The 59,353-nt window shown below is 45.6% G+C and overlaps 5 protein-coding genes and 2 pseudogenes across 12 annotated transcripts; 5 read left to right on the top strand and 2 right to left on the bottom strand.

Annotated features, from left to right (window-relative positions):
• The first annotated feature begins 8,176 nt into the window (after window positions 1-8,176).
• On the top strand, window positions 8,177-16,787 carry LOC136469395 (putative ribosomal large subunit pseudouridine synthase SVR1, chloroplastic). The gene is made up of 11 exons (XM_066467606.1): window positions 8,177-8,208; window positions 8,250-8,845; window positions 9,330-9,409; window positions 9,667-9,767; window positions 10,095-10,164; window positions 10,298-10,391; window positions 10,795-10,843; window positions 14,488-14,638; window positions 15,452-15,507; window positions 15,949-16,005; window positions 16,482-16,787. The coding sequence occupies exons 1-11, from the start codon at window positions 8,177-8,179 to the stop codon at window positions 16,540-16,542; spliced, it is 1,347 nt and encodes a 448-aa protein (XP_066323703.1). The 3' UTR covers window positions 16,543-16,787.
• Window positions 16,788-22,704: 5,917 nt separating this feature from the next.
• Window positions 22,705-26,534, bottom strand: LOC136553000 (uncharacterized). Of its 2 annotated transcripts, none has more exons than XM_066544577.1 (4): window positions 24,416-26,534; window positions 24,222-24,331; window positions 24,063-24,154; window positions 22,705-23,495 (listed from the first exon to the last, which is right to left on the bottom strand). In XM_066544577.1, the coding sequence occupies exons 1-3, from the start codon at window positions 25,751-25,753 to the stop codon at window positions 24,076-24,078; spliced, it is 1,527 nt and encodes a 508-aa protein (XP_066400674.1). In that variant the 5' UTR covers window positions 25,754-26,534; the 3' UTR covers window positions 22,705-23,495; window positions 24,063-24,075. The 2 variants fall into 2 exon arrangements, with proteins under 2 accessions (XP_066400674.1, XP_066400673.1); XM_066544576.1 differs by having other exon boundaries at window positions 22,712-23,516.
• Window positions 26,535-26,537: 3 nt separating this feature from the next.
• On the top strand, window positions 26,538-29,442 carry LOC136553024 (uncharacterized). The gene is made up of 5 exons (XM_066544578.1): window positions 26,538-26,974; window positions 27,496-27,556; window positions 27,712-27,771; window positions 28,131-28,169; window positions 28,612-29,442. The coding sequence occupies exons 1-4, from the start codon at window positions 26,643-26,645 to the stop codon at window positions 28,143-28,145; spliced, it is 468 nt and encodes a 155-aa protein (XP_066400675.1). The 5' UTR covers window positions 26,538-26,642; the 3' UTR covers window positions 28,146-28,169; window positions 28,612-29,442.
• LOC136512310 (small nucleolar RNA snoR31/Z110/Z27) lies at window positions 29,407-29,504 on the top strand (annotated as a pseudogene).
• A 1,189-nt stretch (window positions 29,505-30,693) lies between these two features.
• LOC136552968 (uncharacterized) lies at window positions 30,694-36,233 on the bottom strand. 7 transcript variants are annotated; one of them, XM_066544567.1, is made up of 7 exons: window positions 34,716-36,231; window positions 34,054-34,130; window positions 33,919-33,966; window positions 33,674-33,772; window positions 33,524-33,592; window positions 33,264-33,428; window positions 30,694-31,035 (listed from the first exon to the last, which is right to left on the bottom strand). In XM_066544567.1, exons 1-7 carry the CDS (start codon window positions 36,082-36,084, stop codon window positions 30,892-30,894), a joined length of 1,971 nt encoding a protein of 656 aa, XP_066400664.1. In that variant the 5' UTR covers window positions 36,085-36,231; the 3' UTR covers window positions 30,694-30,891. The 7 variants fall into 7 exon arrangements, 4 of the variants coding, with proteins under 4 accessions (XP_066400664.1, XP_066400649.1, XP_066400656.1 ...); XM_066544552.1 differs by having other exon boundaries at window positions 33,524-33,601; window positions 34,716-36,230; XM_066544559.1 differs by having other exon boundaries at window positions 33,524-33,601; window positions 34,054-34,121; window positions 34,716-36,230.
• A 564-nt stretch (window positions 36,234-36,797) lies between these two features.
• On the top strand, window positions 36,798-37,517 carry LOC136507915 (uncharacterized; annotated as a pseudogene).
• Window positions 37,518-44,923: 7,406 nt separating this feature from the next.
• LOC136469385 (uncharacterized) lies at window positions 44,924-45,484 on the top strand. The gene has a single exon (XM_066467599.1). The coding sequence runs from the start codon at window positions 44,924-44,926 to the stop codon at window positions 45,482-45,484; it is 561 nt and encodes a 186-aa protein (XP_066323696.1).
• Window positions 45,485-59,353: the final 13,869 nt, after the last annotated feature.

Below are 59,353 nucleotides of genomic sequence, written 5' to 3'. Positions count from 1 at the left end.
GGACGCTGAAAGGCAGTGTTCGGTCGACTCCAGTAAGGTTCCAGAGAAGGGAATCTATGACCGGACGTGTCCGGTCAGTACTGACCGGACCCTGAGGGTTCAGCGTCCGGTCGAGTCCAGTAAGGGTCCAGTAAAGGTCTTATGCGACCGGACATGTTTGGTCAGTGCTAACCGGACCCTACCAGCGTCCGGTCAACTCATTTTTACTGGTTCGCGGGTTGAACTGACCAGAGCGTCCGGTCAACACGACCGGAGCGTCCGGTCACCCCGCAGAAGCTCATAACGGTTCGTTTTTCAGGCTACCTTATAAATAGAGCTCCACTCGTGTGTGGAGTCACTTTTGCTCATTCCAACAGCTGAGAAACATGTTTGTGAGTGCCAAGAAGAGCAAGGTCCTAGTGAGGTGTTTGTGATTTGAGAATCCAAGAGTGAAACCTCATTAGTGAATCAAGAGTAGACAAGTGTGCATCCATCGTCTTATTAGGCTTCGCGAGGTCAAGTGAGAGTTCGTGCTTGTTACTCTTGGTGATCGCCATCACCTAGACGGCTTGGTGGTGATTGGGAGCTTGGTGTTCACCCGGCAGAGCTTGTGGGTGACCCAACTCAAGTTGTGAGCGGCTTTGGGTGATTCGCCGCGACGGAGTGTCGAAGAATCAACCCATAGAGAGCACTTGATCCTTGCGCGGATCAAGGGGGAGCTACACCCTTGCGCGGGTGCTCCAACAAGGACTAGTGGGGAGTGGCGACTCTCCGATACCTCGGCAAAACATCGTCGCGTTCCTCTCTCCATTTACTTTGAGCATTTACTTTAAGTATTTACTTTGAGCAATTCAATACTTGTCTTTACATTCATAGAATTGCCATGCTAGAGTAAGTTTAGAACATAGGTTGCAAGTCTTTTGTGCGTTAATTTGATAGAAGCACTTTTCTAGGCACAAGGGGTTAATTAGGCTATCCGTATGATTTGATTATTGCAAGAAAATCTAGAATTAGCCCAATTCACCCCCCCCTCTTGGGCATCTTGATCCTTTCAATTGGTATCAGAGCCTCATGCTCACATTTTTAAGCTTAATCACTTAGAGCAAGATGTCTCACGGGGATGGACCTCCTCCTATCTTTGAGGGAGATGATTTTCCATATTGGAAAATCCGTATGGAGGCGTACTTAGAAGCTCTAGACGTTGGTATTCTTAGAGCCGCCTCTCAAGGCTTCCCAAAACCTCGGGATGCTACTAACCTACAAGGCGATGATGTTAACTATGAAAAATGGAATGCAAAGGCTCGAAACACCATTTTTAGAGGCCTTTGCAAAGATGTGTTTAACCGTGTAAGGAACCACAAAGACGCCCATGCTCTATGGTCGGACGTTTGTGCGCTCCAAGAGGGAACCAAGAGTGAGCGTGAGGAACGCTATCATCTCGTGATTAAAAAGTTAAATTCTTTTGAGATGCTTCCCAAAGAAAGTGCTAATGAGATATATTCTCGTTTAAATATTCTTGTAGAGGAAGTCAATGGGCTTGGACTTACTCAAATGTCACCATCCGACGTTGTGAGAAAAATCTTGAGTGTCCTCCCCATTGACAAATTTGGGCACATTGTGACCGTGCTACATCAAGGTGATCTTTCCGCCGCTACACCGACACAAATCTTGGGAAAGATCAATGCTCATGAGATGTACATGCACATCACGCCACAAGATGGCTCATCCTCTACAAAGAAGAAAGAGAAGGACTTAGCATTCAAAGCTAGCCAAGATAAGGGCAAAGCAAGACTTGAGTATGAGAGCTCAAGTGATGAAGATGATGAAGAAAGCCTTGCTCTCATGGTGAAGAAGACCACCAAGATGCTAAAAAGGCTAAACAAGAGTGGCATCAAGTTTGACGGCAAGAAGAAGAAGTTCTTCACTAGCTCAAGAAGAAAGCTAATCTCTGAGATGGATTGCTACAATTGTGGCAAACTTGGCCACCTAGCTCATCAATGCACAAAGCCCAAGAAAGATAAGTTCAAGAACAAGGGCAACAAAGATGATTCAAGCGATGAAGATGAAAAGAAAAAGAACAAGCCATACAAGAAGAGAGATGGCAAAAAGAGAGACTTCTACAAGAAGAAGAAGAGTGGCAAGGCCTACATTATCGGTGATTGGCTCACGGACATTGATTCATCAAGTGGATCATCCGATGATGATAGTGACAATGAGAAGGTGGCCGCCATTGCTATTGATCTTGCATCCTCACCGCCACCATCGCCATCATCCTCTACAGCGTCCGGTCACCCCGCAGAAGCTCATAACGGTTTGTTTTTCAGGCTGCCTTATAAATAGAGCTCCACTCGTGTGTGGAGTCACTTTTGCTCATTCCAACAGCTGAGAAACACGTTTGTGAGTGCCAAGAAGAGCAAGGTCCTAGTGAGGTGTTTGTGATTTGAGAATCCAAGAGTGAAACCTCATTAGTGAATCAAGAGTAGACAAGTGTGCATCCATCATCTCATTAGGCTTCGTGAGGTCAAGTGAGAGTTCGTGCTTGTTACTCTTGGTGATCGCCATCACCTAGATGGCTTGGTGGTGATTGGGAGCTTGGTGTTCACCCGGCGGAGCTTGTGGGTGACCCAACTCAAGTTGTGAGCGGCTTTGGGTGATTCGCCGTGACGGAGTGTCAAAGAATCAACCCATAGAGAGTACTTGATCCTTGCGCGGATCAAGGGGGAGCTACACCCTTGCATGGGTGCTCCAACGAGGACTAGTGGGGAGTGGCGACTCTCCGATACCTCGGCAAAACATCGCCGCGTTCCTCTCTCCATTTACTTTGAGCATTTACTTTAAGTATTTACTTTGAGCAATTCAATACTTGTCTTTACATTCATAGAATTGCCATGCTATAGTAAGTTTGGAATATAGGTTGCAAGTCTTTTGTGCGTTAATTTGATAGAAACACTTTTCTAGGCACAAGGGGTTAATTGGGCTATCCGTAGGATTTGATTATTGCAAGAAAATTTCGAATTAGCCCAATTTACCCCCCCCCCCTCTTGGGCATCTCGATCCTTTCACACAGGCATACCATGGATCCCCAATAGCAACTTATTGAATGACTCGGCCATGTTGTTGCACTGAAACTCGTACCTCCATCCACCGGCGTCGAGGGCTCTTGTCCATTTGTCCAAATCCCTCATCAAACCTGTGAGCCATTGTCTACCTTCTGTATTTAATGTGGTTCTGACCTGCTCCAACTTTTCTGAAAGTACTTGTCCTCAAGCTATCGAGCAGCCTCCTGGAATAGGTCAAAGTTATCCTTCACGCCATCCTTTCGGAGTAGATTCTCGGCAAGGTGCCGAGTACACCAACGATTGTGCAAAGGTGCATACTCCTCTACCTACTCTCGCACGGTATTAAGTATGCCCTGGTGCCTATCAGATATGACACCAACCTCCCTGCTAGGCCCAACAACATGTATCTGGACTAGCCTCAAGAACCATCCCCAACTGTCATTGTTCTCCTGATCAACCAAAACAAATGTCAAAGGAACCAACTTGTTGTTCGCGTCACAGGATATGGCTATAAAAAGTGTGCCCTGGTATTTGCCAATCAAGAACGTACCATCAATGGAGAAGATAGGACGACAGTGCCTAAAGGCCTCGACACACTAAGGGAAGCACCAGAAAGCATGGAAGAATATCTGCCTACCATCCTTCCATGCATTTGGTTTTGGGATGTACTCATAATGCATGCCTAGATTAACCGCTTTGATTGCATTGAAAAGTACTGGTAGCTGCTCATACCCATCCTCCTAGTCCCCATATATCATCTTTCACGCTCGCTACTTAGCCCTCCAAGCTTTACCATAAGTTATTACATAACCTCCATACAACTCCTCAACGGTTCTGATAATTGTCCTAACCTTCATGTTGGGTTCTCCCTATAATATTCCCATCAACCGCTTGACGATGAGGGTAGATGTCAACTGTCGATGCTTCAGTGTCAGCACATGGTCAGCACAATTATGTGGCCCCACAACTTTTGTGATCTTTCATTTTTCGGTGACCTTTTGCTTCCTTGCACAAACCCTCCATGGACATCGTTCCTTCTCACACACAATAGTGTAATGGCGCTCTGCATATGAATGCAAGACCTTGTAAGGTCTCTTTCGTATCACTACAAACGTCTGCAACCACCTCTTCAATGTAGGGAGGTCATTGAATACCCTGCCTTCCTCAATTACCATGTTAGGGCCGACCTCATGAGCTTCTAGGAGCTCATCATCACGTCCTTCTGCACACGCCTAATCAGAAAGAGTAAGATCGCTGAACTCGTGAACTCTTGGATCATGGCGGTCGGGAAAGATACGCCTCATCATCTCAACATCACTCTCTGTCAGCTCTCCAATCGGCCGATCATCATCAGAATCAAGAGCCCTCGCCATCTCATATGGCTCCGAATCATTAATAATTTCAATACTATTAGAGCCACGGAATCCATCTCCACAGTGCACTTGCGTAGCAACAGGAAGCACATACACATTGTTAGGAATATCTCCTGCAACATAAGTATAGAAAATGAGAAAAGAATGACATGGCGGATAAGACAAGGCGGATATGACACTTACTCGGATGATTCAGTGTCAAAGGGATCCCATGAGGAGGATTTGCCACAACATCATGAGTCTGAAAAGCATCTCCAACTGCCTCGTGGGGGGTAGATTGAGCATCTGGAACCGTAGGTGCAACCTCCACGTCCGCATTAGGTTCCACGATGGGAGGGTCAAAGTGTGCTTGCTGACCCATTGGTGGGAAAAACCCATGAGGGATGGGATCGACTAACACCCGACGCACAACCACGTCCAAACTTTGAAACTGGCTCTTCATAGCCGATCTCACATATCTCTCCCATTGATCTGCACACCAAATTGGGATCACCTTCCTTAGCATGTTGGGAGGGTAACCTAGGTGAAGTACACCCTCAACTTCGATGCCATCATCATCATCTCCAAGGCAATGTAGCTCCACCCGAGCCCTTGAAACCAACTCACTAAATGAAGGCTTCTCATTGAATAACACAGGCACGTTATGCATCTCAACAAACTCAACATATCCATAGCGATCTCTTTCCACGATGCCTCCATGATATATGGTCACTAGGTTTTCCATCTATTACTTCATAGAAAAATCCAAACATAGTCCATTTAGTCCAAAGTAGCGGCTATATATATAGTACCTCTCTAATAATACATACCAACCAACTACACCATAAATCCTAAATAACTGTCACTGGCTATCTAACTATAATTATCTAACTATATTTATCTCACTAACTAAATCAACTAACTAGCTAATAACTATATCTATGTACACTAGCTATCTAACTATATCTATCTTACTAACTAAATCAAATTTATACCTACATTGCATATTACAAAATCTTACCTGTCCAGGTGACGCGAAGGACGAGATCGACGAAGGCGCGGGCGAGGGCGTGGGAGCGGCGTCCGCGGGGCGAGCTACGGCCGTGGGCGCGGCGCGGCGAGACGCGACCGCAGGCGCGGGTGCTAGGGCGGCGGGGTGAGCCGCGAGTAAGGGCGCTGGGGCGGTGAGGCGAGCCGTGAGTGCGGGCGCTGGTAGGAGCGGCCGCGCGGTAGGGCGCGGGCACGGCCGACGCAGCAGGGCACGGGCCCGGGCGGCGCGCGCACGGCGCGGCGTGGGCGAGGGCGAGCGCGGGCGGTCGTGGCCGGGCGTGGCGTGGGCGGTCACCGACGGGGAGAGAGAAGAGAGGGAGAGAGAGGAAAAGAGAGAGAGGACGAACGACTTAGATATTCCAGGCTTGGCGCCATAGATCTTGGCGCCAAGCATGCCACCATGGATCTTGGCGCCAAGACCCCTGCCACATCATCAAATGTTGTCCACGTGTATAATGGGCTTCACGCTAAAGGTTCTGGCGCCTTACCGTGTTATCTTGGCGCCAACGATGCTGGCGCCAAGCTAAGGGTCTAGATTTTGAAATCATACCTCCAGGGGCATATTTGTGAGAAACTTTCGAAAAAAGGGCTGAAAAGTGAAAAACTTGGGTATATTTCTAACTTCTCCTAAGGCCACGTTCGTTTGAAGGGGTGGTTGTTTGAAAATATTTTAGGCTGGATTCGTTATAAAATTTCAATAAGCTTCGGTCAATAGGAATCATTACCGGTCTAGATCGACTGAACCGAATGAGCCATAAGGCGTGTTTAGATAAAGCCCTCCTAGATAGCTCCATCTCAAGACAGAGATCACGACCCTAGCCGTCCAAAATCGAACACCAGGAAAACCAAACATGCCTTAAATTACTTTTGTCCCATCTATTAGTTAGTTCGGTTTGGTTTTACTTGTTGTGATGTGACTATAATAACTTTGAACATCTCTTTTTTCACATAAAACTTTTAGGTACTTGGATTTTTCAAATTTCATGATTTCTTTTTTCAAAAAAAAGTCTGTGATTCATATAATACACATTTTTGGTAATGTATGTATTGTTTTCACAACTATACCATCGTAAATATTTCATTAAGTGGATATATCTTTTTTTTTGTGTACGTGGAAATTTAATAAAATGAAAGGGGATGTTTAGGACTGCTCCACTTCGTACTTTTTAGCCCTGCTTCATGTTTTTTAGCCAAATAGTTTAGCTCTACGCTCTTTTCTCAAGAAAAAAAAGTAGAGTTATGAGAGCACCTAAATAGGTTATAGAGCTTTCTACGATGGAGTTTGTGGAGCAGAGTTTGGGGAGCAATTCCAAATATGCCCTAAGTAACATTTTTACAAGAGAGTGAAATAACCCACCCTCGGAGCAAAGAAACTTTGAAACTTCCTAGACCTAATCTCATGAAGAGGATATATCTACGATCTTGTTTAAAAGAAAACAGATATCCAAATGCTACTGTGAATCCAGAAGATGAAAGGTGCTACTTGAATACTATTTTTAATACCCTGTTAAAAAGAGTCGCTTTTTAAAGACAAATCACTTTCTTCTTTTAAGAAAACAGAAAGGAATTATATTACGTTTTTTTGAGCAACAGGAATTATATGTCGTTTTATAATATGATATATTTTAGTACAAAGTTTTTATTGTATCTTTAAATCTATGTTTTTTTGTAATTAATTAAAATAATTCATAGCTGTAGTTTCTATGGTCCAATTGTGATGAAATTTTTATGGTGAGATAATTATTGTATGATTGAATAGTAGTAAAAATTTCATACTCATTGGATAATGTATAACTTAGTTATAGATTTATTTATATTTAACAAGCATAAATCTAAATAAAATCTATAACTAAGTTATACATGATCCAATGAGTATGAAATTTTTACTATAGTTTGAGCATAAAATAATTAGCACACCATAAAAAATTCACCATGATTGGACCATAGAAACTGCAGCTATGAATTAATTATAGAAAAACATAGATCTAAAACTACAATAAAAAATTTATATTAAAACATACCATATTATATGTTCACTGTGTAGATCTACTCACGTGGAGTCTAACAAAATTAGATTTTCCATTTTATGATTTTCTATGATTTACTATGATTTTTTAAAGGTTGAACCGAAATAAATAAAAAAGAAAAAAGACAAAACCGTTTTCAAAACCGCTTATAACCGGGGTAGGGAGTTAAGATGAATGATTTTATAAGTTGAGGGAGGTGTTTTACCCAGTTTTAAAGTTTAGAGAGAAAAAGTGGACTTTCGAGAAAGTTGAGGAGGTAACATGGACTTTTTTCTTAAAATAAAAGAATTTAGGACTGGGACTGGGCTGGGGCGGCCCACAAGGAGCCTTGTACGAGAGGCCCAAAGCCGATAAGCTTACGCTGTGTTTGGTTCCCCGGACTAAAATTTAGTCCTATCAAATCGAATGTTTGGACACATGTATGAAGTATTAAATATAGACTATTTACGAAACTAAAAATATAGATTGAGACTAATTTACGAGACGATTTTTTAAACCTAATTAGTCCATGATTACACACTAATTGCTACAGTAAAAATACTAATGATAGATTAATTAACCTTAATAAATTTGTCTCGCGGATTACTCACGAAATCTATAATTTAGTTTTTTATTAGTCCGAACACCCTATAATCCATGTAACATCCGACGTGACCTAACTAACTTTTCGTGAACCAAACACGCCCTTAGCCGTTCTGACCGCACCGGAATGGAACCGGGCCTCTTCTCAGCAGCCTACAGGCCAGTTCTGTGCTGCCCATTTTCGTCTGGGTCTCTCTCAGCTCTCAGCTCCAGCTTCTCCGTGGCGCAAGCGCGGCGATATCCGATCCTGACTGCAGCTTTGCAACAGCGAAGCGCTCGCCCGCCCACGCCCCTGCCCATGCCCTCGCCACCGCTGCCGTCTCCCTCCACCCTTTCCTCTCCCGGCCCGCCTCCGTGCTCCGCGTAGGCCGCCGCCTCTCACCCCTCCTCCTCCGCGCCACCTCGTTCACCTCCGCCTCCCAGGATTTCAACATCACCTTCGCGGAGCCCACCCCGTCCAAAAAGGCCCCGTCCGCGCAGCCGCTGATCCCGTGGATCGTCTGCGGAGAGAACGGCAAGCCCCGCCTCAACACCTCCCCACCGCCGGACGTGCTCCAAGCCATCGCTCTAGCGGAGGCGGAGGCCAACAAGGCCGCCAAGAAGGAAACCCTCAAGGGCCAAAAAGGCGCGGTTGCCGCCGCCACAGCTGCGGCTACTTCCAATGCCAGCGTCAAGGCCCAAAAGGCCGCCCCGACCGCGCCGCCCAAGTTCTCCAAGGTGGCCAGAAGGTTTTACAATGAGAATATCAAGGAGCGGGAGCCGCAGCGGCTCGCCAAGGTCCTTGCCGCCGCAGGAGGTAGTCCTTGTCCTACTCTATTTCTGACCTCAAGCCTCGAATCAAGTAGTAATAGCTTAACGTTCCTTATCCTAGATCAGATTAGTTAAGACAGATGCTTTTGGTTTTTGATTCTAGTGGTATAACAGCTATTGTTAGTTTGTGGAGATAACCATGCTTGTATGATACTATGAATATCTCCTGGATTGTACTAGCACCTAGCATTTTTGGCCAAATGAACTACACTAAAAAACCCAGGTTGTTCTCCTTTGGAATCAGACAGCTCTCCCAAAATTGGCGGCTTCTATTGCATACTTGGCTTGTTTGCTCCTGATACCTTTAGGAGTTTGGGTTGCTATTTCCACTTGTCATTTGTAATATTGTGGAGGTTGGATTTTATTTAGTTCCTTCCAAGTAACTCTAGAAATATAACACTTCACTCTTCAAAACTTTTGGTTTTGATTACCAGTATCTGTTAAGATGCTTACTAGACAACTCTTCCGAGTGGCATCAAGAAGGACCAGTGAGGAGTTCATCTTCCAAGGGAAGGTGACTGTCAATGGTTCAGTCTGTACTTCTCCTCAGGTATGAAATCTCAGAGTTTTTGTCTTCCATGAAGATACTTGTTTTGGTACCATAATATTTTACTTTCATAGTAATGTTGTTGCCACATCCAAATTTGCTCTCTGTTGGTCTTAAGAGCAACAATTGTTTGGTCCAAGAACACTTGAACCATTTTATACGACTTGATTTTTTACCGAACTTTTTCCATTGCATTATACTATGAACAAAACTTCATTTCTGTGGTTAAATCAAAGGATAAAATAATTCATTTTGTGCAGACCAAAGTTGACATCTCAAAGGATTCTATCTACGTTAATGGGAATCGCATTTCCAAGAAGCTGCCTCCGAAGCTGTATTTTGCTGTTAACAAGCCAAAGGGGTTGGTCTTGCTTTCCATACTTGACTTATGTGCTACATCATCAGTGGTGTAGGTGTGTAGCCAAGGCCTGGGCTTCATGTGTTTCAGCCCTGGTTCTTGGTCTACAAGTCCATGGAAGCTCACTTAACTGTATATAGAAATATCATAGTTCATAGTCATAAGGGACTTTAGGCATATTTGAACTGGCTCAGCCTGGGACTCAGGTTATTTCTGACACCATACCTGTGCATTAATCATGATGCCATGATTATCTTGTATTCCAGTGAAATATTTTTGAATCACAGAAAAGGAATCATCAATCTAATCAATTTTGTTTCTGTGCTACAGGTACATTTGCTCATGTGGCGAAGACTCAAAGTATGTTGTCTCCTTATTTAATGATTATTTGAAGGGCTGGGTATGTTCCATATCAGGGCCTCACATAACATTCATATTATAATGATGTTAATGGAATTCACAAGAATTGATAAATTGCTGAACCTTTTCTGACTATGAATCTGTATTGGGTAAATCTCTATGCATATTTACAGAACAAGATTCAACCAGGGCAGCAAAAACCACGCTTGTTTACTGTGGGTCGTCTTGATGTTGCCACGTCTGGTTTGATAATAGTCACAAATGATGGTAAGTTTATCATACTTGGTAATATGTACTCCCTCCGTTCAAACTGTAAGTCATTTTGGCTTTTCTAGGTACATAACTTTTGCTACGTACCTTGAACATAGTAAAAGCTACTCCCTCCATTCCAACTTATATGTCTTTTTTTATGATCTAAAAAAAACTTATATGTCGTTTTGACTTTTCTAGATACATAACTTTTATTACGTATCTAGACATATCGTATATCTAGGTGCATAACAAAACCTATGTACCTAGAAAAGCCAAAACGATCTATAATTTGGGACAGAGGGTGGTATGTATCTAGAAAAGCTAGAAGAACTTATAATTTGGAACGGAGGGAATACTTTGGAAAAAGGCAGTTTTTTGTCACCCAAGACTTAAGCTTGATTTTTGTCCTCTCTTTTAGGTGAGTTTGCTCAAAAACTTGCACATCCTTCTTCAAATGTAACAAAAGAGTAAGTTTACTGTCTTTGGCAGGTTATCTGTTATCCGAATACTGTAATGCAAAAGTAACATGTGCTGGAACAGTAACAACAACAACAACAACAAAGCCTTTTAGTCCCAAGCAAGTTGAGGTAGGCTAGAGTTGAAACCCAACATGAGCCCCTGGTCACGATTCAGGCACGTTAATAGCTGCTTTCCAAGCATTCCTATCCAAACAGAGATCTCTACGTATATCCCATCCTTTTAGATCTCTTTTTATTGCCTCCTCCCATGTCAATTTCGGTCTTCCTCTACCTCTCCTCACGTTGGTATCTCGACTTAGGACTCCACAATGCACTGGTGCATCTGAAGGTCTCCTTTGGACATGGCCAAACCACCTCAACCGATGTTGGACAAGCTTTTCTTCGATTGGTGCTACCCCTAGGCGATCACGTATATCATCATTCCGAACTCGGTCCATCCTTGTGTGACCGCAAATCCAGCGTAACATACGCATTTCCGCGACACTCAGTTGTTGGACATGTCGTCCTTTTTGTAGGCCAACATTCTGCTCCATACAACATAGCGAGTCTAATCGTCGTTCTATAAAACTTGCCTTTAAGCTTTTGTGGTACCCTCTTGTCACAAAGAAAGCCAGATGCTTGGCGCCACTTCATCCACCCTGCTTTGATCCTATGGCAAACATCTGCATCAATATCTCCATCCTTTTGTAGCATCGATCCTAGATATCGGAAGGTATCCTTCTTAGGCACCACTTGACCTTCCAACCGCACCTCTCCCTCCTCATGTGCAGCGTTGCTAAAGTCGCATCTCATGTATTCTGTTTTAGTTCGACTTACTCTAAAACCTTTGGACTCTAGGGTCTGCCGCCACAGCGCTAGTTTCCTATTTACTCCTGCCTGGCTTTCATCAACTAGCACTACATCGTCTGCAAAAAGCATACACCAAGGGATATCCCCTTGGATGTCCCTCATCACTTCATCCATTACCAAGGCAAAGAGATACGAGCTCAAGGCTGACCCTTGATGAAGTCCTATTTTAATCGGGAAGTAATCTGTGTTACCATCATTTGTTCGGACACTAGTCATGGCATTGTTGTACATGTCCTTAATGAGGGTAACATACTTCGTTGGGACTTTATGTTTGTCCAACGCCCACCACATAACATTCCTTGGTATCTTGTCATAAGCCTTCTCCAAGTCAATGAAAACCATGTGTAGGTCCTTCTTCTGTTCCCTGAACCTCTCCGTAACTTGTCTTATTAGGAAAATTGCTTCTATGGTTGACCTTCCGGGCATGAAACCGAATTGGTTCGTAGATACCCGCGTCGTTCCTCGCAGTCGATGCTCTATAACTCTCTCCCACAGCTTCATCATGTGGCTCATCAACTTAATTCCCCTATAATTAGTGCAACTTTGGATGTCTCCCTTGTTCTTGTAGATTGGTACCAATATGCTTCTTCTCTACTCCTCCGGCATCTTGTTCGATCGATAGATATTGTTGAACATCTTCGATAGCCATACTATACCTAAATCCTCGAGGCACCTCCACACCTTGATCGGAATACCATCAGGTCCCATCGCTTTACCCACTTTCATCCTTTTCAAAGCTTCTCTAACCTCCTGCTCTTGGATCCTACGCACAAAGCGCCTATTGGTGTCATCAAACGAGTCGTCCAACCAAACGGTGGAGTTCTCATTCTCCCCATTGAACAGCTTATCAAAATACTCTTGCCATCTATAGTCTGATCTCATCCTCCTTCACCAAGAGCTGCTCCCTCTCATCCTTAATGCACTTGACTTGGTTGAAGTCCCTCGTCTTTCTATCACGAGCCCTAGCCATCCTATAGATGTCCTTCTCTCCTTCCTTCGTATTCAGGACGTTGATAAAGACCCTCGTAAGCCCATCCCTTCGCCTCTCCCACCGCTCGTTTTGTAGTCTTCTTTGCCACCTTGTACTTCTCTATGTTGTCTGCACACCGGTCCTGGTACAAGCGCTTATAGCATTCCTTCTTTTCCTTAATAGCCTTTTGCACCTCTTCGTTCCACCACCAAGCGTCTTTCAAGTCGCATCCACTTCCTTTGGTCACTCCAAGTACCTCTGCCCCTAACCTTCCGAATGCATGTTGCCATCTTCTCCCACATGTTGTTTGCATCGCCTTCGTCCTCCCAAGGGCCCTCTTTAATAACTCTTTCCTTGAAGACCTTTGATGCCTCCCCTTCTAATTTCCACCACTTTGTTCTTGCAATCTTGGCTTGTTTAACCCTACGAGCTCGTACCAGAAAGCGGAAGTCAGCCACCACTAGCTTGTGCTGAGAAACCACGCATTCACCTGGCAACACCTTACAATCCACGCAAGCGCGTTTATCCCTCCTTCTTGTAAGAACAAAGTCGATCTGACTAGAGGAATGTCCGCTCCTATAGGTCACTAAGTGGGACTCTCTCTTCCTAAAGAAAGTGTTGGTTATCATCAGATCAAAAGCCGTAGCAAAGGCTAGGATCTCCTCTCCCTCCTGGTTCCTACTACCATAACCGAAACCTCCATGAACCACCTCAAAACCTGCACTTGTTGAACCGACATGGCCATTAAGGTCCCCTCCTATGAAGAGCTTCTCGCTACTAGGTACCGCTCTAACCAAGCCGTCCAAGTCTTCCCAAAATTGCCTCTTAGCACTCTCATCATGGCCTACTTGGGGGGCATAAGCACTAATTATGTTCAAGACCATATCACTAACGACAAGTTTGACTAATATGATTCTATCCCCTTGCCTTCTCACCTCCACCACCCCATCCTTGAGGCTCTTATCAATCAAAACTCCTACTCCATTTATATTTGAAGATGTCCCTGTGTACCAGAGCTTGAAGCCAGTATTGTCCACCTCCTTCGCCTTCTGTCCCTTCCATTTAGTCTCTTGGACATACAAGATATTTACCCGCCTCCTAACCGTTGTATCAACTAACTCTCTTAATTTACCCGTAAAAGACCCTACGTTCCAGCTACCTAAACGGATCCTAATTGGTTCGACTAGCTTCGTTACCCTTCGTACCCGTCGAGACTGGTGTGAAGACCCTTGCTCATTTTTACCACACCCGGGCGCCGATGTGGCGCGCCACTGAGGATGCGACGACCCGATCCTTGCTCACTTGACACCGTGCCCAGATCAAGACACGGCGCGTCACGGGGGTGACGACCCGGCCCTTGCTTATTTAACACCATATCCGGGTTCCGACATGGCGCGTCGCTAAGAGGGTTACGCCCCAACGGGATTCTTTTGGGTTTCATCTCCATAAGAGTAGGCTAAGTTTTTACACTTGGCTTCGCCAAGCCTAACATAACCCTCCTCCTTTACCAGGGCTTGGGACCTGCTATGCTGGGACCCCATAGGCGCCCCACCATAGGCGGAGTTGTGTTGGAACAGTACTATTCATTATTATTATGCAGAATTTGGTAGCACACATATTTAGTGACGTCTCTTCTACCATATAAATATGAGAACTATGAAAGAAGACCATTAGAATAGCATCAATATACAAATCTTCTCCGTGCATGGTTTTCCAATTATAAATCATTTTTAAAATGGTTGCTGGGCAATGAACAGTAGGTAAAGTGAACATAAATTTGATCTGACAGGTTTGTGTTTTTTCGATGCTGCAGATATGTGGTAACTATTGATGGTGCCGTGCACAAAAAACACCTCATAGCTATCAGTGAAGGCACAAAAATTGATGGGGTCATGTGCATTCCTGATTTAGTAGAACCATTGGATGCCCAATCAGATACAAGAAAGACCCGCCTAAGGATAGTGGTATTTTTTTTTGTAGCTTCATTTATTCTGTCCTGTTCCTCTTTGCTTTTGGATTCACCTATTCACTTGAGCAATGTGGCTGTTATTTGCCCTCAGGACTATTAAAAAATAGGTGATTTTGCTTGTCCTCTTACTCTTTATCGGTTGTTGTATATCCACTATAGCCACATGAAAGTTCTTTTGAATAGTATCCTCTGGGAATGGTTGTGTATTAGTTGGTACTTTATAGCCTTCCAAAGTGCTTGGCAAACATTTGAAGTCCATCACAACGTATGGCAAGCAACTAATTCCATGGATAATTTGTTTGGAATTAACATAAATTCCAATGTGTTTCAGTTACCTTCTGCAATATTTGAAACTATCCTAACTTGCATAAATAGAACATGCTGCTGTTGATTGCCTGTGATGAACCTTTTCCTGCATTATTATATTTCAAAGCCTAGTGGAATGGGTATATTGCCATATCGATGCAATGTAAAAAAGGGTGCAATAGCTATATTTTGTTATATTACAGCATTTATATTTCACTTCTTCACTGTCACAGTATTTCCATAGATGAGGAAGTGTAATTACATTTCACATGCTTGTTGGTTGAGGAATCAAGCATGTAGTTATTGCAATTTCCCCTCTACCCTTCGTCCCTACTCTAATGCCTTGTTATAGTCCCATTTTTGTTGGACATACTAGTAACATTCTAACATGTCAAGTTGTTCTTTAGTTGCTGCAAATAGACTTGACTGAAGAAATGTTCTAAACATGCTAAGCATCGCGTGTTATTTTCTATTGCTCGTTGATATTGTTGACTTCTTGCAGGTTCATGAAGGACGAAATCATGAAGTCCGTGAACTTGTACAGAATGCAGGGCGACAGGTTTGTTTGTTTTTGTCCACCTGTTCTTATGTAGTTTATTGTCCATTCCTAGATGACATTTTATTTTGAAGAATAAGTTGGTTACTATATTTATTTGGATCTTGGTTTGAGATGGCAGCATAATGTTGCTTTTGCCTTCTGTTTTCCACTTTACTGTTAGAATGGGAACCGGAGATACCTGATGACCACATTGCCTCCATCGCACACATATTTGTAACACATGATGGCCTGATGGTGATGTGTGCCACACACTGCTATTCACTGATCTATACAAATAAGCCACGTGGACACGATAGAACTGCTCTTTATGTATTCTTCACATAGTTTGTCTGGCACTGTATGCTTGGACACGATAGAATGCAAATTTGTGAGTCAAATAACATTTTGTTCTATTGTTTTTCCCTTGGTAAGTAATTGATGCTTTATGTTCCTTGATGATTGGTTTATGCATTGAAACGTGTTCGGATAGGCAGGTTCAGGCTTCCGGCAGATCTGGGGTAATGTACTTTCTGTAACGGTGTTTTGTTCCTCGAATGGTGACTATCAGTGTGCTTGACTGATGCTATAACTTTTTGCATGGATTGATACAATTCTACTCTCAATTTAGCTGCTTTTCAAATTGCCCTTTTAGGCTAACTTTTTCTGCCTTTTGGACTATCTTATGGAAAATTGAGCAATCTATTTCAGAAAGATCAATCTTTGATGTACTTATCACAAAAGTATCATTTGTGTCAATCTGGCAGCCAGGCACAGATATGATGCGCTGTTCATATATGTCTTTAGGAGTTGATACGCAAATACCAGTCATATGGGTGAATTATATCAGCATATCATCATTGTAGTCAAGAAGCAAAGTTAGACAATCAGTAGATATTCAGTACACTGCTTATTATTTTTGGTTAATCAACTTCACGTTAACAAAGAGAAGATTGCTAATGAAAATTTGAGTATTAGTTTATTCTATACTTTTCAGAATCGGGAAGTTTGTTGAGCTCAAACAGGCTGACATCAAGGCACTAGAAGGCAACAAGTAGAGATGACAACTGAGTTCTTTTAGTGGCGATATTGGAATTGATGTGGATAAGCACATCTTGGTCGAATGGTAGCGGCAATCCTTCTGACGCAATAGATGAGCTGCTACTCAACTCAGAAAGCTTGTGAATGTTCTGGATGTCCATTGGTTGTGGTGGTAGCTGACTGGCTGATGAGCAAGTGCGACAAACACACTTTGCCTTGAAGAATTTATCATTCTGGGCCTCCACGAGCGGTGACCCCTCCAGCTGCACACAGCATGTGTACCAAACAAGTACTTAAAAAACAAGCTATCAGATACACAAACAAGCTATCCCTTCAAACTTTTTATTAGTTGACAAGGAAATCAAACCAGCCACAAGGCCCCTTTGAATATAAAAGCAAAGATCTATTTTCCCCAGCATAGGATGTTAGTATAATGAAAGAAAATAAAGGAGGCATGATTATCTTCTCCTGCATTGCACTGAGCATGTAACCATCTGTTTTTTTATATCCATAGCGGCATTGAAGTGCCGTGGAACTGCGACAGCATTTTGCTCAAAGATGAAAACTAATGGAACATTGAGGGCGTGTTTGGTAAGGAGCCCCTGTCCGGCCCGGCCCCCTAGCCTGGTTGTGGCCAGCTTTAGTCTAGCTTTCATGGTGCAACTTCTCGTGTTTGTTTCACTGGACCAAATGAGACAGGCTGAGTAGAGACCGTGTTTGTTTGGCTGTATGTACCAGTAGATGTGGAAACCTTTGGATCCAGGAAAGGGTAGCCTAACCACCCACTTCCCTTGCTCTCCCCTCGTAGTCATTTTGTCGAACACTTGCTAGGTGAGGAGATGTACGTGGGGAGGGAACAGTCGTCGGGCTTACTGCCACAGATCGTCGGGGCGACCGTTGGCGAGGCAGGTGTCGCGGGGTCGAAACCGCGGCAAGCATGTTGTTCGGGATGGTGTCGTCGCACGACGGATACGGTGGTTCGGGTGAACTCAAGAACACAAGAAACACACAAGAGACGTAGGGGTTTATCCTGGTTCGGGCCAAGTCAGTCCCTACGTCTAGCAGCTGATGATCCTTGTACTCAAGAATACCCAGAATTTAGGGCTTTACAGTAGAGTGTAGAGGGAGAGATTTGGTAGGGGGTTAGCTCGGTGCCAATCCTATGGTGGTGTTGCCTCGCCGCCGGAGGTGTCTCCCCCTCGCCGGAGAGGAGGGAGACGGTGGAGGAACTGCCGGAGCTCCTCCGAGGATTGCTCTGCTCTGGGGTTCAGAGCAGAGAAGGCGGTTTGGTGTTGTGGCGAATGAGTTCTGTTTCGGTCTCTCCCCTCTAGGACCGACCCTATCCCTTATATATAATGAGATGGGTCGGGTACAAGTCGGTTGGGGAGTCTAGTCTATGGTCTACGTACGTCGGAGTCCACGGAGGCCTTGCAGCAGAGCATCGTGGACCGTTGAGGTGTCTTGGAGCCAAAGAAGCCTAGGCGTTGTCTGGCTGTTCTGTTCTGACACCCTTAGTGTCAAGTCTTGTTGGCTTGGACCGGCCTCCCCCGGGTGAGACCTTCTGGAGTCTTCCTAGCGGTGACGGAGGTCGGCTCCAAGGCTGACGCGCGGGCCCAGAAGCCCTCCAGCCCCCGGAGGCCACTGGGAAGCTTTGTCTTCTTGTGTCACGCCCCGGACGTGACCCTGTCGGAGGAGCAGCTGATAGGGGTGCGCCTCGGAGCGTCGCAGGGGAGCCCCCGGGCATCGGTAGCCCAGGTGCTTGTCTTCTTGCGCCCAAGCCTTGGCTGGCAGCGGTAGCTGGGCAGGAGCCAAAGGTCGGGCCCGGAGGTGCCATAGACCGGGCGCCATGGCTCGGGGCAGCCCCCGAGCCTTAGGCCGAAGACGTCGCAGGGTCAGGCTCGGCCGAACCCCTTGGCTGGATGGCGCGCGTGAGCGTGCCCGATGGGCATAGCCCCTGAGCCCCCGGGCTATCCAGGCGGGATAGGCCGGGGGGTCTCCAGATGATCGGGAACCACCTGAAACTGAGATTTTAACATACTTGGATGTTATGATCTCGACAGCAGGTGACCTGCTTGGTGAGGAAGCTGCAGTCGAGGTCACGGGAGGGGGCGTAGGCGGGCGGCGGCAGCGCGAGGGGTGGGAGGCTAGAGACGTTGTGGAAGTCGACGTCGGGGTAGAGGTAGTCGTCACGTGTCGGCTCCTCAGCCTCACCGAGCCTCCTCTGCAACCACGACGCCGCCTTCGACCTCGCCGTGCACCAGAGCCCCGGCGGACGCCCTTCCCGCGCCGCGCCCCTTCCTCCTCGCCGTGGCAGCTCCAGGCCACCGATGCGAGCTCACCAAAGCCGCAGATCGGGACAGGGCCACCGTGGCTGCCAGCGGTGATGGGAGATGAGGGCGTCACCGCTCGATCTGGAGGCAGGCATGAAAGGCAGCGTCGTTGACGGATCCACACGACACGACCCGGTCGCAGTTGGATCTGCTAGAGGAGGAGGGTCGTCGTTCCCCCGTGCCCGCCCAACGCCACCCACGATGTCCCTTGCCACGAGCTTCCCTCGGGCGAGTGCCACTGCTCGCCGCGCCCGCCTCCTCCTCACCACCCGCCAAAGGACCCGCCGCCACACCCTTTGCCACCCTGGCCCGCACGCCGCGACCGCGCGACGTACAGGAGGAGGACCCCGTCCAAGGTCGCAGGGAGTGGTTGGTGTTCACGGAGGGGATGCGGAAGGGGGGGGCGACACCATGGATGCCACCATCACAGGCCGCGGAGGAGCCGACGCGCACGGGGTGATTTCATCCGTGCTGAGGGCCGCTGCGAGCCGCGTGAACGCTGCAGCTGGCCGGGCCGCAGAAAAAACAGAGGGGAGAGTCGTTTCCCCAGAGCCAGGAGAGAGAACTTTTTGCATCCGACAGGCCAGGCTCTAGAGCGGGCCAAGAGCACCAAACATGGGACTTGCAGCTGGGGGTGCAGCCGGGCCGTCGGGCAGCGTTCCAAACACGCCCTGAATGAACAAGAGAACAAAAAACAGTTGCCATAAGCAGATCACTGGCAGAGGCACACATCAGTCAACCTGGGCCATGCCCACACATCGCTGGCCTGTGGCTGCTCCCTCATGACCATGCTAAGCTAGTGGCTGCCCTGCTGGTTGCTGGACTAGGGAGTGTTATTGCTCAGTGATTAGGAAGAACCGAAGAAATTCATATTGGACTGCACACCAATGTGTGCTTATTCCGCTCAAAGGGCAACACACAAGCTGGTCCACACGACCGCATGGATTAATTTCCACACACAAGCCGCGTTCACGTCTCTACAGGAATATACGTTCATACTGCACTAAGCCACTAGGCTAGATGTTCGAATAGAAATAGCACCATATTTGCAGCAATACCACAGAAAGTAGCAACTGACAAGTGAAATTCAATACAATTCACGGACGGTAGTTCGAATCGGAAGGCGGCATCTATTCGACCCTAAAAAATCAACCAAATTTTGCAATATACGTAACCTTATCTAATCATGTGATCTCACAGAGCCCTAGAAGTGCTCCAATAAACGAGGATCGCAAGAGGATGAGTGCTCCAATAAACGAGGATCGCAAGAGGATGAGACAGATCAAGTCAGTACCGAGGGCAGCCACGTCGCCGGTCTGGGCGGCGTTGGCGAGGGCGCGAAGGTGGGGAGGCATCCTCGTCGTCGGAGGCGCCGCCGAAGGCCTCGGCATGTTCGGCCATGGTCGTCCTCGTCCCTGAGGCCGTTGCGGCCACCGGGAACTGCCATCTGCTGCGAGGACGGCTTGGGATTGGTTCGGCGAGCGGTCGGGATGGTGAGCAGAAGGGAAACCCTTTTGGCGGCGGCTTTCGGAATTGGGACTTTGGGTCAAGGGCTTTAGTTCTTTTTTTTTTTTTTTGAACTCAAGGGCTTTAGTTCTAATCCTTCTAGAGGTCTGGCGGGGCGGGGAAAAAAACCCTAGCTGCCGGCTGAAATGGGTGAATATCAGGCCTGTTTAATTTTTTTTCTTTTCCTTTTTTTTTTCTTTTGGCTCGGAGGCATGCTTGCGTCCTGATTGTAGCAGCTATCATGTTGCACCAGATACTAATAAGTACTTATCAAAATAAAGATACTAATAACATTCGTGGTAACTATGCGATTTTATTGAGATAGCTACATGGTGTTTGGACATATGGATCACACTATGAGCTAGGTGATCTAAACAGGCCAGGCACTGTATCCCGTCGTTCTAAAATCTAAAGAGCCCACGCCAAATTTTGGGTGCTCGGTTCTAAAACATCGCTTGCTAAACTAAACAAACTAACCCATAAACAAGGCGTCCAACCTTAGAGACAAGCGAGGTCTTCGGATGCAGCCACAGGCGGCGTGGATGGCAGTTTGCACAGACTGTTTGTGCATCCAGTATCCACTGGATTTTTTTTTCCCCAGGCAGCAATAATAAACGAGGTGCCGTGCAAAACCAATCGGCGCCGGGTACAGGCGCTGCAGGCTGCTAACGGCCTACACATGTCCGCCGTGCAGTTGGATGGATCGCACCTGTAGAGCAGAGTAAGCAACCATCGGCGCCATTACGTTCTCCTGAGTCCTGACTGCATTCAGCAGGCATAATGCGCGCCATTACGTTTGCCTGACTGCATAATGTGCGGGGTGGGGAGAAGAGCCGTCGAAAAGACTCTGGGCAGCCTAGGGGCAGAAGTTGACACGGCAACGGCAAACACGATGGCTACTAAGCCGTGTGCCTGACAGCTCAATTCTTCCATTCTATGGAAAAAGGGGGGCTCACGAATTCACAAGACGAGCGGGAGGGGCGCGACCAAACCAGCACAGGATCCTGGAAAGCAGCATAACCACGCACGACACGATCTGAGTCCACCACCGGCCGTCACTAGGCCGCAGGTACCCTCACCTGTGTGACCCGTTTCTTTCCGACCGGCAGCGGCACCGACAGAATCATCTCCGGTGGCACAAAGCCGTGCGGGAAACTCTGGCACCCAGTGCACACAGCACACAACAGGCAGCAGAATAAGCATTACCGGCATAGACACCGGAACTTACACCGACTGGAATGGAAACAACAGTAACACGGCATCTTTGGCGCCCCGCCAGAGATGCAACACAGGCACACAGCCTTCAGGGAAGCGAAGAGCAATCATTCTGTAAGCAGTAAGTAGTCACACTATTTACACTGGGGCTCCAGTTGGGACCAAATTAGATGTATGTAACAATTATATTTACAGGATTACAGGATTGCAGAATAGCTAATGATAACATAGGGAAAATCTATAGAGCAAATCCACATCTATATTCAGAACACACCGGCATCTAAGCTTTCAGTTTTCTCTATCATACATCTTGTCAAATGTCAATACATTATCACTTTTAAAACGAAGACCACTGCATACATCTACTATCCATCCAATGAAGGGGTGTTTGGATTACAGAAACGGCAAATTAGATGACAAGTTAACGATAATATCATGGAGATCTATAGGGCAAATCCACAGGTACAGTCACAACACCAGCATCTAAATTGTAACTGGACCTCTGCATCACATAAATATAATATCCATCCAATTTAGAGGTCTTTGGGTCACAAACAGCAAATTAGATGACAAGTACCTTACTGGGTCAGTAAACAGTTAGCGATAACATAGGGAAAATCAATTTCCTTTGTCATACATCTGGTCTACACATTGTCACATCAAGACAAAGACCATTTGAGATCTGTTACCCCAGCATAAATTCATCTGATATCCATTCTGAGCCTAAATATTCCAAACAGAACCTAAATATGTATTCCACTATAAGCTATGAAATTTGAAGCCATAAATACGGTTTCTTGGGTATGCACTCTGACTTGTCCGCTTTAACCTCCGAACAAATGGAAGTTATGATACCAGATTGCCCATAGACAAACAAGGACTCAACTAATGTCCGAGTAAAAAGCAAAATACTAATTAGCATTTAAATAGCTTTGCCATCTTCTACTTCCCCACAAATTCACACCAGGATTTCTGAATATTATTACATAATAACAATAATACAAACAACACGAATGCCCAAAAGAGTGGCACCAACCTATTGCAACAATATAATATTCAAAAAAGACATATATGCAGCAACTACCTTCTTAACAGAAATTTAAATCTTCATGGCAAGTTAAGAAAGAAAGGAAAAGGCTCTAATATAGAAAAACATCACCAATCATGAAGTTTATGCACCATCAAACTTCCAAATGGAGAGAAATCAATCATGCAATGAATGATACTCAGATAGAAAGACAGATCTCTTCCAAATAACCAGTCAAACCAAGAAAATACGCCTACTGCAAATACAGCTTCCAGAACTAGTGGTTATAACTCAACTAGCTGCAGATATTATCATTGTCAGACAACATAACAGCTGGCCTGTGATTGAATAGTCAAATAGAAACCAACATAAATAAAATTTGCAAAAGCACCAATCCATATTAGAGTCCACGTCTAGAACTTTTTGTCCACACCGATCACACATCAATGGACAGATTGCAAAGGAAACATTGTTCTCATTTTTCTTCTGTTTTTTTTTTTTTTGAACCTGAGAGATCTTTGCTCTGTATCTTAAGATCATCCAAGCGAAGTTGCATAAGTACCAAAAAGAAACTCCACTAACGAATACGAACAGAGAAATGGAGGATAGCTCCCCATCTGAGGTGAGGGAACACATAAGTAAAAAAATGCAGAGTTACCCAACTAAATCCTAAAGGTCCAACGTTGAAGTATTTCTCTGTTGTATGCGTCTTCTCGAAAGGTTGTCAGGTGCTTTCTAGGACAGGAACCACAGGCACTGCTCGGCAAATTAAGGGAGTTATGCCGTGAATAACAAGTTGGAAAGGCTTCAAGATGCCAATTGAGCAAGAAAACCGTTGCAGGAAAGAACCGCCCAACTTGGCAACCATTCCTCAAATGTGCAACACCAATGGCTGAGGCAGGTAAGTGTAGCCCTAAACAAGGGAATAGTAATGGATTAAATTCTGCAATCATATGCAAAAAAATTCAAAACGAATGACAATCATGTGTAATTATAGTACAAAATCTTTTTCATTTTTTTCTTTCAAACAATATCAGAAAGGTGCTAACAATACAAAACGGAAACTAGGACACACATGAAACAAAATCAAATAAAAGGCTTGACATTTGAGGATTTACAACAAATAAATTATCATCTTAGAACCAACACAAAAATTCACGTAAGCAATTGCATACATGATCTTGAATAAATTATGTACATCATGAACAAGGTAGCCACAAAAGACAGACATCCACAATCCATTACCAATCACTGCAACTAGGAAAACAAACAGCAACTAAAACAAATGTATTGTTGTTGGCGATGCTTAATTAGTTAATTTTTTCATATATACTGACATAGCGCCAGAACAAATTATGAAGTATTGTCTAGTGCATATTCATCAATCAATATACAAACTCAAGAAGCTCATGGCACCATAAAATTCAAAAAGGAATGAAGAAATTTTAAAGGTCTTAACTGGAGGTTGATGATCAGTCCTCCATCCTTAACCCCGAAGCTCTACGCGAGACAGATCTCCGCTCAGCATACACAGTAAGTATCTCCTTGAGCCTGAAATAGCACATTGTCAATTAAATAAAACCAAAAAAAATTGGAAGCAAACAAACAAAACACTTACATTTCATGCTTGTCTGTGGCGCTGGACATTTCCTCAAGAAAAGTGGGCAAAAGTTTTCCAAAGTAATGTGCAACTATTAGTTCTAGTTCTTCCAGTTCAATTTCACAAGCCTACAATGATTAAAAACAATGTGTGACTCTGAGTAACGAATTATAGTACTATTTAGATAATACCTGAAATAACATTATGCATACCGATGCTTCTTTTGGCCCATGAACAATAAAATTGCGCAGGAACGCTGCAAGATAGCCATCCTCTCCAGTAAAAGAATAATAGTGAGGATTTTCCTCGTGAAGATCCGGATCTGCAACATAGTCTCTCTGATGATTTTTCAAGTATATAGCAGAGATGAACTTATCTTTAGTCGCAGTGAAAACATGCCACCTAGGATGGCAGAACTTGTTTATTTTTTTAATAAGTTGTTCCGCTGCTGTACGATCCAGCGCTTTATAGAATTTGTAGAAGTCTTCAAGTAGCAGTCTTCTTTTAGCAGGCTCGATAAGTAAAGGATGATGCCTGATGACCCAAAGTTGTATCTCCCGTGCTTCTTCTTCAACATCTGACTCTATAGATAGATCTTCTACCCGAGAAATGAAGTCATCAACATATGCAGACCTATTTCCAGCTTCACCATATCTGGTCTTCACTAGAGAATTGAGTAGCTTCATCAAATCTTTGTGTATGTTCAGTTTTGAAGCTTTCATATTAGCATGCTTGTTAATTGTTACATGCAAAGGATCTTCTACTGACACAAGCATATCACTGACATCGAAATTGCCACCAAAGCTTTTGTTCTCTGCATGTAACTTAAAAAAGAATTCAACATATCCGTCTAACACAGTAGCCCCAATGTGTGTTGTCTTTGTATGGTCAGCTTGTGGGATATCACCAAATGAAGATCCAACTTTAAACTTATATGGTTCAGTCACTTGATATTCATCAAAGAAGTCTAACACTGACATATATTTCACCTTTAACGTCACCATTCTAATCCTTTTAGGAACTGGATGATGCTCGTCTTCCAAATGCCGCTTACCTGGAGATGAAGGATGCAACGGCATTGGTGATGGCAATGGTGGTGGAGATGAAGGCACTGCTGGTGTCGGTGGTGAAGATGGTCTTGGCGGTGGTGATGGCGATTGTTGCAGTGGCAGCGGCTGTTGCGAATTCACCAAAGGGTAATTCCGTGTATCATACGGCTCCTCCTGGTGCGGCCCTGGTGGCCCTGGTGGTATGAACTGAAGGGTGGGGTTGACCAACTCAGCAATGGGAGGCGTCTGGGACTGTGCAAACGGCGGCAGCCCTGGTGGTCCGAACTGCGGCGCGTAAGGGTACTGGTTGGAGGCGGGCGCCGGAGCGTACTGATGGGAGGCGGCTTCGAACTGCCCTAACGCGGCGGCATTGGGAGGCGGGGGGCGAGATGGTCGGAAGTGAGAAGCGGAGAGTGCCGACGCGCCGTGGTACGGCCCCCCGCGCCCAGGTCGAGGGTTTTGCCCCCCGCGTTGAGGGTTTTGCGCCCTGTGCCCGCTCATGACAACAATCGGCGGCGGCGGCGGCTAGGGTAGAGAGGAGGGGCCCGGCGAGGGTGCTTTGGAGGCGGCGGCCCGTCTCGTTTAGGATTTCGAGCGGCGGCGGCGGGAGCTAGGTGGGGTGTGTGTGTGGAAGGGGGGTGATCTGCGGCGGCGGCGGGCGCTCGGGCTTCGGAGAGAGGAGACGCTGCGGCGGTGCGGCCAGTCAATCGTTTGCGGGGTGGGGCCGTGGGGGGCGATCTGGACTCTGGAGCGCTAGGGTGCGGGCGTTCGGACCCTGTACTTGTGCCGGCCGGCAAATTATTTTTTCGCGATGGCACGCGCGGGATGGAAGCCCACCTGCGTTTTTCGGCCCGCGAGCTGAGCATTAACTGGAGGACGGACGTGGCTCATCACCGGCCCAGCCTCCCCTCGAAAAAAAAAACACCGGCCCAGCCACTGGACGTGGGCGTATGTGGCGTTGGTCCACAAGTCTGGCATGTCGGGACTTGGAGTTGAAGGAACTTCCTTCGTCTCCTTCTCATCTCTACTGTAATCAAAACTATATTAAGTTCTCCCTGAAAAACTTCGTCGCTGAGAATATTTAACCATTGTGCACCCAGAAAAATATAAATAGAAATTCATTTTCATTAAAATCAGAAGCTAATAAAACGCTCAGACTAAATCCGACGGCCACCATTGGATGTGGAAAGGTAGGCTTCTCACACCCGCCCTCCATCCCACGCGTGCGGGCTTCAAACGCACCCCGCATCCCCCCCCTGATCGGCAGGCACGCGCGATAACCGGTTCGATCCCTACTCCTCCCTCCCTCCTCCCTCCGAAAAAAAGAAAAAAAACTGTTGCGACTCCGCGTTGTCCCAAAGCAGGAGGCACGGGCGACGCCCCAATCTCCATGCCATCGCCCCCTCTCCCCCTCCTCCACCTCAGCGCTGCTGGAACGCTCTGCTGGGAGGCTGCGCAGGCGCAAGGAACGCAGCGGCGGCCTCCCTGCAGCCTCGGGTCACTGCTGCTATCCTTGGCGGCAATGGCGACGGCGGTGGCCGGGGCGCCGGATCCGGTGTCTCCAAGGCCGGATCAGCGCGGTGCTTCGTCGGGCGGGGGGCAACGCATCCGGCGTCCCCCATCTCACCGGCAGCGGCGGCGGCGGAGTGGCCGTTCGACGCGGCGGCGCTTCGGGCGCTCGTCGACCGAGTGCGCACCGACGATGTGGACGCCGCCCACGAGGTGCGCCGCCTCACCCGGGCCTCCGCGAAGTGATTTCGCCTAATTGTCATACTGCTCTCGCTCGATTTGGTGATTGGTAGTCACGGGATGCAAATCCCATGTGATTTGGTCATGTCTTGCAGGGGTTCATCGCACTGATGATGAACTCTGCAACGTTGGAAGTAATTGGTTTGTCCTTTTTTGTGATTACGTCTTCTCTAAAAACGGCCAGGTTGCACACAAAAATGGCCAACTAATTTTCTTTTTCCTTATTTAAGGTGTATTTGCAAACAAGACATAAATAACTGCAGATGAGACAAAAGTTTGAACTGTTCTAAATGTTTTGTCACGAATCGCTTTCAAGTTCTCTTTCCAGATCACAATTTAGTAATTTAATGTATTGGTCCTGGGAGTTGAGAAGACTGCTTCACAACAAGAAATAAAGAAGCCATATCACAAATTGGCTCTTCGCCTCCACCCAGAATGTTTTTCTACAGTCATTTAGTGCAATGTATCTCAAATATAATGTTATATGCTGCCAGGGAGCCAAAGAGAAGTTTCAGCAACTGCAGAAGGTTATATCCATTCTTGGAGATGCAGAGAGTGAGCTTTATATGATCAGACTGGCATCACTTTTTTTTTTGCGAATCTATCAGACTGGCATCACTGATGATGATGTGTGCACCTCTTTTGTAGCACTCCAGTTCTACCTTTGAGATTCAAGCAATATTTTTCTGAATCTTCCTTTTTCATCTTAGGCACTGGTCGGAGAAGCTGCAGACAATCTTCAGGAGTACTTCAGAACAATGTACAAGGAGGTATGGTTGCTTCTATGGCAGTTGCAGGCTAATGTTGCCTATTAATTTACAATTATATTTTTTTAGGGAAATACAGTAGGGAAAACCCTTTTATAGCCTAGTAATTTACAATTATATTTTTTAGGGAAATAAAGTAGGGAAAACCCTTTTGAGTTTAGTTTACCCTGTTTTATCTTATGAAACTTGCTTGCTTAAGAAAAGGAGAACGCTGAACAACCATAAAAAAATGCTTCAGCATAAACCTTGCAATTGGATTCTTTAGGCACATACCTCAGTATGATTATGTTTTAGTTGGAACAGTTATTCCTAATCTCCTGTCATGTTCTCTATTTTTTTTGCTAATTTTTTGCCCTCTGTAGGTCTGGTTTGGATGACGTTGTACATTGACACAAAACCAGGTACGCAATCCTAATCTGCTCCAGTGAAATTCGATTAGTTTCTTTGTGCTCAGATCAAATTCAAAGAAACCCCTTCTCACTTCTCTCTTCTGTTTTATTTTTCTGTGGATGTTGAGGCAAGATTGAAAAATAGCACATTAGTAACAGGTCTTTCAGGTTCTTTATGTATTGACAGTTTGTCTTGAGTGTCCTATAGCTGCATACAACTACAAGTGGTGCTTACTAGATTTAAGGGGCTTTGAAGTTTGAAAAAATATGCTAATGAATTATAGCTCAGTGAAGTGCCTATTTTGTTAGTGTCCAGGTCAACTAATGTTGTTTTCACCAATCCTCTGAAACTGGCTACATGGGTGCAGACTGTAGAGTGATGTAAAAATTGGTAGAGAATTTTTATCGCATAGACTTATGCATTGGCTGACACATTGTTCCCTAAAACCTGCAGATGATGAGCGCCATACATTGGAGGACAATACCTTTTGATACCAAACCAACAGAGGTCGCTATGCAGTCCAAGAACAATGAACTTGCTAATGTTGCTAGCTTGCTTGAGGATCTCCAGCAGCTTAGTATGAACAAGGATGAGGATGCATCTCCGGTTGACCATGTTGCTCTCTTGTGTGAGACAGAAAGCCTAGACCACCTTTTATGTGTCCGAGATGCTGCTGCCCTCGGGTCGGCTGATGAAAGACCTAGGTTTAGGATAGGTAAGTGTCCAGCTCCACCCATCTTGCTATCTGATCAACCATGACTTGTTCTATGAGTTGGAGCAAAGAAAGGCAAGATGGGTCAGTAAACCTGATGGATCCATCAGATATTCAGATCTGAAACGATGCAAAATCTGATCCCAAGAGAGTGCACCGGAAGCTGATGTTTGGCTCTCAGCTAAAAATAATGTAACTAAATCATTAGAGAATTTGTTCTAAATGATAGCTTGGTATCTAATTATGATATGTTGTGTTTCCTAGGTTGGGCTTTTCTATGTTGTTCGTGGCGAGAACACCTCAGATTCCGGTTTAGTACTGGTTTCAAAAGTTCAGTTCCGATGAACAACAATACTTGAGCTTATTGCTGTTTGCTATTTTAAAAAAAAATTGTATCCTGATGCATAATCCAACGCTTGATCCAAGGCCAGCTTCTGCCGAGCGAGTGATGCACAGACATCTCTGCATCTGAATCCTTAACATCCTTAACTGTATCTCTCGGTGTTTGACATTGTTGAACTGTATCTCTTTTTCTTCGTATCAGATGATGAAACCTCCAAACAATCTTAGGACACCTTCTGACACAGTGCTGGTAGCTCTGTGAGTGAGAAGGCAATTCTTTTCTGATGATAATGCAATACTTATCCTGTATAAAAAATCAACATAATGGTGCTTTACAGAACTTATTAATTAGTCTTCTACCCTGTTCAGGTTATACAAATTATGTTTTTGATGGACCTTTAAATTATGTTCTTGATGGACCTGCTTCAACTTAAGGAGTTTACCATTTCAGGTTAGCTGCGCCAAATGATGCAAAGATCTATTAATTGTTTCAAATCTGTGTGCTCTTGCCTTGTATGTTAAAAGATTTCAGCTACATGTGCGTTTGTAGGCCAATGATGCATTTGGAGACTGGAAGGAGAAGTCCAATCAGAATCTGACAAATACATAAATCATAGGAGGTCAAGAGCCACAAATTTGTAGTCTCAAATATCAGTCAGGGCTTGGTAGGAGCCTGATTGGTGGAATCCTAAGCTGGAGAGAGTAAAATCCATATGTCTAATGCTGAAACGACCATGTATCCAAACCTGTCCTGTGAGGTGTGTCCAGGAATATCTGTGACACCGCCCAGAGCTCAGCGCGTGCTCCTTCCTCATTGAGGAATTCCAACTGAGGGATCAGCAGCTATGCCTGTAATATTGACATCATACATCACCCTGTGAGCCTGTGACCATTACACGCCTTTACCAGACATTTGCTCCTTTCAAAGAACCTGTTTTCAGAAGTTAAGCCTCATTCACTGATGTGCTCACGCTTCAGCATTCCACTGAACAAGATATTCTCATTTCTTGTTTGGAAGGTTTAGCCAAATAAGCGAGCTACCATTTTGAGTTATACCTTCATGATAGGTATACCAAGTCAGTTGTTAATGTCTTATAGCCCTCGGGAGAAAAGGCTTTGTTGTTGTTGTTGTTGTTGTTGTTGTTGAGGGACCTAGAGGAAGAACAACCCTGAGACTAGCTAAGTGGTTCTGGAGTTACAAGATCAATCTGGTTGGCACTTGAAGACTCTAGTTGTAGCCAAAATACCCTACATTCTGAAAGGCTCCATGCAATGGTTCTCCATACCGTCTCATTTTTTCCTTAATAAAAACTAAAAAGGAAAAAGAGATAATAGAAGAATGCCATATAGTTGCTGTTTTTTTTTTTTTCTGATTCAACACCCGTGATTTACTATTAAAGACAGTTGTTTTTTAAAGGCAGGTATAAGTTGTTACTTAAAGGCAAATATATATAGTATCAAAACTATGTGGGGCTAATATTTTCGCATAGTTTTCTTAAAGGGAGTTCAACCCTCAAATTTCATCAGTTTGAAACAAACCTCAGATGCAGACAACGTCCAGAATAGCAGATAATAGCTACCTAAAAGAAAATTTTAAAAGGAATATATTGCTGACACCATGGGTACTGTCTTCAAAAGGCGATGGCAGCTATGCTTTACCGCATGAAGCCCAAACTTCACTATAGGGGGGAGATGCTATCACTGCTGATGGTAGTTGCCGCTGCCTGATGAGTGGGAACATAGGCATATGATTTGCCAGCAGGGTGTTGCTGTGAATTCCCATGGTAGCTGGCTCCATACCACTTGTTGAAGCAATGAGATGCCTGGAAATAGAAACTTCTAATTAAGCTCACTGTAGTATAAAAGCAGTACAGTATAGCAGACATGAATAATTAAATCTTTGTAACCTATTATTTGAGGATGAATTAAAATCAAGCTTATTCTAATGTTTTAGTTCCTTTTGGAATTCTTTTCACGTTTATAAACATGGTGCCCTTGATTTTTTTTTAAAAAAACTTTCGAATCACACAACACAATAGCACATTAAACAATTTCTGGTAAGAATATTATATGAAAGTAAGCTTTAATAAGAGGATATTGTCTTTTCTCAAGCTGCAAGTCAAATGAGGATATGGGTTCATATCAGAATAAGGTCCTGTTTGGATCTCATTCTATCTCATTTTCATAGTAATTCTAGATAGTGATTTAGAATTTGGACCTCATGGGGTAAAATGAGGACTGTTTGGATCTCATTTTCGTTGTGATTATTACCTTCGCATAGCGAAAAATCTCCAAATAGTAGGTTTGGGTAGATAGTCCAAGTGTTTGGATCTCATTCTCATTTTCCCACCTCATTCTCGTTTTTCTTAGGAGATCCAAACAGAACCTAAGCTTCACAATTTCTTTTACCCCATGAGGTCCAAATGCCATGCTAGGTGTCGTCCAATGCTCCAACAGTCGTCGCTAATGCAACAGCGATTGATAATTGCCCTAGCTATGTATGTAGGGTGTTGAAGCATTGGCGACGGCGACTGGAGTAGCACATTCTAAATTTCTAATTAATGTTCCTGTATGATGAAAAATAGGAACATGGGAAACAGGCCATAGGAAATACGACATACCAAATTGTTCTGATTGGGCCATGATAACCCCCTGTAGCCCATGGTTAAAATCTGCGACATACAATTTTATGTCTTTACGATCTGAGCTAAGGGCATCTGCAATGTATGGAATTGACCACTTTTCTATATAATGATGTGACATCATTTGTTAGAACAAGTCCCAATGTATTGAACCAGCCTCAGATCGATAGGTGGGTTCCACCAGAATTTAAAAAAACAAAAAAAAAAACTAGCCTCCTCTCTTTCCCATGGCCACCCACTTCTCCCTCCCCATTTGGCTGGTCGGCTAGAGGCCTCGCCCCTTCTCCCCACCAGCTCCCCGCGGTTTGTCCCCTCCCCTCTGCACCGCCACGACTAGGGACAAGCACGGCGCCCCACCCACCAGCGCCCTACGGCTCCGCCCACCTCTCCACCTGATGCTCACCTCAGCGTCCTGCTTGCCGGTGTCCCCGCGGCTCCTCCCCAACCAGTCGGACTCCTTCTCCGACAGCACAACACGGAGTCTTGAGCATGGGCATGGAGGCAGAGTTGCAGGGACAGAGTTGCAGCGGACGCTGAGTCACGGCAGTGCTAAATCGTGGGTGCTAGAGGGAGGATGCGGCGATGCTGAAGGTGTTGTCTCAGCGTTTTGGCATGACGGAAGGAGCAGCAACAAAGCCGGCTGGGGAGAGATGGGAAGGTGAGAAAGAAGCACAATTCTTGGGAGCAGGTTCTATCCATGGGGCCGACTCCTGTGTGGATTTGAGTCCATACTCCATAGTGTATAGGAGCAGATTCAATGGCTATAAGACCAGTATAGAACCGCTGATTGCGGACACTTCAACGATTCTGATTCTACGATTTTATTCAGTAGAGTCTATGTTTCTAAAATTTTGATGTTCACGATCTTATGATTACTATCCTCCCTAAGGCCCTGTTCGGGTGCAGTATTTTGGATTTTGAGAAAAATACCATGGTTTTGTGAAATACTTTGGTTTTAGAGTACCATGAAGTGTCAGATGCAACAAACTTTATGGTTTTAAATACCATGAGGTTCTAAGACTGAAGTTTCTTGATACTACGGTTTCTTAATACTACAAGATCCAAACAAGGCCTAAATCTCTCCGATTCGTTTTAGAATCTAAGATTTTGACAACCTTGCTGTAGCCGGGCTGCTCCCACATGTTAAAGCATAGCTGCGGAGGCTGGAAATGGCACATTCTAATTAATCTTGTTGTATGACACATAGGAAACAGGATATACAGGATTTATCATACCATATTGTTTTAATTAGGATGGGGCCTCTGAGATAAGAACATTCTGTACATGTAACTATGTAAGAACTTTCTAATCTAAATTTTAATAAGAGGAGATTGTCCTTTTTTTTTCTAAAGTTGCAGGTCAAATGAGGACATGGGATCAAATCATAAGCTTCACAATTTTTCTTTTACCTCATGAAGTCCAAATGTCCTAGGTGCCTCCTTCTGCTCCAGCAGTAGTGGCTGCTGCAACAGCGATTGATAATTTCCATAGCTACATATGTTAGGGGCAGGGGGCATCGGTGTATACACAGGGTTGAAGGGTCCAGCCCACTTGTTGAAGCATTGCGGCGGTGGCTGGAGTGGCACATTCTAATTAGTATTGTTGTAGGATGGTTATTCAAAATGGGCACATGGTAAAACGTAAACAATGGATCTGAAATACATCATACCGGATTATTTTGATGGGGCCATGATGAGTACCCAATGTAGACCGGCTGCTCCCACCTGTTAAACCATAGCTGCGGAGGCTGGAAATGGCTCATTCTAATTAATCATGTTGTATGACACATAGGAAACAGGATATACAGGATTTATCATACCAGATTGTTTTGATTAGGATGGGCCTGCGAGATAAGAACATTCTGTACAGTACTCTGAGCTCCATTTCGTGCGTGGTTGACTTTCTCAGCCGAGAGCCTGAGGAACAGAAAATTCGTTTATACAAAATAGCTCAAATATCAGCTAAAACTAATGAGCGATAGCTTTCAGAATACTCAAAGTTTTGCTAATTTCAAACAGATCGTCATTGCACATATATTCAAAGAACATAGTACGAAACCTTCCTTGGGCGTTTGTTCTCAGACTCATAGGAATCGGTCTCACCCACATGGATCTACAGACACAAGGGAGGAAGCTTTAGCTCATGGGAACTGGGAATTCTTTAAAATAAGAAGAGCAGGACATGATAGAAAATACTTACAGCAGTATTGTTTGGCTCATTGGCAGAGCTGCCCATCAGAGCAATCTGGCTTGCTGAGGTTTCAATGCCTACAAAAACTGGTAAACTCATAAGCAATGCCATACAGCCATAGTCATAAAGAGAGACTCAGTAGTGCTCTTTGCACACTCATATGGACTGCAAAATAGCACGCAGTTTGTAATTATCCTCTCACCCAAGCATAGAATCATTTGAATTCTTGGATAAGCATTAGCACAGAATTAATTTTTATCTGCTGAAAAATCTGGCTGCCCAGCACAGATTAAGATTAGATTCTACAGTGTAACTATGAACCAGCAGAGAATAATATACCCTTACACGACGTAATTGTAAAAAAAGAAACAGATCATACAAGATTAAGATATGGCCATAAAGGCATGGTACAAAAACCAGGCATATCCGTATTTCTCACAGCAGAAACCACGAGTACCATATGTAGCTCTGAACACCATAATAACAAAGATATGTATTATGTGGAGCGTGAAAGCGTCTAAGCAGAAAACAAGATAATTCGCCAACAGTGTTGTACATAACCACTGAAAAGGTATAACAAATGAACAAGATAACTCGCCAACAGCGTCACAGAACACAGGTGCTCACAAGTCACAAGCATGTTGATAACAAGAGAGAAGGTCAGCAATTACCTGGAGTCATTTTCAGATGGTTTGCCAATGCACAGGGACGCAATATCTGCCACGGAGAGGAATATAAATATTTTCCAAAAGGATGCGATCTACGTGCTTCCACTTTCAGTGCCTTCTTCTCCGCAAGGTCGACAGCAACCAGCGCCCCTCCACCCGATGTACTGGTTGACTTGAGGTAAAGGATGTCATTCCCATCTGTGCTCAGGGTGGGCCAAGCCGATGACAGGTTCTTGAATGTCAGTCTCCAAGCAGATTCACTCTTCTCGATGGACAGCAACGCTGAAAACACCGAGTCATCGACCAAAATGTCATGAACATCAACAATGCGTCCCTTGCGCCAACAGTTGGACCCTATGTTCCTAGTCCATGTCATGGCATTCCAACCATCCACTGAGACCTCTATCCTGGTCTTGGGTTTCATGGGTTTGTCATTGACCAGCGTGATCAAATCTGAATCGTAGAGCACATCGTTGGTCCTGGGGTCAACCGGCTTCTCAGGAGGAACGTCGTCTGGGATCTCTCTTTCGATCTCACGGTGTTCCATCTCAATAAACTTGATCAGACCATTGACGCAGGTGAGATCGCGAAAGCGCCTAACTCCTAGTCGGAATTGCTTCACTCGTTCTCTGTTTTTAGGCAAGGGCTCAGGCAATGGGATGTACTCAGCATGAAGGGGTTCTCGAAGGACGTCACATACCAGAATGCCTCGCAGCAAATCAACCCATAACAGCAAGCCATCTCGGATCACGAACACCTTGTCAGGTATAATAAGGATCTGAGGACATGGATTGGGCAGTTCCTTAGTCGTCCATGTTGCATCCTCAGACGAGTAGATGTGAAGCCGGTAATTATTCATCTTCAGCACGCGACGGAGTGCAATCAGGAGATAATGGTCATCATCACCACGGGGCACGATTGCGAACTCCGCTCGACGCAGGCTATAATCATCATCTGGAAGCGGGAGGCTTTCGAGGGACGGGGACTTGGGGTCGCCCTTGTACATGAAGTATTCATACCGGCAGTTGCCGCCGAAGAGGGCGCTGAGAAGAACGAATCTGCCCTCTGCACCCACCACGTATGGGTGAATACACACATCGCCTCCCTTGCAGACGGGGATGGGGGTAACCCATGACTGAATTTCCAGGTCGGCGTCGGGGATGGCCATGGAGGGCTTGCAGTAGAGGGTGTAGAAGGACACATCCGGTGGATCAGCGGTCCAGAAGGTGACCTCCACGGTAGAGTTGCCCCCCAATCTTTTGGCTCTAGCCGTGGTGTTGTTCCTGCTGAAGGCGATGTGCGCCTCCTTGGCGAGGAGAATCGACGCCGGCGAAGGGGAGACGTTCCCGGCGCCGCTCGATCCGGACGCCATCACGATTTCGGCCGGGTTTTGGGGGGATTGAAGAAAGCGCTCGAGGATTTGGGTTTAGGGTTAGGGGGGCGGCGTGGGAAGGGAACGCGGACGATGGGATGGGAGATTGGGAGGAAAGGGGAAAGTATCGAGCGGAGCCCGAGAGTTTACCCACGGTTAAGTTGGCTGTCGTATGATCAACCCTCGGTCGGTATGTGAGTATTTTTCCCGTATTTTTCACTTTTTAGCCCTTTTTTTTTTTAAAGTTTCTCATAAATATGCCTCTACGGGTATGATTTCAAAATCTGGCCCCAAACTAACACGGCAAGGCGCCGGTACCTTTGGCGTGAAGCCCCTTGTACACGTGGACAATGCCTGCTGATCTGGCAGAGGGCTTGGCGCCAAGATCCACGGCGCCAAGCTTGGTGCCAAGATACATGGCGCCAAGATAGGTATTTTAGCCCCACGCCTAGCCTTGCTTCCCGAGCCTTTTCCCCTTCTTTCTTCTTCCTCTCGCGTTCTTGCTCTTCCCGCTTCGCCCTACCTCACGAATCGTCATATTGGAGCTTGAAAACTTTGATTTGTTCCGTGGATCTCCGAGAGCAAGGTATACTCGCTCCCTCTTTGTATTTTTTCACATCGATTCGGTATATAGCAGTCGCTTTTTTCAACTTAATAATCGTCATTACTTAGGGTTTCTTGCATTTTTAAATTTTATATTATACAACCTTATGATGCCAAGGCGTGGAAAAGCTAGCAAACCAAGGTAACGTTGTGATGTTATTGGTACGTTGTTGTGGATCAAATGGGAAACCCTAGGTGTAGGGTTTGCTGTTAATTGCTTTCGATTCTTAGAACGAAAATGGCTATATTGTAGTTATGGCCGGATGACTGAAAATTTGTTCGACCCATTGCCTCTGCCCAGTGGTATTCTAGTGCCCATGTGCTTTTGTGGCGACCCTTGCAAGGTGGCCAAGTCCGATGAAGAGGATACGTATAGGCAAAGGTATTAGATGTGTTCCAATTTTGCGTTTGAGCCTACACTTCGTCAGCGCCGCATTAACAAGATGGTGAGGAAATGATTGCATGTTATGTTTATTTTTGTAATATGCATCTTGTATGATTTTCTTATTTTGTAACAATTGCATTGGTTGCAGACCCCTACACCGCTCTGTGATTTTGAGCAGTGGATCGACACTAAGATTAAGCCTGAAGACAAGGAATGGATGTAGAAACTGTTGTGGTGGAAGGCTGAGGACAAGGAGATGATGAAGAAGAGACGCAGAGAGGCGGCTGCAGAAAAGGAGCACAAGGAAGAGAAGGAAATGAGGTGTGTTGCTGCGTTTAGGGAGGATAGGGAGAAGAAGCTTGATCGTGCACGCCGAGCTAAAGCAGCAATGGAGGAGAATCCCGATGCCCTGAGGAAGGAAAAGTGGCCTCATTGCGCTCAGTAGTTCTTAGATTTCGTAGTTGTATGGTTTATTACTGAACAATGTTATCCAATACTAGAGTTTTCATTGTGTTGTCTTGTATTGCGTTTGAAGTATTGATGGACTGTACCCTTGTACTGAACTTATTAGTTTGTTGTCGTGTACTTAAATTTGCACTGTCTTTATCATTGTAGCATTTTCAGTGCCATTAAATTACAACAGTACTAGTCTTTTTAGTGGCATTAATTTGCAACAAAACTAGCCTTTTTAGTGGCATTAATTTCCTATTGTACTAGCCTTTTCAGATGAAATGACTGAACATAGTTGTAGGCTTTTTCAGTTCTAGCATCTAGGTTTTTCAGTAGCTTTTTTAGATTCAATAAATATACTTTGCAGACTTAAGTACTTATATTTTACAGTTGTTTTGCTTGGTACAATTATTGGTGAACCTAGCTTCGGCTATATATGCGTAGTGCTCCTTCTTTTGCTCCATACCCTCAACACAAGTGTTCTGGTTGCTTTGGAGTCGCAGTGTCTGGTGGAGGCTCCTCTAGCGGAAAGTGTGTAGGCAAAGGGAGAGGAAAGGGGGGAGCAAGGGACCTCCCATTCTGTGGGATGGTTCTCTTGGTCCAGACTTCTTTGATGAGCCATTTGATGAGTTTCCTTTGGAGAGCAAGAGTGATTTCACCAACGAGGCACCTCTTAGAGGTTATGATAACCAGAAAGAAGACTGGCCAAAATGCCGCCACGGTCAGGATTGCTTAGTGCATATGTGCAACGACGCTGAAGGTGGCGGTCGTCGTTTCTTCAGATGCCCGCGAGGATGGGTATTTGTTATGAACTATATCTTGTTGCAAATATGTTTATGATGTGTAGTAGTACTTATAGGAGAGACTGATGGGTATTTCAGGATTCGAGCTGTGAAGAGAATTGTGGCTACACTAGATGGGTCAATCCTCCACCTATTTATCCCCATCGCCAATACATCTTGTACCTACAGGGATGCGTTTTTGACCTAGAGAGAGAGGTTGAAAGCGTTGCCAAGGACGAGGAGGACGATGATAAGAGCGATGGTGTTGAGGAGCCACTATGCACTGATTTATACTGCCAGTGCCTTTATCACAAGAAGAAGGGCCCTCCTCCGCCACCAACAATGGGAGGGTATTGTGGAGAGGGCGCAACTCAGTTTGCTATGTGGGAACATTATTAGTAGTAACCTATGTTAGTCCTTTTCAATGTTGATGTTCCGTACTCTTTGAATTCCCTAAGGCATGTTATGTTTAGTTTGCGACTTCTTTATCATGTTTCTGCAGAGGGCGCCACATACCATTGCTAGTTTTGCAATGTTAGTTCATGTACGGTGGTCTGATTGAATGAATGAAGTACTTTTGTCGGCCATTCATATCTATGTATTGAAAAAAAAACAATTTAAAGAGTTGCTTAGTGGGTGATGATGCGGATATTTGACGGTGACATGACAAATAGATTACTTAATTAAATGAGAAAACTGATGTCGCTGAGTAATACGAACTCCAGGCAGAAAATTTCGGCATAATTTCCCCTCTTTTGGGCTTCAATCCATACACAATTACGAGATGAATATTTAACCTCAATACAACATGTTCAAACATAGAAATATATGCCACATTCATCTGAGACCATACACATGAGTAGTTTAATAGTCCACACAGTCCATAAATATAGTCCATAGAGTCCTCAAAAGTTCATAATGAAAGTCCACAAAGTCCATAATATTACATAATAACATGTGCAACGAACCGTCACTGCCTCCTACTCTTACCCTTACCCTTGTGATCAAGAGCATCGGTGCCCGGAGTGTAAGGGTCAGGAGGACGTCGTCGCCTAGTGCCTGAAGGTTGTGTACGCTGAGTGGAGGGAGCGTCGTGGGGCTGAGATGGGCCAAGCTCATCGTGCCTCTGGTCCACGTCGTTGTCCTCGTCGTCATCGTACGCAAGGCCAGTGGACCCTATAGGTGCTTGGCTAGACGAACCTGGTCCTCGTCTGCCTACAGAAGGAACGTGCACGTCTTGCGTTGTGCCTGTCCTACAACCACAATGACCAGCCGCACGGCGTAGCCGACGTGACAGTCTCTGTTGTACAAAATTATGTTAACTGAAAGAATTTAACGTATTAATAATGTATTTGAAAGAATATTTTTAATCTTACGTCTAGGAAGGTACGAGTCTCGTCGTCCCTAACCCTTGGGCGAAAGCGCTCAATGTCTTCAACAGTGCATTCGAGGGTATTGCCCTGCAACAAAGTTCCCAGTAAAAATGTGGTTGTGTGTTGCCTCCTCCACAAGCAAACATAAACATATAATTATTGATATCAAACTTAACATAGAAAAATAAGGTAATGGACTTACCACTCTGTCCAAGATTGGTCCTACCTCCACCTACCTTCCTTCACGAGTGGATTGGTCGTACGCCGTGTCTTCATCGTCGGAGGACTCGATGTCGGCGTAGTCATCTTGTGTCCATTGAGGCCTTAGCCTACAACGTGTCGCACCTTGATACCAAGCTTGGTAGTTCCTGTACTCACGGTCCGTGTGCGGCAAGTTGTTTTCGTCGAGGTTGTCGTACCAGAGCACCCATTCGTCAATGTAGTGCTGGTGGTGCTTCTCCCAATCAAAAATCTTCCTGTTCTTCTTACGATCCAACCTGCACGCCACTTTCGATGTTAGTTTCTTAGGGATGAAATTGATGCTAAACAATGATAGCGCCTACGCTATATCAGAATTAATGGAAATGGACCATCTCGAGACAATTGAAATATGAAAACACTTACTTGTGTAAGTCGACGCTAGTCAAGAACGGAGCCGATGGCCAAAGCTGTCTCACTCCAAATTGGCGTGCAACTCTCTGTGGGAGGTGAAACTCAACAGCATAGAAACAGATCAGAGGGCACCTCATCCTATAGAAGTCGTCGTCGCTCCAACAAATGTTGCTCAATTGAAAAGGAAGTGCCCCCTCTCCATCGTATGGCTCCCAAGACACCTGCAACATGTCCACAAAAGATGTCAGAAGCTATACTAAACCATTTGAAAGTCACAACAGGAAATTAAATTTACTTACACTTGACGCCATGAGCGCGTCTATCTTGTTCGTGAACTCTTTGTAAGCCCGATCTTGGCGCACGTGCGGAACCTTAACCTGGTCCCATAAGTACGCCCAAGTCGGCTGCCGACTTGGAGGCTGACTTGGGAACCAGTCACGATGATCTAGAACCTTAGGACGGCCAACTGGTAGACGAGCCCATATCCACAACTGGAGCAGGTACACACATGCACCAACTGACGATGAGGACGTCGTCCGATGACACGCCTCGCAAAGCTGGTGGTAAAGAAAAGCCAACACTGCGGAGCCCCAGCTGTACTGACCCGCCTGGTCCCAATCAGTAAGGCAGTGAACCCACATCCACGAAGCAGTGTCACCAGTGCCGTCGGGGAAGAGAACACAGCCAAACAGGTGTAGGATCCATGCCCTACAGTAGTACCCAACTGTCTCCGCATCGGCCTTCTCGGGGCACTGTGCGAACTACTGCCGGATCCAGGAGATTAGAACTCCAGAAGTGCGAGCCCCTTGCTCGGGAACCTCACGCCCAAGGAAGTTCTCAACTCGTGCTCTCCAACCTTCTGACCTGCACTGGCCAGTTACTGCGTTGCTGTGAATCCTCAGACCTAGCATCTTCTGACAGTCCTGAAGCGTGATTGTCATCTCTCCGAAAGGCATGTGAAAGCTGTGAGTCTCAGGCCACCACCTATATTTTAGACAAATCAAGATCATTTGTCGAAAAACGAAGTGCATGAACAAATGGCCATGAATACAGGCAATGATTGAAGATATTACCTGTCAACCAAGGCAATTATGGCCACTAAGTTGAACTTGGACAACCCCCGATGTACCTGAAAAAGAGATGACATCTAGGCCAGCTCTTTCTAGGAATGGGGTGTACCCGTCGTCGTACTGCATGTCCAAGAACCCATCGTGGGTTCTAGAACGAAGGAGCGGAAGGTCCTGCATGGAATAAAACATGAGCGTGGGCCGTTAGTTGACGAACACATGTACTCTCACAAAAATTTGAACAAGACGTATAGATTATTACCTGCCCCTCCGCTATGACGTCCTCGGTGCGTCGCGTCGTACGCCGGGTCGAGCAGGTGGAATTGCGTCATCCTACAAAAATAAGTCAATGAATTAGAAATTAAATGTACAATGAAACATAAACTTAAAAAGTTGAGGCATGCATAAATAATTCAATGAATACGACAAAAAAGAAATACTAAAAACAACCAATTGTCCCACCTCAATAATCTGCCAATGGCAAGTGCGTGAATTATGGCCTAGTCTACCGCACTTGCCGCACTCGTACTGCTCTGGATCGGTAAGAAATGGGGTTCCTCTCCCATGCCTGGTTCTTTCGGGTATCTGATCCATAACCATCATGTGCCTCGTCCTCTTTCTTGATCCACGCTTGTTCCAACGGTAAGCTGGATCCGTAATGTACTTTGGCCCATCATATGGCGGCCACTCTCCAGGGTCCTGGAAAGGCACGAAGCGAGGGCTCCATGTGTGCACAAGCGTGTCGACACTAAACTTGTGAGGTATCCTGCTCTCGATATTATAGTTGCGATGCCTAGCTGCTGCCACCAAATGAGAACATACAAAGTGGTACTGCCTTGGTTTACCACAAGTGCATGTGAAATGTTCGAGGATTACCACATGTATCCTCGACTCTCGAACCTCGACGTCGGACGTTGTACCGCCCCTATGCTCGACCTGATAAGTCCCTATGGCATGGTCAAAACATGTAACCTCATGTGTGCCAGCCCTTTCATTTGCCTTCCTAGATGTGCCTTTGGTTTCGAAGCCCATATCTCTCCATCACTATGCAACTTCAATGCATGGGCGTGTCTATCGTTGAACCAGGCAACAAGCTTGTAGAATGTGAATTGAACGATTGCATTCACGGGCATACCACGGATCTCTAATAGCAACTTATTGAATGACTCGGCCATGTTGCTGTACTGAAACTCGTACCCCCATCCACCGGCGTCGTGGGCTCTTGTCCATTTGTCCAAATCCCTCATCAAACCTGTGAGCCATTGTCTACCTTCTGCATTTGATGTGGTTCTGACCTGCTCCAACTTTTTTCTAAAAGTACTTGTCCTCAAGGTGTCGAGTAGCCTCCTAGAACAGGTCAAAGTTATCCTTCACACCATCCTTTTGGAGTAGATTCTCGACAAGGTGCCGAGTACACCAGTGATGGTGCAAAGGTGCATACCCCTCTATCTGCTCTCGTACGGCATTAAGTATGCCCTGGTGCCTATCAGATATGACGCTAACCTCCCTACTAGGCCCAACAACATGTATCCGGACTAGCCTCAAGAACCATCCCCAGCTGTCATTGTTCTCCTTCTCAACCAAAGCAAATGCCAAAGGAACCAACTTGTTGTTCGTGTCATAGGATATGGCTATAAGAAGTGTGCTCTGGTATTTGCCAATCAAGAACGTACCATCAATGGAGAAGACAGGACGACAGTGCCTAAAGGCCTCGACACACTAAGGGAAGCACCAGAAAGCATGGAAGAATATCTGCCTACCATCCTTCCATGCATTTGGTTTTGGGATGTACTCATAATGCATGCCTAGATTAACCGCTTTGATTGCATTGAAAAGTACTGGCAGCTGCTCATACCTATCCTCCCAGTCCCCATATATCATCTTCCACGCTCGCTGCTTAGCCCTCCAAGCTTTACCATAAGTTATTACATAACCTCCATACAACTCCTCAATGGTCCTGATAATTGTCCTAACCTTCATGTTGGGTTCTCCCTGTAATATTCCCATCAACCGCTTGGCGATGAGGGTAGATGTCAACTATCGATGCTTTAGTATCAGCACATGGTCAGCATAATTGTGTGGCCCCACAACTTTTGTGATCTTCCATTTTTTGGTGACATTTTGCTTCCTTGCACAAACCCTCCATGGACAGCGTTCCTTCTCACACACAATAGTGTAACGGCGCTCCGCATATGAATGCAAGACCTTGTAAGGTCTCTTTCGTATCACTGCAAACGCCCGCAACCACCTCTTCAATGTAGAGAGGTCATTGAATACCCTGCCTTCCTCAATTACCATGTTAGGGCCGACCTCATGAGCTTCTAGGAGCTCATCATCATGTTCTTCTGCACACGCCTGATCAGAAAGAGTAAGATCGCTGAACTCGTGAACTCTTGGATCACGGCGGTCGGGAAAGATACGCCTCATCATCTCAACATCACTCTCTGTCAGCTCTCCAACCGGCCGATCATCATCAGAATCAAGAGCCCTCGCCATCTCATATGGCTCCGAATCATTAATAATTTCAACACTATTGGAGCCACGGAATCCATCTCCACAGTGCACTTGCGCAGCAACAGGAAGCACATACACATTGTCAGGAATATCTCCTACAACATAAGTAAAGAAAATGAGAAAAGAATGACATGGTGGATAAGACAAGGCGGATATGACACTTACTTGGATGATTCAGTGTCAAAGGGATCTCATGAGGAGGATCTGCCACAACATCATGAGTCTAAAAAGCATCTCCAACTGCCTTGTGGGGGGCAGATTGAGCATCTGGAACCGTAGGTGCAACCTCCACATCCGCATCAGGTTTCAAGATGGGAGGGTCAAAGTGTGCTTGCTGACCCATTGGCGGGAAAACCCATGAGGGATGGGATCGACTAACACCCGACACACAACCACGTCCAAACACTTTGAAACTAGCTCTTCATAGCCGATCTCACATATCTCTCCCACTGATCTGGACACCAAATTGGGATCACCTTCCTTAGCATGTTGGGAGGGTAACCTAGGTGAAGTACACCCTCAACTTCGATGCCATCATCATCATCTCCAAGGCAATGTAGCTCCTCCCGAGCCCTTGAAACCAACTCACTAAATGAAGGCTTCTCATTGAATAACACAGGCACGTTATGCATCTCAACAAACTCAACATATCCATAGCGATCTCTTTCCACGGTGCCTCCATGATATATGGTCACTAGGTTGTCCATCTATTACTTCATACAAAACTCCAAACATAGTCCATTTAGTCCAAAGTAGTGGCTATATATATAGTACCTCTCTAATAATACATACCAACCAACTACACCGTAAATCCTAAATAACTGTCACTGGCTATTTAACTACAATTATCTAACTATATTTATCTCACTAACTAAATCAACTAACTAGCTAATAACTATATCTATGTACACTAGCTATCTAACTATATCTATCTTACTAACTAAATTAAATTTATACCTACATTGCATATTACAAAATCTTACCTGTCCAGGTGACGCGAAGGACGGGATCGATGAAGGCGTGGGCGCGGTGTCCGCGGGGCGAGCTGCGGCCATGGGCGCAGCGTGGCGAGACGCGACCGCGGCGCGCCGAGGTGAGTCCGTGGACGCGGGTGCTAGGGCGGCGGGGCGAGCCGCGAGCAAGGGCGCTGGGGCGGCGAGGCGAGCTGTGAGCGCGGGCGTGGCCGGGAGAGGCAGGGCGCGGGCGGGCGCGACGCGTAGGGGGGGCGCGGGCGGGAGCGGCTGGGCACGGGCACGGGCCGCACGACAGGGCGTGAGCACGGCCAGCGTGGTAGGGCGCAGGCACGGGCAGTGCGCGCGCGGCGCGGCATGGGCGCGGGCGGCGCGGCGCGCGGGCGGTCACCGACGGGGAGAGAGAAGAGAGGGAGAGAGAGAAAAAGAGAGAGAGGACGAACGACTTAGATATTCCAGGCTTGGCACCATAGATCTTGGCGCCAAGCATGGCGTCATGGATCTTGGCGCCAAGCATGGCGCCAAGACTCCTGCCACATCATCAAATGTTGTCCACGTGTACAATGGGCTTCACGCCAAAGGTTCTGGCGCCTTACCGTGTTATCTTAGCGCCAACGATGCTGGCGCCAAGCTAAGGGTCTAGATTTTGAAATAATACCTCTAGGGGCATATTTGTGAGAAACTTTCGAAAAAAGGGCTGAAAAGTGGAAAAGTTGGGTATATTTCTAACTTCTCCTAAGGCCACGTTCGTTTGAAGGGGTGGTTGTTTGAAAATATTTCAGGCTAGATTCGTTATAAAATTTCAATAAGCTTCAGTCAATAGGAATCATTACCGGTCTGGATTCGGCTGAACCGAATGAGCCTAAAAGGATCAAGATGCCCAAGAGGGGGGGGTGAATTGGGCTAATTCTAAATTCTCTTACAATAAACAAATCCTACGGATAGCCCAATTAACCCCTTGTGCCTAGAAAAGTGTTTATATCAAACTAAAGCACAACAACCCCGCAACCTATGTTCCAAACTTACTCTAGCAAGCAATTCTATGGATGTAAAACAAGTATTGAATTGCTCAAAGTAAATACTCAAAGTAAATAGAGAGAGAAAGGAACGCGGTGATGTTTTGCCGAGGTATCGGAGAGTCGCCACTCCCCACTAGTCCTCGTTGGAGCACCCGCGCAAGGGTGTAGCTCCCCCTTGATCTGCGCAAGGATCAAGTGCTCTCTACGGGTTGATTCTTCGACACTCCGTCGCGGCGAATCACCCAAAGCCGCTCACAACTTGAGTTGGGTCACCCACAAGCTCCGCCGGGTGAACACCACACTCCCAATCACCACCAAGCCGTCTAGGTGATGGCGATCACCAAGAGTAACAATCACGAACTCTCACTTGACCACGCGAAGCCTAATGAGAAGATGGATGCACACTTTGCTACTCTTGATTTGCTAGTGAGGCTACTCTCTTGGATTCTCAAATCACAAACACCTCACTAGGACCTTGCTTTTCTTGGCACTCATAAACGTGTTTCTCAGCTGTTGGAATGAGCAAAAGTCACTCCACTCACGAGTGGAGCTTCTATTTATAAGGCAGCCTGAAAAACGAACCGTTATGAGCTTCTGCGGGATGACCGAACGCTCCGGTCATGATGACCGGACGCTCTGGTCAGTTCAACCCGTGAACCAGTAGTAAAGAGTTGACCGGACGCTGGTAGGGTCCGGTCAGCACTGACCGGACGCGTCCGGTCGCATAAAACTCTTACTAGAACCTTACTGGACTCGACCGGACGCTGAACCCTCAGGGTCCGGTTAGTATCGACCGGACGTGTCCGGTCGCACTATCTCAAGTTTGGACCCTTACTGGATTTGACCGGACGCTGGCCCTCAGCGTCCGGTCACATGACCTCTCAGCGTTCGGTCACACCAGACTAGATCTCCACGGTCAAATGAACTGACCGGACCCTGTGGCCAGCGTCCTGTCGCACCGGAGCCAGCGTCCAGTCAGTGTTTGACCCTCCATTCACTTCCAACTTTCGAACATCTGTGAATGAAGTTTGCTCCATAGGATCTTAGGCATTCATAGGAGCTACCTAGAGCTAGTTTGAACAAGTGTGCACCACACCTAACTCACTAGACTCAACTAGGTCAAGCTACCCGTTCATACCCCCCTTAATAGTACGGCCAAAGGAAAAAACAAAGTCCTAAACTACTCTAAGTGTCTCTCCAACTCCAATCGACACTTAGAACTAGTTATCCTTAACCTTGTCGTCCATCCTTTTAAAAACCGAAACGATTTCCATCGTAGGGGCATGACAACCTCGATTGCCCAATCGATCTCCATTACCATGACCTAACTTAATTGCCTCTGCAAAACACACGTTAGTCATAGTAATCTTGTATTGACATTAATCACCGAAATCCAACTAGGGGCCTAGATGCTTTCAATCTCCCCCTTTTTGGTGATTGATGACAATACCACCTCGAGTATGTTATGGAGTGAGGTTTTTGACGGGCTTGGTTCATATAAGCTTTTGTCAATAAGAACAAAAGAGTTAGTCAAGCTTATATGACCCAAGCCAACACAATGTACTCAAAGGATATGAATTAAGCATGAGTACAAATAACAAAGCTCATTTACTTTGAAGTATAAACGTGGAAGCAAAAGCAAATGAGCATTACACAAATGATATGACATATAGATAAAGCAAAGTAGAAGTCACACATGTCAAATATCACAACCACGTAGATAGCACTATCACATATATATAATAGTATGCAGGAAAGTAGACACACGAATGCATAAGTAATAGTGTATCATACAAATTAAACTCCAAATGTATATAATAAGCTAATACTATATAACTAGCTCCCCCTAAATGTAGCTCCCCCTGAGACTACATACTCGAACACCCTCTCCCCCTTTGGCGTCAAACACCAAAACCTAGGGCGGGGCTACAGCGGACGAGCCGGGCGCTGAAGAACGTGGGGCAAGGTGGAACTGGGCACCATCATCATCTGACCCTGAGCTCTGAACTGACTGACCCTCTATGGCAGGAAGTGTCGCTGAAGCGGTCTGGGTCTGAGCTGGGGCTGGTGCTGCCTGTGAAGCTGCAAGTATGTCTGTCGTAGGATCGGACGAGGCGACAGACGAGGGGAGCCTCTGAGTAGTCACGGTGACTGGATCTGCTGTAGATGGACCGGCGGTATGCATATGAGGCGGAGTAGGCATGCCGGTCAACTCGCTGAAGGATGCTCCAAGACTCCTGGAGACTGACGTCTCAGGCACGAATAGCGAGGAAGACTGCTCTGGTGTGAAGCCCGTCTGAAGTGAAGTGAACTGCAGGGCTACCACGGGTGAGGCTAACCACTGGGACACCTGTATAGGCGGTGAAGCAAACTGAGCTGGAGGCTGTCCTTGACTCTGGAGCCCACTGGGCTGTACTGCTGGAGTCATCGAAGTGGTAGGAGGCTGTGCAAGCTAGGGCAAAGGCTGTGGCAGTGGGACCCCAATGGCTGTCACTACATGCTGCATGAATCCCATGAGCTGCTGCTACATAAGTAACTGCTGGTGCTGAAGGAGCTGCTGCTGCTGCTGAAACTCGTCCTGACGAGCCTGAAACTGTGTGAAGTTGGCAGCTGTCTCTTGTGCCTGTCGTGTCTGATCCTGCTGCATCCGCTCAAGAATAGCAATGAGAGCGGGGTCTGTCTGCGGAGCAGGTGGAGCAGAACTGGAGCTACCGGCCTCAGCATCGTGTCTGCGTGGCGGCATCTGAGGTATAGGCTGGTAGTCGTCGTCAGAGCTGTCACTATACTCACTCACCTCTTGTTGTGCCTCTAGCTCCTCCTCCTCAGTGGCTGCAATCCCTCTGATGATCTCATCCTGTTGAGCTGCGGACTCTGGCACGTCGGGACGACGGCTAGGCTGTTTGGGTGCCTGAGGAGTGGTGTGCTTGATCCTCTGTGATATGTTGTAAGCTGGGAACTCTGTGGTGGCACCTGTATACTCATCCATCATACCAGGGGGCTTATCAAGCACTACTCTGCGGATGAGAAACGTGATCCAGTGAGCATAGGGAAGCTGCCTGCGACCCTTGAATCCCTCAGCTATAGTATCCTCCATCTCTGAAAGCAGGAGATCCTAGATATCAAATACTGTCTGCTGCATGATGGCATTAAGTAGCCAGAGCTGTAAGCGAGTTAGGCCCTCCCTGTATCCCAACCTGGAAAGCAGTGTCCTCCTGATGATGGCCTCTAGTACCCTAGCTATAGGAGTCAAGTCACTGGGGTTCCTGCTCGACCCCTCTCCAAACGGCTCCTTGAAGCAAAGTCGCACTAAATCTGTAGGGGGCACCAACCCTACATGAGGACGCCTGGGAGGCTCCTGCTGTCCATAACAGACCTCATGCATCTTGACAGGCTGCTCCTGTAGCCTCAGTATCTCTCTGACCCTGCCACTCGTCACTCTGTAGTCTTTGCCTCTGAAAGCAAAGTGAATAAACCTGTGATGTGGATCGATGAAGAGTGAAGCATAAAACTGACGAACCCAAGATGGTACATATATCCCCATCCGTCCAATCAAATCTGTCAGTCCTGGCAAATATGACAAGTATTGCCGAATGCTCTCTCCCGCTGCTGCCATAATGGACTCTATCTGACAGACCCTGTGAGATCTGAACACTGCCCCACTGTTAAGATATGCATTGTAGAAATCCTCCTACAGTGGCGTGTAGAACCCCTCAGCTGCTTTCTCATCCCTCCTCGGAGGAAACCAAACCTCAAACTCAACAAAACGCAGCTGCTGAACCTGTCTGGCGGTGGCGGCCCTCAAGTCGAGGTGAACCACTGGAGGCGGACCCTGAGGTCTAGGCGAAGGACGTGAACCTCTGTGCTGTGTAACTAGCCTCGGTAGAACTATAGCACTGGTACGACTCGAGCGGCGTAGCTGAGGTGCCAGCTCGGTCTCCTGACCCTCCTGAGTCTCCTGGGCTGGCTAAGGCTCTGCTGGTGGGGGCTGCTGCTGTGCTGACGGACCCTCCTCAATGGCAACCCGTCGTCCTACAAACGTGGCAGTCCCAGCTGGACTACCATGACGACGCTCAACATCCTCAATCGCAGCTCTCAGTGCTGGTGAAACCGGCTGATCTGCAATGACAACTCCGCTGCGGGCACCACCTCTCTCGGCACGCTCTGCAGCCTCTACAACAGCTGCTGCTCTTGTTGTCTCTGCGTCGGGGTACTTCTGCTTCTTGGATGTTACCTGCTTGGTTGACTTGCCCTTAGATCCGGCTGGCTGGCGAGGCGGGGGCCTCCAATCATCATCACCTGGGCCACCACCAACGTTCTTGGTGCGAGCCATCTAAACTGACAAGATGGTGAACTGCCGCTGATGAAGATCGACTGTCAAACTACCGCTTTCGAGGCTTGGCCTCGATCCTTACTCGCGAGCTTGGCTTCGAGTTGACTACCAACTGCCAGACGAAACACAACAGAACCGACACGCTGCACGATAGAATAGATGGATATACAAATAAATACCATATTTCTAATATATGCGAAATCCTAATAGAGAAAGCAATGTAGATGCGAACTTGAATCGAGTGGCTTTCTACCTGACGATCAGCGATCCGAGAAGAGATAAGATGTCACACGGGGGATCTCAGAACCAGCTAGAGTTAGATCAAATGCCCTGAATGCAATGAGGAATCAGTGCATTTAGAATTTGATCTAGGTCATTGAAAAAAAAATAAAACTTGCCTTACCAATCAAGGGGATGGTAGGGCTAGGGCACTTCGACGAGATGACCAGCAGTCTTGGCAATGGCGGAGAGGCGAGCTAGGGCGCAAGGTGGCCGGCGCGGTGCTGCAGAGGCGCAGCAGTGCTGGAGCTTGGCGGCGCTTTGAGATGAGCTGGCACGGGTGAGGCTCAGTGGCTTGCGAGCTGCGGTGGTGCGGCGAGGCAGGGGCACAGAGGCGCGCGGCTGGCGAGTGGGGGCGCGAAGGTGGCCAGCGCAGAGCACTGGCGCGGGCAAGGCTATGGTGGTGTGCGGCGGCGGCGGCTCGGGTTAGGGCATATGACGGCGCTGGTTTGGTTAAGGAAGAGGAACAACGAACGCTCGGTTAAGTAATCCCCCAAACGCGACAGAAAAAGGAAACCGAAAAGAGTCCTGAAGTCGCGCGAGATCCACTGACCGGACGCTCTGGTGGTAGCGACCGGACGCTACCACCCAGCGTCCGGTCGATTCCAGAGAGGTCCAAATCCTCTGGAATCAGGACCGGACGCGTCCGGTGGTCCATGACTAGACGCAGGCAGGGTCCGGTCAGTACTGCTAGTCCTTCCTTGATCGACCGGACGCTGAACCCTTCCTGACCGGACACACAGACGCAGCGTCCGGTCACTCCTTCATCAGCAGTTCACCTCTTATGAACTGACCGGACGCTGGACAGCAGCGTCCGGTGCACCTTTTCAAGCAAACCTTCAACCCTCCTTCACGCTACCTGTTCCCAATCAAGTCCCAACTTGAATAAGATCCAAATAAACACCAATTGGGACTGATGTGAGTGACCTCTCTCAAACCCTCATATTTTTCAAAATATTTTGCCTTAGGCTATAATTCTTTTTGATAAAATAGGCAACAAGAGGGCAAATGGAACAAAACGGCAAGATGACATTCATGCATATGTAATATTTGTAAGTAAATCTAGTTGCTTGTCAAGTTTGATCCAAGGTTAAGCTTCTTCACACGCTTTTCGGCGGTTATCTTAACCATGTTAGACAAGCCCTATATGCATTACCACAAATTAAACATGTTGTATGTTACAATGAATGCAAGGGACAACACAAGCTCAATTTTTAGTGAAGTTACTAAAATCAAGTACATTGAGCTCATTCCGCAATCTACAAAATGTAGCCTCATCTAGCGGTTTAGTGAAGATATCCGCTAATTGATCTTCGGATCTTACACCTTCTAGTGATATATCATTTTTAGCTACATGATCTCTTAGAAAGTGATGGCGGATATCTATATGCTTGGTGCGAGAGTGTTGAACCGGATTATTTGCAAGTTTTACCGCACTTTCATTGTCGCACAAAAGAGGTACTTTCACTAGAACTACTCCATAGTCTAGTAAAGTTTGTTTCATATATAATATTTGTGCACAACAAGCACCCGCGGCAATGTATTCCGCTTCGGCGGTGGACAAAGCCACACTATTTTATTTCTTGGAGGACCAAGACACAAGTGATCTACCAAGCAAATGGCACCCTCCGGATGTGCTCTTTCTATCAACTTTGCATCCGGCGTAATCCGAATCGGAATAGCCAATTAATTCAAATAAAGCTCCTTTGGGATACCAAAGGCCAATGCTTGGTGTGTGCTTAATATACCTAAGGATTCTTTTTACGGCAATTAAATGTATTTCCTTAGGACTAGCTTGAAACCTTGCACACATACACACACTAAACATGATGTCGGGCCTAGATGCGGTTAAATATAATAAGCTACCAATCATAGAATGGTAGAGAGTTTGATCAACCGAGTTACCTCCCTCATCTAGGTCGAGATGTCCATTGGTAGGCATTGGGGTCTTGATTGGCTTACATTCATCCATCTTGAATCTCTTGAGAAGATCTTTTGTGTATTTCTCTTGAGAGATGAAGATGCCTTCTTTCATTTGCTTGACTTGAAAACCAAGAAAGAATGTAAGCTCACCAATCATTGACATCTCGAACTCCTTAGACATCAATTCACCAAATTCTTTGCACGAGTCTTCATTTGATGATCCAAAGATGATATCATCAACATATACTTGACAAATGAAGATATGCCCATCAAGCTTCTTGGTGAATAGTGTGGTGTCGACCTTCCCAATGGTGAAGCCCTTCTCAATAAGGAAATCCCGAAGGCGCTCATACCAAGCTCTTGGGGCTTGCTTAAGCCCATATAGTGCTTTGGACAACCTATAAATATGATTAGGATATCTAGGGTCTTCAAACCCAGGAGGTTGATCAACATAGACTAGTTCATTAATAAAGCCATTTAAGAATGCACTTTTCACATCCATTTGATATAGTTTCATTTCATGATGTGATGCATATGCAAGAAGGATATGGATGGCTTCTAATCTTGCAACCGGTGCAAAGGTTTCTCCAAAATCTAAACCTTCAACTTGAGAGAACCCCTTTGCAACTAGTCTTGCCTTGTTCCTCACAACAACACCTTGATCATCTTGCTTGTTGCGAAACACCCACTTCGTTCCAATGACTCTTGCACCTTTTGGTCGCTCTTCAAGATTCCAAACTTCATTGTGAGTGAAGTTGTTCAACTCTTGATACATGGCATTGATCTAATCCGGATCTTTAAGAGCTTCTTCTACCTTGGTAGGCTCATAGCAAGAGACAAAAGAGTGATGAGCAATAAATGAGGTAAGTTTTTGAGATCGAGTCATCACCCCCTTTGTTGGACTCCCTATGATGAGATCTTGTGGATGATCTTGTAGGAGAGGTGTATTTCTTCTATTTACAACTTGAGGAGGAGGTTGTGGAGCATCAACATCTTATGCTTGTACCACCATTTGCTCATGGGAGATATGAGTATCTTCATTTTCTACTCTCCCAACTTTTTCACCATCTTATGGTACATTTGATGAAGAAGGTTGGTTAATGACTTGTACATCATCTTTTGGCTTGATGTCTCCCACCGAAATATTCTTCATAGCCTCCCTCAATGGTTCATCACCTATATCATCAAGATTCTCATGTGCTCCTTGGGAGCCGTTAGATTCATCAAATTCCACATCATATGTTTCTTCAACCAAGCCGGTGGCATGATTAAATACTCTATATGCTTTGGACTTCAATGAGTAACCAACAAGATAACCTATATCACAACGCCTTTGAAACTTCCCTAGGTGTTGCCGCTTCTTGTAGATGTAGCACTTGCAACCAAACACCCTAAAGAAGGAGACGTCCGGCTTCTTCCCATTGAGCAACTCATATGGTGTCTTGACAAGGAACTTTTGAAGAAATAGGCGGTTGGATGCATAACATACGGTGTTGATTACTTCCGCCCATAGAGCTTCAGGGGTGTTGTACTCATCTAGCATTGTCCTTGCAAGAGTGATCAAAGTCCGGTTCTTCCTCTCAACTACACCATTTTGTTGAGGAGTATATGTTGCGGAGACTTTATGTTTGATTCCAACTTCATCACAATAAGCTTCTATGTTTGTGTTGTCAAACTCTTTGCCATTGTCACTTCTTATCTTCTTGAGCTTCACTTCAAATTCATTTTGAGCTCTCTTAGCAAACTACTTGAAACAAGATGCAACTTCGGACTTGTCATGAAGGAAGAACACCCATGTATATCTTGAATAGTCATCCACAATCACAAGACAATAGAGATTTCCTCCCAAACTCTTGTATGTTGTTGGTCCAAATAAATCCATGTGTAGGAGTTCTAGCACTCTTGTGGTTAACATGAAAGCTTTGATTGGATGAGTGTTTGCAACTTGCTTGCCGGCTTGACATGCACTACAAAGCTTGTCCTTCTCAAACTTCACATCCTTCAACCCTCTCACCAAATCATTCTTCATAAGCTTCTTGAGTGAGCTCATCCCAACATAAGCAAGTCTTCTATGCCATAGCCACCCAAGTGTTGTTTTGGTGAATAGGTAAGTCTTAAAGTTTGTATCTTCGGAGGTGAAGTCAACTAGATATAAGTTGTTGTATCTAAATTCATTGAATATCACTTGATTGTCATCTACTTTGGATACAACAACCTCCTTCTCGGTGAATAAGCATTGAAAGCCAAGATCACACAATTGCCCAACGGATAGCAAGTTGAAGCTCAATGAAGCAACATAGAGCACATTTGAGATGGAATGATCATTTGATATTGCCACTTTGCCCAATCCTTTAACCTTGCCCTTTGAATTATCTCCAAATGTTATTTTCTCTTGTCCATCTACCTCTTCATCTAGTGAGGTGAATATACGAGGATCACCGGTCATATGTTGAGTGCAACCACTATCAATAACCCAATGACTTCCACCGGTCTTGTAGTTCACCTACATACAAGAGATTCAAGCTTTAGGAATCCAAGCTTGTTGAGGGCCCTTTACCTTCTCAACAAGTGACTTAGCCACCCAAATTTTCTTAGGCCTACTCTTGTTGGGGGGACCTAAGAACATGACTTTCATCTTTCCACTTGAATCTTTTCTAAGCATGTAGTGAGCATTGAAAGCAAAGGGTCTAGCATGCTTGGGCAAGGGTTGTGGTGGTGGAGTTTGACACTCATGAGCAAAATGGCCTTCTTGTCCACACTCAAAACATCTCTTTGGCTTTGGCTTTGGCTTTGATTGTTGGTGTTGAGCTTGAGCCTTCTTCTTCTCTACACTTGCCATATATCCAATGCCACTTCTATCCATCTTCATGACGGTATTCATGAGTAGCTCACTTTGGAGATGCTTGCCTCTAGCAAACTTGCTCAATCCCATCTTGAGATGCTCTTTCTCCATCTTGAGCTTTTTGTTCTCTTCCTTGAGAATATCATTGTTCTTCTCCTCCTTGAGTTTCTTGATTTCTTCTTTTAGCTTTTCATTCTCAAGGATCACCTCTTTGTCATGATCAAGATTTTCTAGCACAATGGTGTTGTGACTTTTCATCTCTTCAAGATCTTTCATGAGCTTCTCATTGTCACTCTTGAGCTTGACATACTCATCATAGTCATTGCACTCAACCACTTGCTTGCCCTTGCTACTAGATCCATGCTCAATGCTTTCATCAATTAAATCATCATATGAGGTAGCTATATCAATCTTAGCAATATGGTTAGCAGCATCATGTGGCTCATTTGGTAAGAATTCTTGTGCAATAATAAGGGTATCATAATTGATCTTTAGAGTTGTATATTCATCTTTTAGCTTATTGTGACTAGTGATAAGCTCATTGTGCACCCACTCAAGTTTATCATTTTTATCTTTAAGCTCTTTCTTAGAAGATTTGAGCTCCTTGAGTTTGGATGATATAGAATCATTTGTTTCTTTGAGCTCATCATTGGCCTTTTCTAATGTATCACACTTAGCTAAGAGTGAATCATTTTTAGCATCAAGTTTTTCATTTGTAGCTCTACTCTTTCTAATGATCTTAGTATATTTTCTTAGTATTTTGACAAGATCATCATATGTAGGTGAGTCATCATCATCGCTATCACTATCATCATCACTAGCATGTTCATCATCACTACTATCATCACTCTTAGTTACCTTGCGTTCACCTTTGGCCATAAGGCATAGGTGTGTAGAGGATGATGGCGATGGAGGCGGTGAAGATGCAAGATCAATTGCAATGGCGGCCACCTTTTCATCGTCACTATCATCATCGGATGATCCACTTGATGAATCAATGTCCGTGAGCCAATCACCGATAATGTAGGCCTTGCCACTCTTCTTCTTCTTGTAGAAGTCCCTCTTTTTGCCATCTCTCTTCTTGTATGGCTTGTTCTTTTTCTTTTCATCTTCATCGCTTGACTCATCTTTCTTGCCCTTGTTCTTGAACTTGTCTTTTTTGGGCTTTGTGCATTGATGAGCTAGGTGGCCAAGTTCGCCACAATTGTAGCAATCCATCTCGGAGATTGGCTTTCTTCTTGAGCTAGTGAAGAACTTCTTCTTCTTGCCATCAAACTTGATGCCACTCTTATTTAGCCTTTTTAGCATCTTGGTGGTCTTCTTCACCATGAGGGCAAGGCTTTCTTCATCATCTTCATCACTTGAGCTCTCATACTCAAGTCTTGCTTTGCCTTTGTCTTGGCTAGCTTTGAATGCTAAGTCCTTCTCTTTCTTCTTTGTAGAGGATGAGCCATCTTGTGGTGTGATGTGCATGTACATCTCATGAGCATTGATCTTTCCCAAGATTTGTGTCGGTGTAGCGGCGGAAAGATCACCTTGATGTAGCACGGTCACAATGTGCCCATATTTATCAATGGGGAGGACACTCAAGATTTTTCTCACAACGTCGGATGGTGACATTTGAGTAAGTCCAAGCCCATTGACTTCCTCTACAAGAACATTTAATCGAGAATACATCTCATTAGCACTTTCTTTGGGAAACATTTCAAAAGAATTTAGCTTTTTAATCACAAGATGATAGCGTTCCTCACGCTCACTCTTGGTTCCCTCATAGAGCGCACAAACGTCTGACCATAGTGCATGGGCGTCTTTGTGGTTCCTTACACGATTGAACACATCTTTGCAAAGGCCTCTAAAGATGGTGTTGCGAGCCTTTGCATTCCATTTTTCATAATTCACTTCATCGCCTTGAAGTTGTGCGGCATTCCTAGGTGCTGGGAACCCTTGAGAGGCGGCTCTAAGAATTCCAACATCTAGAGCTTCTAAGTATGCCTCCATGTGGATTTTCCAATATGGAAAATCATCTCCCTCAAAGATAGGAGGAGGTCCATCCCCATGAGACATCTTGCTCTAAGCGATTAAGCTTAAAAACATGAGCACGAGGCTCTGATACCAATTGAAAGGATCAAGATGCCCAAGAGGGGGGGGGGTGAATTGGGCTAATTCTAAATTCTCTTGCAATAAACAAATCCTACGGATAGCCCAATTAACCCCTTGTGCCTAGAAAAGTATTTATATCAAACTAAAGCACAACAACCCCGCAACCTATGTTCCAAACTTACTCTAGCAAGCAATTCTATGGATGTAAAACAAGTATTGAATTGCTCAAAGTAAATACTCAAAGTAAATAGAGAGAGGAAGGAACGCGGCGATGTTTTGTCGAGGTATCGGAGAGTCGCCACTCCCCACTAGTCCTCGTTGGAGCACCCGCGCAAGGGTGTAGCTCCCCCTTGATCCGCGCAAGGATCAAGTGCTCTCTACGGGTTGATTCTTCGACACTCCATCGCGGTGAATCACCCAAAGCCGCTCACAACTTGAGTTGGGTCACCCACAAGCTCTGCCGGGTGAACACCACACTCCCAATCACCACCAAGCCATCTAGGTGATGGCGATCACCAAGAGTAACAAGCATGAACTCTCACTTGACCACGCGAAGCCTAATGAGAAGATGGATGCACACTTTGCTACTCTTGATTTGCTAGTGAGGCTACTCTCTTGGATTCTCAAATCACAAACACCTCACTAGGACCTTGCTTTTCTTGGCACTCACAAACGTGTTTCTCAGCTGTTGGAATGAGCAAAAGTCACTCCACTCACGAGTGGAGCTTCTATTTATAAGGCAGCCTGAAAAACGAACCGTTATGAGCTTCTACGGGATGACCGGACACTCCGGTCATGATGACCGGATGCTCCGGTCAGTTCAACCCACGAACCAGTAGTAAAGAGTTGACCGGACGCTGGCAGGGTCCGGTCAGCACTGACCGGACACGTCCGGTCGCATAAAACCCTTACTAGACTCGACCGGACACTGAACCCTCAGGGTCTGGTCAGTATCGACCGGACGCGTCCGGTCGCACTATCTCAAGTCTGGACCCTTACTGGAGTCGATCGGACACTGGCCCTCAGCGTTCGGTTACATGACCTCTCAGCATCCGGTCACACCAGACTAGATCTCCACGGTCAAATGAACTGACCGGACCCTGCGGCTAGCGTCCGGTCGCACCGGAGCCAGCGTCCGGTCAGTATTTGACCCTCCATTCACTTCCAACTTTCGAACATCTGTGAATGAAGTTTGCTCCATAGGATCTTAGGCATTCATAGGAGCTACCTAGAGCTAGTTTGAACAAGTGTGCACCACACCTAACTCACTAGACTCAACTAGGTCAAGCTACCCGTTCATACCCCCCTTAATAGTACAGTCAAAGGAAAAAACAAAGTCCTAAACTACTCTAAGTGTCTCTCCAGCTCCAATCAACACTTAGAACTAGTTATCCTTAACCTTGTCGTCCATCCTTTTAAAAACCGAAACGATTTCCATCATAGGGGCATGACAACCTCGATTGCCCAATCGATCTCCATTACCATGACCTAACATAATTGCCTCTGCAAAACACACGTTAGTCATAGTAATCTTGTATTGACATTAATCACCAAAATCCAACTAGGGGCCTAGATGCTTTCAGAGCCATAAGGCGTGTTTAGATAAAGCCCTCCCAGACCGCTCCATCTCAAGACAGAGATCACGACCCTAGCCGTCCAAAATCGAACACCAGGAAAACCAAACATACCTTAAATTACTTTTGTCCCATCTATTAGTTAGTTCGGTTTGGTTTTACTTGTTGTGATGTGACTATAATAACTTTGAACATCTCTTTTTTCACATAAAACTTTTAGGTACTTGGATTTTTCAAATTTCGTGATTTCTTTTTTCAAAAAAAGTCCGTGATTCATATAATACACAGTTTTGGTAATGTATGTATTGTTTTCACAACTATACCATCGTAAATATTTCATTAAGTGGATATATCTTTTTTTTTGTACGTGGAAATTTAATAAAACGAAAGGGGATGTTTGGGACTGCTCCACTTCATACTTTTTAGCCCTGCTTCACGTTTTTTA

Source organism: Miscanthus floridulus, chromosome 1 (assembly GCF_019320115.1).
Source record: "Miscanthus floridulus cultivar M001 chromosome 1, ASM1932011v1, whole genome shotgun sequence".
Taxonomy (NCBI): Eukaryota; Viridiplantae; Streptophyta; class Magnoliopsida; order Poales; family Poaceae; genus Miscanthus; species Miscanthus floridulus.
The sequence above is the reverse complement of the archived record's forward strand: the minus strand, read 5'-3'. Positions and strand labels throughout refer to the sequence as shown.

Coding starts and splice junctions, on each gene's coding strand:
- LOC136553000 (XM_066544577.1), bottom strand. CDS start 25,753: ATGAGCGGGCACAGGGCGCAAAACCCTCAACGCGGGGGGCAAAACCCT. Junction 24,332..24,415: donor ATGGGCCAAAAGAAGCATCG/GTATGCATAATG, acceptor TAATCATTGTAG/GCTTGTGAAATTGAACTGGA. Junction 24,155..24,221: donor GCCACAGACAAGCATGAAAT/GTAAGTGTTTTG, acceptor GTGCTATTTCAG/GCTCAAGGAGATACTTACTG.
- LOC136469395 (XM_066467606.1), top strand. CDS start 8,177: ATGGAACCGGGCCTCTTCTCAGCAGCCTACAG. Junction 8,846..9,329: donor GGTCCTTGCCGCCGCAGGAG/GTAGTCCTTGTC, acceptor AACTCTTCCGAG/TGGCATCAAGAAGGACCAGT. Junction 10,165..10,297: donor ATGATTATTTGAAGGGCTGG/GTATGTTCCATA, acceptor GCATATTTACAG/AACAAGATTCAACCAGGGCA.
- LOC136552968 (XM_066544552.1), bottom strand. CDS start 36,084: ATGGCGTCCGGATCGAGCGGCGCCGGGAACGTCTCCCCTTCGCCGGCG. Junction 33,429..33,523: donor GGCCCCATCAAAATAATCCG/GTATGATGTATT, acceptor GTGCCACTCCAG/CCACCGCCGCAATGCTTCAA. Junction 31,036..33,263: donor GGACATTTGGACTTCATGAG/GTAAAAGAAAAA, acceptor TTCTATTTCCAG/GCATCTCATTGCTTCAACAA.
- LOC136553024 (XM_066544578.1), top strand. CDS start 26,643: ATGCCATCGCCCCCTCTCCCCCTCCTCCACCTCAGCGCTGCTGGAACG. Junction 26,975..27,495: donor ATGTGGACGCCGCCCACGAG/GTGCGCCGCCTC, acceptor ATATGCTGCCAG/GGAGCCAAAGAGAAGTTTCA. Junction 27,557..27,711: donor CATTCTTGGAGATGCAGAGA/GTGAGCTTTATA, acceptor TTTTCATCTTAG/GCACTGGTCGGAGAAGCTGC.
- LOC136469385 (XM_066467599.1), top strand. CDS start 44,924: ATGGGCGCAGCGTGGCGAGACGCGACCGCGGCGCGCCGAGGTGAGTCC.